Source organism: Sinohyriopsis cumingii, chromosome 14 (genome assembly GCF_028554795.1).
Source record: "Sinohyriopsis cumingii isolate HCF-2022 chromosome 14, ASM2855479v2, whole genome shotgun sequence".
Classification (NCBI taxonomy): domain Eukaryota; kingdom Metazoa; phylum Mollusca; class Bivalvia; order Unionida; family Unionidae; genus Sinohyriopsis; species Sinohyriopsis cumingii.
In genome coordinates, this window is record NC_142974.1 from 122,014,350 (window position 1) to 122,086,438 (window position 72,089).

The window sequence follows — 72,089 nt, forward strand, 5'->3', positions numbered from 1 at the left end:
TTGTCTTTTAGCAAGTGGTATTCTGTAAGGATACTTTTTAACAGGTTTTTCATCTCTTGTATCAATTTGATGTTTTATCAAGGTTGAATGACCTATATCACTTGAGGATGCAGAAAAGATACTCTGATGTTTCATCAAAAATTGTTTTAACTGTTCCGTTTGTTCTTTATCCAGATTTTTAGAAGACCTTACAAACATATCTGCTAAATGGTCTGGTAATTGTTGAACACTACCCCCTTTTTGGTTTATTGCACCAGCAGGTGTACTGTGTACAACTTGAACTGGTTGTAATTCTGCAGTAACAGTATTTTTGTACAGTTCAACTGGTTTTTCTCCAAAATTTGCTATTCTGAGAGGAATGTATCCATTTTTAGGATGTACTAAAACTTTTGCTACTAGTAGACCAGTTTTCTCCACAAATTTTGAGAATGGTTCAGTTAAGCCCATGGAATCCTTATCATACAGGTCAATTGGTCTGCCATTTACAATTACTTCAGATTCAGGCAATATCACAACATTTTCAGTTAAAGCAATTCTACAGCACACAGTTTTGTTTTCATCTGATTTCATATAGCATGGTACTTTTTCTCCTTTTACATTTAAATAACCTTTACTAATAATAGGGTCACACTGGTGTTTCTTTAAAAAGTCAATACCAAGTATGCCATCTTGCTGTATGTCTGCTAACAATACTTCATGTGTGAAAGTACGAGTCCCTAACATAATTTTTACCTCTGCTTTACCATCGAAAGGTTGGCTTTCTCCCGTTACAGTTAAAAGCATACTTTTGACTGGAGTCACCTCCAGTTGTGAGTTTTCTGACCAAGATTTTACTACTTTACTACTTAGAATCGTAACATTTGCTCCAGTGTCACACAACAAAGAGATGCAATTTCCATTTATTTTAACATTTACAAAATATCCTGTATCAGTCCCTAGATTGTTTAGTTTGATCAATTTGGACCTTTCTTCCTTTACAGTCGCGCTTCGGTCCCCAAGCTTGACCCATTTCTGTTTCCCTGACCTCTGGTCTGTCTGTCAGTATTATCCCATTCGTTTCTAAAACTATGGTTTGGCTTGTACTTTTGATTTTGATTTCTATCTCTTTGTTCAAGAATTTGTTTTCTGTTAGTACTGTGTGAAAAGTTTTGAAACCATTTTCCATTGTAATCTCTTTGGCCAACATTTCTTCTGGCATTGTCATTCCCATCTACTTGTTTTTTGTTCCAGTTTTTGTATTCTTTTTTTCTGTTTCTGACTGCAATTTTTCTACTGTTTCAGACAAATGTTCTAGCCTTTGTACAATTTTATCTAGCTTGCCCTCATTAGGTACAGTTTCTATTTCAGACAGGGAGTTCACATTTTTCTGTCTCTGTTTATCAGCTAGTTTGTGAGCTTCCATTTTAACAGCTATTGCTTCAGCCTCGTTTAGTGTTTTAGGACCACATTCTCTTAGTCTTAATCTGGTTTCAGAGTCCAGCAAGGTATCAATAAAGTAGTCCAGGGCTAAAATTTCAATGATTTCACCAGTTGCATCAGGATATGCCTGTCTGGTCAGTGTCTTGATGTTTTGCGCTAATTCAGAAATTGACTCTCCCTTTTCTCGAACTCTAGATTTAAGTTGAGTCCTGTATATTTCAGCTTTATTTAGAGTTCCAAATCTGGATTTTAATACTTTTACCAGATTGTAGTAATCTTTCCTTTGTTCTGGTTCAATTTCATTAAGTATAGAGCGAGCAGTACCAGTGAGACTGCTAGCTAAATACAATGACTTTGAATGATAATCCCAGTCATTAAGTTCTGCAATAATATTGAACTGAGTTAAGTATTCATCTATGTCAGTCTGACCGTCATATAGCTGAGGTTTAATCCTAGCTTGTTTATTGTTTCCCATTATCTCATGACTAGGTGTGTGTTCTCTACTACTTCTGATTCCACTGTTTCTTTGTAGGCTGGGGTTTTCTATTTCTCTACTTCTGGAATTTTCATTTCTAGTTTCAATCAAATGTAACTTTTGATGTAGATGGTGCAGTTTTGACTCGAAATCTTCAAATGTAGATTTCATGTGGTCTGCTAGGGTGAGTACTGTATCTTTAACTTCTGTTGCTAAACTTGTCATTTGTTTTTCTAAATTACTCTCCAGTTTACCATAGGGACTTGAATCCCTTGATCTTATTTCATCACTGTTATCATCAATCTCAGTTGTCACACTTTCAATTTCATTTCCTGCTTCAGATTTCATATACATGTCTTCCAAACGTAATAAATGTGCATTTTGCTCCATTTCCAAACCTGATCAATCACTTTTAAAAAAAATTGTTTATATAAATTTTATCTACTATTGTTGGAGTCAGATTTTTATTTCATTGTTTCTTTTCTTTTTCCAGGATGATCATCTCTAGCAGATTTTCAAGAGAGAAGATACAATTTTATTAATAAAATTTAAGAATTGTGTTAAGGTGTTATTCTCTTTTCTTTGATTAGATCATTATGATCCCACTTCTGACTACCAAATCTGTAACCTCATGGGTCTGGAAAATTACTCAGGGATTTTAGCTTTCTTTTTCAGACCTTGAAGCTACAAGGGTTCGTCTGACTTTAGCAATAGAGATAAAACAACAATAAAGAAAGATTAAAAATCCAGGACAGATTTATTCCAACATTCTCATCTGTAAAACAGAACTACACCCTTTTTACCAGTTTACAGATTCAACTTTTACTTGCAGAATTATACCAGTAGATACAAACTGTAATGGATATATTTCGATTAGCTAAAAGCCAATCTAATTTACTAAAAACTAAGCTTGAGTGTTAAACATGTGGGCAATAAGGTTTTGAATTTCGTAATCTGAATTTGGGTTTCCAAATTCGTGTGTAGAAAATTCGTCTGCTTTTGGGAACTTGTAGTTTAAAGTCTAAGTTCCAAATTGTTCTTCAAAATTACATACATTAAATTTTCCTTCTGCAAGAATTACCTCTCTCATTTTTCTTGACTTAATCTTAGTTCTAGATCTTAACCAGCCCTTTTCTTCTATCTGTCTACTACCTTATCTTTCTACCCCTATCTGTCACCGACTTGGGACAAGGACGCTGTTTATATACAAGTTTGGCATGTGTAAGCATTCTGGTAAACAAAGCATTGATTGGTGGGTATTGCAATCGATCGGCCAATCCAAATCGACCATGCTGACGGAACATGACCGCACGACAGTAATACACACAACTCGGTGTTTTAATCCTTCGAATTTAACCTAGTATTAGACAATATAATCAGTCATGACAAACCTGCCCGAATATATTATTCTCATCTTCGAATGTTGTGCAGGAATTTAATTTTAAAATCTTGTATTGTTGTACAAAATACGCGAACGGGTAACGAGCATTGTTATGTACGAGGGGACATCTCAAAATGGCTACGCTCGACTACAAGAACGTGTTGTGGGTAAAATCAGCTGATTCGAAGGTACATGAAGTAGCGGCATAGCAATATATATATATATATATATATATATATATATATATATATATATATATATATATATATATATATATATATATATATATACACACTAAACAATACCTCCATACAATACACAGCTGTTGCTAAATGTACTTTTCGAACTTCTCAAAATATTCTGATGACCTGAAAACATTGGTCAAGCTGAGAATCTCCGTTTTCTTTCCATTAAGGCGTGGGTTCTCCAGCTTGGAAAATCCGTTTGTTATTGATAGGTAATGTTCTTCCAAAAACTGAGGTTCGGTAAAGCAAATGGTCCACTAAAATCATGGATTCCGGTTTCATGTAGTGGAAACTGATTGTAAATTGGCTGCAACAATTAAGGCCCTGTGAAGAAAAAAAAAGAGAACTGTCGGTAGATGCAGGAAACAAGCAAATGGTGGTCGCCTTATCACAGATAGATCATTTTGGAATGAAAAAAGGTATGAAAAATCGTCAAACAAATCGTCAAAATATTGAAACTGACTCGTCAACTATCTGACATTTAAGGAAAACAGGACGGTCATTGAAAAGACAACCCCTGTTTCATTCATTATCTATTGAGTGCTTGCCGTAGATGATGAAAACAGCTTGAAAGTAGTTGAAACTGCCATATTAGTTTCAACAAACAAAATCTTACACTAGACCGATGATTATTTCTGATCATTTCTCGCAATATTTGTGTATGCATATTTCCGTAAACAGAATCGTACACCAGGCCTGTCATTATTTCTGATGAGTTCTAGCAATATTTGTGTAAGCAGTTTTCTATAAACAGAATCTTATACCAGTACTATCATTATGTCTGATAATTTCTCGCCATGTCTGTTTATGAAGAGGACACGGAGTACTTTTGAATTTATTTTAAACTAAACGAAGATGTTCTCATAGTTTTATGATTGATTGATTCATTCATTCATTCTATTTTTAACGGCACATCAGCACTGTAAGGCTATTTAGCGCCAAACAAAATGTTATATGTATAATCTTTTAAAAATGATGATAAGTCTCATATCGACCAGCGATACAAAAAACAAATAGTTGAAATTAAAACGGTAGGATGGTAACGGTGCAAAATAAATCTTCCCAATCAACGTGAGATGTAAATGTTGCATGTTAATGAAAAATGATGAAAAGGTATTAAAAAGGGACGGTATATATAATGCATAAAACTGCACAAGGTAATAACATAAAAGTTAGAGCTTAGAGTAAATATTCACTGCTTTCAGGAACTCTATAATACGAGTGATGTTTATAGTGTCAAAAAGTTCCTTCATATCATGCACATTGTAATGCTGATCGCGCGTAGGTTGCAGGTCAAAACACTCTATCATAAAGTGCTTAACAGTGAATGGTTCATTGCAAGAAACGCACTGCGGTGGGTCTTCACCTTTTAGAATGTGGGTATGACCAATTCGGATTCTTGCAATGACTATCTCCTCCCTACGCATGGTTCTGTAGGAAGGAGTCCATTCTCCTAGAGTTGGCTTGATTGCATGAAGTTTGTTATTCAATGCATCATTCCATGATGCCTGCCACTTCTGACGTAGGGACTTTCTGACACCAGGTTGAAAATAAGTATACGGTATTTTAAAATCAGATGGTTCTTGAGTAAGGGCCATTTTAGCAGCGCGATCTGCTTTTTCGTTACCTTTAATACCAATATGGATAGGTAACCAACAGTATATTATATTGTGGGAGACACTCAGCTCGGTATCTTTGACGAGTATGTTTTTCAATAATGGATTCTCCAGTTTTCTATTGTGTAGTGACTGGAGTACTGATAGTGAGTCGGAGAAGATGATACTGTTTAAAACACGTTTGTTTTTTACATGTTGCAGAGCAAGGTCTATTGCTCTGATTTCGGCTGTAAAAATTGATGTTCCATTTGGTAAGCGAACTTGCGTTGTGTGATTTCCACAAACAAAGGCTGCAGCAGCCTTTTCTTCATCCTTTGACCCATCGGTGTAAATTCTTGTGTAGTTTTTAAATTCGGTGAGGAGTTCATGGTAAGAGTTGTGGAAGACAGAAGGGTTTGTTTCGGATTTTTTTCCATCGTGTAGCGTAAAAAGTACTTTTGGTTCTTCAAGCAGCCAGGGTGGTGTTTCGGAGATGGACGTTTTCTGAATTTTAGAAAGATCTATTTTTGTACTGTCGAGGCTGGATGATATTCTAATGCCAAAGGAAGGTATGGCGTTTGGTTTGTTTTCGTATAAGGTTTTGTATTTGGGTTGAAAAACAGCCGAAAAAGTAGGACTCAGAGGGTTTGATTTTAATTTGAGAGTATACTGTGCGGAAAGCATTTCTCTACGGTGCGATAATGGTGGTTCGTTCGTTTCAGCTAGCAGGCTTTCATGCGGTGATATTTTAAATGCTTTCAGAGCCAGTCTTATTCCCTGAGCATGAATTGGATCAAGCATCTTAAGATATGACTTTCGGGCTGAACCATACACAACGCAACCATAGTCCAGTTTGGAGTGAATAAACGTTCTATATAAATTGAGGATGACTTTTCTATCAGCACCCCAGTCAGCGTGCGCTATTATTTTAAGTAGGTTAAGTGCTTTTAAGCATTTAGCTTTCAAGTTCTTTAGCTGTGGAATAAAAGTCAGTTTTCTGTCAAAGATAATACCTAAAAACTTTGTTTCCTCAACAACTGGAATATGTGTTCAGTCCAGAGTGAGGTTAGGTTCATCGTGATGTCTTCCTAACTGACAGAAATGCATACATAATGTTTTGGATTTAGAGAATTTGCATTGACCCGATTTTGAATCTTGTTTATATTTTGCTACAGTTGTCTTTTAATTGTATACATGTCCTTTGATCGATAACAGATTAGAAAATCATCAACGTATACCGAGCAATCTACACCAGGAGCCAAACACTTGGTGATGCTATTAATTTTGATGTTAAAGAGCGTCACAGATAAAATACTGCCCTGGGGCACACCCATCTCTTGCTCGTGCAGATCTGAGAGGATAGAGCCCACTCGTACTTTGAATTCTCTGTCTGAGAGAAAGTTTGATATGAAATAGGTCAGACGGCCTTTAAGACCTAGATCGTGCAGGTCATTTAGTATCCCGTACTTCCATGTCGTGTCATAGGCCTTTTCTAAATCATCATAGTTTTATATTATTGCAAAAAATTTATATTAACCAGATAGAAGGGGTATTTAAGCAGTTCTGAATTTGAGCGTGATGTACAACAATATTCCTTATCAGCGAACAGGACGTCAGTGCATCAGTTAAAGTACTCACCATGCACTTCTACCCGTATCCTCAATCGGATTATCCACTTATTGAATGCCATTTTATATTCCGTTGTTTGGTATGTTGTTCGTTCACTGAAAAACTGTACTTCTAACTGCATGGCGGCTTTCAAATTATCCGCCCAAAAGAGAATATTTGATAACAGAAATCAGCTAAAATCACCTGCAACTAAATCAGGTCTGTACGTAGGATGTTTCAACATCTGGTGACACGTTGGAGAAAAAAATGCGCAGTGAGTGTGGAAGAGGAGCCTGGATGATCAGGCATGCAAAAATAATGCGTCTTAAACTCTCTTGACAGTACGACCCCGTCCAGCGACTAGTGGTCCTTGTTACTTTCTCCGGTCTGACTTTACTATTTTTTTCTTGGGTCGGGTTCAAAACAGGAAACTCATGTTTGGTCACCTGTAACAATCTCATTCAAAACCTACTTGATACGAATTAATATTTTGCGAGTAGATGTTATACGATTTCTACCAAAATCTATTTTTTCTTTTGGATCGGCCATCAACAAATGCAGGTTCCATCTTTAACAAACATTTTTGAGCATCAAAATCAATATTTTGAAAAGCTGACAAATTAAAGCCCGTTATAATAGAAAGATCTTCCACTGTGCTTGGAGCGTCTTCATCAATTGCTTGCTTCACGGCAGCCATTTCCCGCTAGCCAGTAGCAAAAAACGGTCTTTCATAATTTGGATCATCTTCCATGGATTCACGCCATCTTTAAAACGGTAAAATCATCTTTAAATGGTAGTCTATGACAAAGAATGGCATCCATACAATTTATTAAGATCAGCCTTGATATTGGTCATAGAGTTCGCTAAGAGCGCCCCAATTTTACAGCATGCTTTTTTATAGTAGTGGAATTGTTGTCTGAGGATTCTGCGTTGCTAATAATTTACCTATGCGACACACATCACACGGATATTTGTTCAGATTTTGTCTATCGATTGGCATTGCATTTATTGAAAGGTTCACAGAAACAAAAAAGTGGAAAACTAAAAATGTTATAACAGAATATTCAGTATTTTTCAACTACCCGTCCTATTAAAGGGCTGTAAGAAAACCTAATGAATAATAAATGGCGATTCCTTAGGGACGGCATTGACTCTTTTGAAAAATAATACAGTTGCGTATTTCGTCAGCATGTATCAAAACAAAAAACGCTATAGAATTAAAAGTCTATACACCGTCCAGAGAGGTTGAAGGATGCAGTAGTTGGTGGGGGTGAGTGGATAAGAAAAATTTTCGCGACATCACTAATTATTTAAGACACACGTTTCTTCGTTATTAGTACAAGACCAATACATTTTTCGTATCTGTGTCATATCAAGAAAATTTGGCCAAAAAGTGCATTGTGACAAAAGATTTGGAAGCCAGTCAGAAACCAAATTGTAAATAACAATAAATAACAAAAATGTAATAACAAAGTTACAGTCCATTATTATTATTACTACAGATCTCAAACAGCCTAGTCAAAGCGTACGAACACGAAGAAGAGAGCTAAAATTCATAATTATTTTACGAACTATCGATCCAGACCATGTGTGAGGAAATATTAAGAGAAACGTATTTAAAGGAAGGAAGGGTGCTGATCGTTTGAAATGAACTGTCAGGAGAAAAGAAACTTATTATTCGTTCCGAAGTAGCCTACGTATGAGTAAATTGTACGCAGAATTATACTTGAACCATAAACAATTTGATTTTATAGCTATTGCCAAACATGTGTGTAAAACTGGAGATCTCAACCGACAGGAGTTTGATAGTGGGTACTTATAAGGGAATTATTCTTAAAAATCAGCCATGCAGCATAGAATTTTCATCGTTTCAAACGTTGACTCCTGGATAGAAAATAAATTGGATGTTAAAATTAATTTGCCGGTCTTACCATGGAAGTATGTTAGATCTGCAAACCATTGGCATTACCCTCAATAGGAACTGACTAGGTGTCCTAGAAAAAAATGTACATTCTGTGAAAAAAGGACCGGGATTAAATATACCCAATTTTCTAAATCACCCATTTTATCGGCCAACGGAATTGAATTTGTTTTCAATGTGTAAAGGTAATTTACCTCTTGTGTAAATTTGAGATATATTTATATATAGGAATACTTTTTAATTCCACTGGATTTTCAAAGCAGGTAGCAATGATTGTTTCAAGAAATGCCTTGTAATACATTTTCTCAGCAGCCCAAGTAAGCTCAATAATTCAGGTACATATTTTATGAGTAACAATTCTAGACTTTCAGACGTAGGACTAAATGATTGCAAGTATGAAAGGTAAAGGAAGAAAATGAACATTTAATTAATAAAATTTGTCTAGAAATAGTGTATTTTTCCGATAAAAGAAATTTAAAGCAGGTATAGGTACAAGGAAAACAAACTGGACCGCAAAAGTATATCTTGCTAAAAGAAATTTAAAGCAGGTATAGGTACAAGGAAAACAAACTGGACCGCAAAAGTATATCTTGCTTTTGTACCTTAGTAATTATTGTATCATAATTATTTTATGATTTATCCCTATTTTTTTATTCCATTTCCTCAGTTGTTTGCCTGATTTTATTACGGGTGGGCCTCACTCAGCCTCGCGTACAATAATACAGTTGGTCAAAGAAGCGTCTGTATTTGATAAATAAGATATAAAACATTCAAAAAATAAAAAAATTACAATGGCCATTTTATGTGTTATGGCACTCGCTGTACTCACATTGTTGGCATATAACTCATTTTTTACATTTGCCACACGCATCCCCCACAACCCCCGACCTCTTCCTCGATGAAAGAGGCGTACTATCAACTTTCCTTGAGTACATGGTAAAACACAAAATATTTTGAATATTATGTAACTAACAGAGTGCAATTCAACGATATCAGATCACAACCATTTGCTCTAGTTGTGTTGCAATGTATGTCATAATATATTTAACTTGGATGTACACCACATATCCACATAACATGTCGTATATATCAAGCAGTTTCAGATGTTGTCGGGTGGATGGGTATTGGTTATTCTTTTGTGAACATTTAATCCATGAATCATTACAGAAGGCTCACATATTAAAAAATTCCACAGTATCTTCAAAACGGTAAATGCGACACAGCCATCCTTTTCCAGGTGATTTGAAGGAACAATGCCGTTGGGCATAAATGCACATTATGAAAGTAAAATCTTTTTTTAATGACACAGACAGTTAAATATTTTCCGAACTAAGGAAGAAGATTCTGTTTGGCATAATATGAAATACCGTTTTTAAAAAAAAATGAAGCCGCTAATTGGCTGAAACTAGTTACCAGAAAAGACAAATAAACAAACAATCTCTTTGTAAGAAGTCTACATATGTCCAAATTGTACGCTACATTAGAATTCAACCTGAAATAAAATAATTTTGTTTCATCGCTGTCACTGACAGGAATCAGATATAAACAGTCATCTCACAGGGATGGATATGGATAGTAGGCGTGGGGGGGGGGGGGGGGGGCGGGGAGGAGGAATTGTTTATCCAAAAAACGAGCCGTACATCATATTTATTTTTGGCGATAGTTTCACATGTATTATTTTGGACAGATCACGAGTAGGATGTTTACTTAATTTGAGTCTCTTACGGCTAAAGTATATTAATTTTGTAAAACATTAACATTACTGTCGATGAAAATTAAAATAGTAGCCCAAGATCTATAATGAGGCATCACAAAAAGCAGTTCGGCGGTAACGAGTTTCTTACAGGAAGACATCTTTCTACAGATTTAACCTGACCAAAACTCACCGTTTATAATTGTAATAGCTTTAATCATACTCGTATCAATCTTATGTATCAGTATAATCACAAAATAACAACACTTGAATCTAAGGAAACGTAAGAATAAGCAATGGAGAAGTGATACTATCTTCTTCATCTTACCTGCACAGGTGGCACTTTGCTCCAAGAATAAAGATAGGCTGGAAGTTCACCTAATATATGTTGTTCCACTGGGTATGGATGAAACGTATCTCTTCCATAAATATCACGTGAATTTAATATGGGCACGTAGCTGTTCTGCAGACACTCTCCTGTTAGCAAGTCTTCGCTCAGTTCTGGATTTTCTTCCGTTTTAACGATGGGACACTTGTTTGCTCTTATGCCATTTTCAACAAGCTGTTTAACGCCCTGCCTGCTAATAACATATCCCCCTCCTCCACTCATGTAACCATTGGCAACGAATTTGTCAAACTTATAACCAAGATAACCAGGTTTACTGGCGTTATAGTGAGAGAGTAAGTACCTTAAATTTTCTATTATTACATAGGTATCATCGTCTGCTTTCAATATCCAGTCGAAATCGTTCGCGTATTTGTCATGAAGAAATTCAAAAGCACTTTGAACTTTGTAAATTAGGTATTGACGTTCATCCGGGTATATTGAAGTTATGATGTCCGGTTTATGAATTGTTGTGTTCATGATGAAAAAATGTTTGTTACATCGTCTGGCCCATGTGTTGTTTACAGCCCGAGTCTTCGTATATAAATCCTTTTCCATCGTTAAGATGATACATACAATTCTGACCTTTCGATACAACTCAGTTGCGACACTATCGTTGACCATGACTGAAAAGTGAAACAATCTAATCAGTTGTAATAGACTTCATGTCATATTAACTCATCGTTAAGTCAAATTACAAAAGAGACTAGTATGTTGCGAAATATTTCGAATACATTCCTTTCAGTGGATGAAATAATTTAACGACATCGGACGATTTCAACAAAATTTATAACTCAGAAAGTAGGACTGACGACGGAACGTACTTTATATGTAGTTAACCAGTGTTAAAACCATTTTTTCTTTCTTTGTTTCTTTCTTTTTAAAACTATTGTTAGTATATTTGCATTGCAAATTAAACATGGAGTCCAGAATATATCTTGACTTTCGTTTTGGGTCCTTGCTCCAGAGATTCAATTAGTTACTTCCCTGTGAAGAACAGTTGTTAGCTAGAAACATCGGGGAACTGTTTTGTACTTGCGCCGTGATCAATAATCACGAAGTCAATCGTTATAATTCATTCTAAGCAGAAATGGAACGTGTGTCATGATTATCGCATATCTCTTGCGCACCAGAGCCCAACCCACTTGGCTATTCGCTCTTTTCAAAAGAGGATACAATTATATCGAAGGTTAATATTCGAGCTGCACGAAAACCTGACTCTCTAGGCAAGCAACCTTTAAAAACACTAATTTTCTCTCTCTGTCTCTCACTCTCTCTCACACACACACACACACGCACGCACACACATACACACACACACACACACACACACTTTCTCTCTGGGAACCTAGGATCTGATTGACTTGCTATGCAAAGGATGCTAATTTAAAAAAGGAAACCAATTATCCAGACATAACAAAGATTACAAATATTTACCTGAGATATCGTCCAATGATGCAAACAGGTCCGGCCTTATGTGGTTTAACATCTTTGGAGAACTGTTAAAGGAATCTGAAAAAGACATAATAGGCATGTAGACAGGTTCTAAGTACGTACATGTGTAGGTAGGAAGGAGGGTGGCCTCTTCTCCCCCCCCCCATCTCTCTCTCTCTCTGTCTCTCTATGTCTGCTATGCTAAGATAGTGCTTTCGATTATTATTGAGTGTGTGTCATAGGCAACAATACAAAACGGAGACAAGCAAGACAAACTTTATAGACAAATAAAACGTTGAATTTACATGATTATAGATCTAATAGATATATTTTCACGATCATGCAATTGGCCAAAACCGCAAACGCAGTTCCAAGACCAGGAAAGGAAATTAATCTTATTGGATACGCCGGCCAAGAGTAATAAAACTTAACCTCTAATATCAAGAACACCCATAACGGATAAGCGCAAATAAAATAAAATAATCATTTGCATATACCTCATAATTCACAATGAAATATCTCATTAATTATTCATTCTCTTACTTATAATTAATAGGTAATATTAATATTATAATTGATTATCTGGATAAAGTCAAAAAAATTCATGTGATCTGCATTACAATTAACGTATGAAGGTACCTAGGCCTTTATCAAATTATCATACATGGGACTCTTAACAGCAAAGTGAAACTCATATATGGGCACAAAAAGAGCCTAGTCTCTCAACGCAGGGGATATTTTTAGAAAAAAGACTACCTATACATGCCATAGTGGAAGGGTTCCATTTCTGAATATGAATATCAAGCTAACACTGTACGAGAAGTTCAAAAAATCTACATAGTATTTGCAATTCAGATTGTTTCTGATCTATAAAATCGAGATATATCCTTTGAATTTTTCTATCCATTTAGGTCGTGTCGAAAAATATCTTTACGATCGGCAGTTCATGAGTTGAGTGACGTCACTTTGGATAGGGATAGCGAGTTGGCTGGTCGAGTTGGCCATGTTTTGGACAAAATATATTGCAAGACTGTGACTGAATTCGACACTATCCAGGCAGGAAAAACAAAAAATTTCAAGTAAAAGAGATATTGAAACATTTGTGAGATTAATGAAGGAGATACACCATAGTTTGTTTTCAGCATCTAAAACAGATGCAATCAAAAGTAACACAAACATTTTACACATCCCACATAAAATATTATCCAATAAATGTAACAAAAGGAAGAAAATTATTGCAAATTCATATGTTAATTTATGATGTGATGTATTTACATGCGTATGTATGTATATATGCATGTATGTATGTATGTATGTATGTATGTATGTATGTATGTATGTATGTAAGAATGTATGACACGCCCTTGTTACGGATGTATGGTCAAATATCGATGGAAATATGTATGTGTATGATACCTCATATTCATTTATAGCCATAGCATTCCGATGATGTATATAGAGAGGCACACATGATACCACAATGACCTCTTAACAGATACAGCAGATAAGGCATCTTGACCTAAATTTGATACGCATAAGCCTCATATGTGGATTGCCCTTGGCCATTCATCTTCGCCTGCCTAGGTATCGATATGATAACCCGATCTACACCTTGGCGTATTACGCAGATATTTGTGTGCTTCGGGTCTGTGAATTTCACTAAATGCGGCGGCAAGCCACCACATCCAATCAAAATTAAGTTGTTCAAATTTGAACACTGTTCCTACATGATCGAGACAACGGATGCACATAACTTGAATGGACTGATAAATAAACAATTTTCCACTGCCGGTCTGTGTTTGCACAACTACCGTTCCTTCAAATACACCTCAAATAGGCTCCGTCTCGTATTTAGTCATACTTCTGATGTAAAACTTCAAAAATATCCTTTTGAAGTCAATTGCCTCCACCATTTATTGCCCATGTAAAATTAACCGCTGTTACACGCTATTGGTTAGTTGACATTACGTGCTAAGGGACGTAACAAATAACACATAAGACATTACACAAGACACTCTTCAGTCATCCTTGTTTTTCCACTTGGATTCGTCTCTTTCAAATCGCTGGATTTAATGATCATGTAAATGGTCCTCGGTGCTTGACTATACCAGAAAATTTGTTTTAAACAAAGCACTGCAAATGATGGTCGATGGATCCACGTTTATCCACATCTTCTCGTGTTTTCTAACAAATGGAATAATGGACCAATGCAGTTATATATATATATATATATATATATATATATATATATATATATATATATATATATATATATATATATATATATCCATGGACTTCCACTACAAGACCTTGAGAGTCATGATTACTCAATAAACAATGTCGTTTGGCAGCCCCTGAATATTATTGTTGACATTCGACCGACCCAATAATTAACTTCCATATAATTTGGATGGGCCGCCTACATCCGAAAAGTCAAGTGTATGAAGCTTAATGTTCAAGATCAATCTGAGAAAGCAGCTGTCTTGAACATTGATTTATCAGAGTTAGTTGTAGAATCGAAACTACATTGGCAAGCTCTAGATCACAAACGTTTGAGACTCCCCATTAAATGCGACAGTGTTTGAAGACTTCTTGTGAATCGAATTTAATACACCTACAGAATTACCGACTTCCAAAACCTTGAACCAGATTCAAGACGTCTGTAAATCGAACAACAGGTTTGATATGACCGACATAAAAGCCACTCTTCATGTGACATATGTCCCCCAGATAAACAGAGGACGCAACCACGTTTTATCATTGGATGTATTTTACAGTTCCAGTGATGTATTTAGCCAGTGCCATCTTGATGGCTGGAACTCACACGTTTAACCAGGAAAATTGATATATTTCGAGGCTCTCGTACTCTTTCTGCGTTTACTGAATAGAGTTTGGCCCAATCTGGGAAACAGTGAGTGTAGAGAAAGTCCATTTTCACAATTTCTTAGGATGAGTAGAACAGTTTCTTTTGAAATATCATTCTGAACAAGGAATCGAATATCCAACAGTTATGTTGAATAGAATCAAAATCATTTACACATAAAAGGTAAACGTACAATTTAAGATTCCATGAATGTTTGGCTATGCCGTTGAATAGAATACCTAAACATCCTGGCATCGTGCTCACGCACTTGCCTTAAGATCGCTACACCGGTCAAGGCGGTATGCGAACAGACCAACGAGAAGCTTTTTACTATTGATGCCAAAGTCACAATTGAGGCATTTTTGTTTTAAAGAATACATGTTGAAATAATGTCGATCCGATATAAACATTTCGAATGTTGTTGTGGAAAGTTTCGAGAAATTATTTCTAGATCACGGAAGTATCGATCCCTTGAAGAAAGATTTTAATACCAAAATATACGCCCTTCTTATGCCTACCTAGCGGTCTCGTCCACATCCTCACAACCCCTTTGGATACCACCTTTCATCGAGAATCATAAATCAAGAAGAGTAGAGTACGCGTTTCCTGTGGCTTTCCCTGGCTCTTTTAATGTTGCTAATCGATACCATATGTGCAAAACCAAATGACCAAATCATCTGGATGACCTATTTTAAAATATTTTCCTGATCAGTATATATGTACATTAACAAGGAGACCAAATGGTTTAGTTGTGGTGTGAAATTTCACGAACGGAAGTATAAATATACATCTTGCCATGAGAAGTCTCCAAGCTGTCACTGCCTTCCTTTCCTCGGTCCAGAATGGGATTCAAGTAGAAACCTTAGAAGAATATGTGTATTGTGGAACTGCGAAAACGCACTTTAATATAGTTTTTACAGGCTTAGGTGAACCACAATGAAGAAATGCATCCGCTATGACATAGACGGTTTTATCAACTCGTATCTGAATTATATAAGTTGGTTGATCACTTTGAAAGTGTTCAAATGGTCATACAATGATCAGCTACCCACAACGAAGAAGAGTTTCCAGGCTGCGACTTCTAACTTCAAGGTCGGAAAGCTAAAAATAATTCCACTGAACAGAGACTTACAATTATAAGTACCACCTTACGAAGAGATCGCATCGCGATATTTCTCGCCTTGTGAGTTAGTGGTTGAATTTCTTCCACATGATTCTCCAGCTGATTCTGTTTGTCAAAAGTATGATTTTTTCTCAGAGCACATTTAGAATCTAACAATGGAACTGCGTGATAGAATTTATAAGGAATTTGTCAATTTTCAAGCAAAACGCAAGAAGCAATTCCTTCCAATTAGCAACTACTTCTTAATCATTGGTGATTGAATGTCCTAAGGAGACTGATTAATGCGAAGACATTTAAAATGTCCCATGCTGTATTATCAGAGTTTCGCGAACGTCAGTGACCGTGTTCAAGACTTAGTGGATTATCAGACTTTTAAAAGAACTCATTAAACCAGACGAAATAATTCCTAGATCTTTGGAGAAAGTGTGTGTAAGTGTGTGTGTGTGTGTGTATGTGTATGTGTGTGTGTGAGAGAGAGAGAGAGAGAGAGAGAGAGAGACAGAGAGAGAGATGGAGAGAGAATACTTTTCTTAGGTCTCGCTTGCTAGCAGATTATTTGTGGTAATTTTATAAATGGTACATGCATGGTACACTGATTTTAACGTTCTCTAAAGAAAACTTGCTCTACTGAATATGTTTATGTAAATAGTCTTCCTTTTCAAACATATTTCGCTTCAAGACGCTTCAAAGTATGTTATGTCTACAGTAAACAAACGGAATTTAAATCTTCTTTAAAACGTTATGTATGACGATGCGCATTGCAATACTAATACTTATAAATATGATATTTTCAACATTATGGTATAAATTTGAAAAAAATCATCTGCCTCTTGCCGCTTGTATATATCAAACAACGCCTTTTCTTTCCATAAATTACAATTTTGTACATGAGCACACTTAGTAGTAATCAGTGATACAAACTTTACCCAATACCTCTGAACTATACACCATCCCCCAGGCCATATGGATGCATAAGGTTGCCCGTAAAAGCGCATACCACTATCTATTATACCAATTTGTAAATAAATCAAATTGCAGCAATAATTCTACGTAGAACCCTTTTTCTGAAACGAAATTATTTGTGGACAGTTTGTTATTCCGAAGGTAAGGGAGAAAATATGTTCCAATGGTCATCTTCTATTTGGCCAAATTATTTGTGCCACTTGCCACTTGTGGTAGGAATTTCCCAATTTTGATCAGTTTTTAAAACAAATACTGTTGCAACAACTTTGTTCCACTCCAACGTAGCGTAGTTTAAAGCTGATGCACAAATTTGCCAGTTTTTCTGTTTGTCTACTTCCAGCTTGTGTCCGAGATTCATTTATTTCAAATTATTAAGCTTTGCCATGTTAGTATGTTTGTTTAAATTTAAAAAACAAACTGAAACCGATAGATATTAAACCAATGCTACTAGTTTCCATGAAGTGGTTAATTTTTTTCTAATTCCATGTTCAAATTATTTCTTACCAAAACAAACCGATTTAGCACCTGCCTAAATATTGAGATGCCCCATATGGGACTATCTTAAAAAATCAATAGGTGTATCAGCTGAAAAAAAGTATTTTCAAAACTTTAATCAATGCACAATAAACATATGTACACAAAACATTAAGTAACCGAATTTGTTTCTTTATTCGTCTATTTTGGCAATATGTCTCCTGGATGTGATTCTATTTTGTTGATGCAGTTATAGGTCGTCTAAACCAAATGATGTTTAATACTTCTGCGAATGCAAATATGTATATAATTCGCAAACCTCCCAATTCGTAATCTGTAAGAAAAACTTTTCAACTGAATTATTCCAAATCAATTTATGAAGTATATTATTAATTTCGATTATGATTATGTTGATGGTGATGGTAAGGGAAGTGGTACTTTGCTTATTTGAGATAATGCTATCAATTTACAAACGTGATTATATCAAATGATTTAAGGGTTCTTAGTAACCATTGATTTGATATGTTTCTTTGCTTTTATTTTTCAAACATTATTTGCACAATATTTTCCAAAATGAGTTGAAAATTTACATCCATTATTATAAATTCACTGTCTTCTCAGTTTAACGATAAGTCTGACAAAATCTATCCTCGCTTCCAGCTTTACTTACAAACAAGATAACATTAGTTTTATCAATATTGGTGCCTGGTCCAGACAATGTACAATAGTAAAAAAGAGAATATCAAAGGTAGACTTAAAGTCTTACATTTTCTATCCAGAGGTCAAACGTTTCATGTTATTAATTTGTATTGCTCTAATATCTGAACTGTAATTAAACTTTGGTCTACCAAATAGGACATCATCCTTATGCGAATATTGCTTGCATTATTCAAAATATAAATTAGCAAGGTTAAGCGCATCGCACCACCATTGTCAACGCATATTATGAGGTGTTGTATAACAGTCCAAGATATACATCTCAAGTACAAGTGTTTATGTCGATCCTCTCAAACTTCACATGCGTATTTACTTTTAATCTCATCTTCATGCCAACTCTCATAGCAGCGTTACGATGGTTTTAGGACGTCGATTTCTACAATGCATCATATACATATCAAATCAAAGATAAAGCTTGTTTGAAAAATATAAATTATATTTGCCACATCTGTGTGATCAAAGAATCGATACCCAAACCACAATAAACCTATTCTTTAGCCAGTGAGATGTGGTCCTTTAAAAAAGAATCCTGATGATGAAGCTAGGAAATGTAAAATAACCTCAAAGACAAAACCAAATGGAAGAGAGGTGCAGCAAGTTCACTCTCTTAGAAGAAGAAGAAAGGAAAGAAGCCCAAAATAAAAGGTCTCATTCAGCAAATAGAGGCATTGCTGTTAGTACGTGTACTTATTCGGCTACGGTCTCTCGCTGCACTTATTATTCTGCATCTACTTCATTACAGATGATTTCTGCCATATCTATTGCATTAAAAGATGATACCTTCCAAACCTATTCCATTAGAGATGAAGGCCTACCAAATCTACTCCATAAAGACAATGCCTACCAAATCTACTCCATAAAGACAATGCCTACCAAATATACTCCATAAAGACAATGCCTACCAAATCTACTCCATAAAGACGATGCCTACCAAATCTACTCCATAAAGACAATGCCTACAAATCTACTCCATAAAGACGATGTCTACCAAATCTACTCCATTAAAGACGATGTCTACCAAATCTACTCCATTAAAGACGCGGCATGGTAAATCTACTCCATTAAAGATTATGCCTACCAAACCTGATTTAAGACCTTTGTTTCCAGATTTGATGATAAAATAGTATTATATGTCTAAAGAAACTTCTACTCAGTCAATATATTTTTACAGCTCCCGTACAAACGTGTCACGTTTCAAGTATTTCTCATCGTCCTAAAATGATTCACTTCTCCTGTTCATATGAAAAACATTGAAAACAACGATCGATTCTGCAAGTATTTTTACTCCAGTATCAAATTAAATGAAAAACCGAACCTGATGTTTGTTTGCTCAACTATCGTAAAATACAACGACGCTGACAACAAACGTTCCGTTGGTCATTAATTCCTCTCAAATTGGATTTTGCAATATTTATTGATGATGAATGATATCGCGTTCATTGAAAATTTATTCATCATCATTATCTTTCTGTCCGTAAATCGTATATTGACACTGTTAATAGTAACACGAAAATAGATTTTGGACAGTTGTTGTTGTTGTTGTTGTAGGGTTTAACGCCATTTTTCAGCACACGATAGGCTATACATGGCGGCCAGTATTAATGGTGGAGGAAGAACCCGGGAAAACCCCGGAAAGAACCACCGACCCACGAGAAGCTACCGGCAAGCTTTCTCACATACCCACATTAGCCGAATCCGAGACTCGAACCCACGCAGACAGAGGTGAGATGGCAGTGATCCGTAACGGAAAGCGCTTTAGACCACTCGGCCACTCGGGGCCCCCGATTTTGGACAGAACATTCTATTTATGAAAGGAAAGTTACCGTGAGACTACATTTACGAGAACAATTATTCAGGTAATTATAACAGCTGTATCATGTCTACCAAGGAGTCGCACCACAACCATTAGATGATTTAGGAGATATGTTAAAATCTTAAAACTAATGGTTACTCGAGAATTGCATGTTCTAAAAGATGTAGTATTTACGCAGGCGGAAGCACTCACCATCCAACAAAATTCCAAACACGTTTTGATGAACGCAGGAATAAATCTGTATTGATTCGGACAAGAAGAAATCTCATAGGACCCTAAGACATCCATATCAATTATGTTATTGCCTCTCGTAGGCATTAATAACTCGTTTACTCCAAAGCAGTAAATGTCATATTGCTTTCAGAATTAAACAATCCTCTGGAAATCAACAGTGATCATAGCCTGATGACATGAGATGGAACCGTTAGCAATGGGCGATAAGACCATTTTCTATCCAGAACAACCGTCCCGGACTAAACGTGAAGAAGAAACGTACACTTGTGATGTCAATATGACCAGACCTAGAACGACACTTAGTTTCCTGTTTTTGTCGTCACATGGCTTACATAATCACAAGCCTGGCTAGATATCATGTTGATGGTGAGTCAAGACAATAAGTTGGAAATGTGACTGAAAGGAGCACAGACTTTCAGAAGAGACTAGTTTGAGAGAATGGTATGAAGACTTGAGTGACAAGTCTCCATCTCCACTGACGTCCTTGGAAACTAAACACATCGAATCTATATTGCAACATAGTACGGATCCTATCTGTTCATCGACTTACTTTACACATATTTTCAAGAAACTAGTAGTGTGAACATATCACTTATCATTACCTGTGAAAAGAATCAATATATAGTTCGTAAACAGCTTCCTGGAATAAAGTGTTTTATACAAAAGATGTTTCTCGTTACTGAAATCAAACAGACGTTCAATCATATGTCATCAGCACGGCAAACAGTCATCGGCAAGGATCCCACTCGGTAATCGTCTACCTTCCCAACGACCACCGTGTGGAATATTTTAATTAGTATGAATTATATGCTATGAAAGACGTTATCGTTGACTTTTTGATCAACTCAATTCATTAATGTGAGATTACGGGGATCAGATTCGATAGTGTAAAGACAACATTGGGCGCATTGTCTTTACCTCCCCATTACTGAAGTCGCATGAGAATATGTATTGACTTTTAAACATGATGTGTCTTGAGCCGATGACAAAATAGAAACCAGTTTTGACAACATTATGATGATGTTTCTAGAGCCGATGACAAAACAAAAACCACTTTTGAGAACATTATGACGATGTTTCTAGAGCCGATAACAAAATAGAAACCACTTTTGACAACATTATGGCTACTTTCCTTAGTACAGGGTATTATCATCAAGCAATTGATCCAACGGTTATTCGCAATAGGCCCGTTAAGTATAGGCTCAGACTGTTCTTGTAACGACCGAGAGCAGGTTCATATTAAGCTTGATTTAAGGTTTGGAAGTTTTTTGAACAATTAACTAACAGGGGAAGATATTATTGTGTGTAATGATAAAATTTACGTCAAAGTAGAGATAGTTTTGGTCATTTCATTGACAAGTTGCATCCATGTCTTGCTCAGTGTTTCCAGAGATTACTCTCTTAGCTCTATATGTACCCATGCACTTTGTATTAAGTAGGTGATTTCCTGACCGCACATGAACCGGAACATGCCTATTGCTAGCACAAATAATCATTTAAAGTTTTGTTTTCACAAGACACAACTGGCTCTTTCTTGCGACGAAATCCAATCTTGATCTGAATGTGATTTAAAAAACGTCAACATTGAAATAAAATTCTAATAGTTAGAATCACTGTGAATATGCAATATGTTACTCAGTTAAATCAAATTCCAATTTACGATTATTAATACAGTGTACGAACTCTATGACACGTGAAAGGACAACACATATGCTGTAATAAAACCGTGATATGCAGTAAAAGGTATTGTTTATATTTAAAATGTTGTAACATGCTGAAATTTATGATGGATGTGAGTGTTACTATTTCAATTTTTTGCCATATAAGATAATTATTGCGACATTTCTAAAATATTATATTAAAGTAAATGATTAATAGTTAATGTCCTGTACATCTTTAGTTTTTAATTTGATATTCATCGTTTTCTTAACAGAACTATATTCATTGATTAATTAACTATTATAACTATTTCTTTATTCTATTACGGAATTAATTGATTCGTTTCTGGCATAATTTATGTATTATATTACGTACACACTTTTAAGTAAATTTCACAAGCACTTAAGGGAATTAGTGATTGATAGAACACGTGAAATAAAATGAAGACCAACAATTATGGCATTACTAGCTGGAATGATTTATCTTGCAAATATTTTTCATAATTCTCGATTTTGAAATTAAATAAATAATGTAGAATTCAGAAATAGTATTTATATAATCAACCCAGTTATTACTGTCTCGAGATAAATATAAAACAAAACACATATATACACCCCCTCCATGAAAAACAACTATTCAAGGAGAATTGTGCGAGAATGGGATTAAATTATAATAACGATCAATCTATATAATACTTAATTTAAAAAATATTGTTTTACAGTGATACACTATTGACCTAAATATATCTGCAGATAAATGACATGTACAGTATATGCGTGCCGTTTTATAGTACTAGAGAGGAATGCTAGGTGATAAGATAACATAATATGGCCATGGCCACTAATATTGCAATGCACACATTTATTCCTAGGAACATTATTAGCCGAAACTGCAATGTTAAGGTACACGTTACTGTTAAGATAAACATTACTGAAAGAATGCTCTCTTTCGCTCGCTCTCTCTCTCTCTCATATTTTTATTATTGAATATGTGTTTTTTCTCTCTCTGACCTTTTTCATTGATCTTTGTATCCATTCTGCCTAATGTTTTAAGCTACTACTACTACCATTAATACTACTACTACTACGGCTACTCCTACTGCTACTACTTATTATTATTATTAGTAGTAATAGTAGCTGTAGTAGTAGTAGTATCAAATGAAGTTGCACATATATAGTTCACCAGGTAAAGAGAAGAAAAGATTTGTAACTTGTGTTTGAATATAAAACGGGATTGGTAATGTGTTAAAAATTTATATTGTTGGACAGGTATCACTCAAGAACATTTGGAGATCATGATTACTAATATTATTGGATACATGTCACATAGATTTCTTTTTTATTTGCTTCATTACACTTTCTACTTTCTGCTGCAGCTGTAGGTGTTGCTGCAAGAATTAATTTTATCGCATGAGTGGAATTCGCCTAACATCGATGAGGGTCCACGGGGGGGGGGGGGGGTACGGAGTGATTTAAGGTGTTCGCCTCTACAGATCACTCATACATCTCACTTCGCTCAGCTTAACCGACGAGGGTATTTAAAAGATTGCCAGTAGCTTCCCGTGGGTACGTGGTTCTCCCGGGATCTCTCCGGTTTATTCCTCCAACAAATATATTGGTTGCCGTGTAAATCATATCATGTGCTAAACAATAGCGTTCAACCCACAAAAACCAAACCAAAACTAACATCGATGCATACTGAAACTCTATTTTCCTCACATTCCTGAACAAAAAATGAGGGTCAAAGTTAATATGGGGATATTGTGGATAGCGATGTAACTTTCAAACTTTTCAAACTGGACAACACTAATGGACAAGTTCATATCCTTAAGATAAAGCGCAAAAGCTTGGGTTTTTGCATAGACTTCAGATAATGCTTAAACACATAGCGTTGAAGTAACAATGGTTGTGACGACAAAGGTAATGGCAATACAGAGCATCGGAAATATCTGCTGTCGATAGCTCGTACAAATAAAACAGGTATAAACATGAGAATAAATAAAAATCTTCTCTTATTCATAACATTATTAGAGGTAAACATAAATTAATGATATACTCCGCGACTCAGCTATAATCTCGAATTGATTTACCAATTCTAAATAATAACGAGTAGATGAACCTGAAATAATCAACGATTACAACAGTCTCTTTTTCGAGACGATCTCGGACTACAAAAGATGTGCATGTAGCTAGGTCGATCAGAGGGAAATGTCCTGTTTGCATGACACTAACTTCAGTCACTCTCCGCAGAAGAACGTACGTAAATATGTTGCAGTTATTATTACAGTGATTCTTGTGAAAGAATGTTCGGGCGATAACGGAAGTCAAGGAGGTTGTTGATTGATTGATTGATTGATTGATTGTTTATTTAACGGCGCATCAGCACTTTTAGGCTATTTAGCGCCAAACAAAGTGTTATTTGTATAATCTTTTAAAACCTATAAAAGGTCCTATATCGACCAGCGATATAAAAGAACAAATGGTTGAAATTAAAAACAGTAAGATGGCAACGGTGCAAAATAAAGCTTCCCGATCAACGGGAGATGTAAAAAAGATGAATAGGTATTAAAATGGGACGGTACATATATTGCATAAAACTGCACAAGGTGATAGCATAAAAGTCAGAGTTTAGAGTAAATATTTACAGCTTTCAAGAACTCTATAATACGAGTGATTTTTATATTATCAAAAAGTTCTTTCATGTCAGGCACAATGTAATAACGATCGCGCGTAGGTTGTAGGTCAAAGCACTCTATCATAAAGTGCTTGACAGTGAATGGTTCATTGCAAGAAACGCACTCTGGTGGGTCTTCACCTTTTAGTATGTGGGTGTGGGTGATATAAGTATGACCAATTCGGATTCTTGCAATGACTACCTCCTCCCTACGAATGGTTCTGTAGGAAGGAGTCCATTCTCCTAGAGTTGGTTTGATTGCGTGAAGTTTGTTATTTACAGCATCATTCCATGATGCCTGCCACTTCTGACGTAAGAACTTTCTGATACAAGTTTTAAAATCAGTATATGGTATTTTAAAATCAGATGGTTCTTGAGAAAGGGCCATTTTAGCAGCGCGATCTGCTTTTTCGTTACCTTTAATACCAATGTGGCTAGGTAACCAACAGTATATTATATTGTGGGAGACACTCAACTCGGTATTTTTTACAAGTATGTTTTTCAATAATGGGTTCTCCAGTTTTCTATTGTGTAGTGACTGGAGTACTGATAGCGAGTCGGAGAAGATGATACAGTTTGAAATACGGTTCTTTTCTATATGTTGCAGAGCAAGGTCTATTGCTCTGATTTCGGCTGTAAAAATTGATGCTCCATTTGGTAAGCGAACTTGCGTTGTGTGATTTCCACAAACAAAGGCTGCAGCAGCCTTTTCCTCATCCTTTGATCCATCAGTGTAAATTCTGGTGTAGTTTTTAAATTCGGTGAGGAGTTCATGGTAAGAGTTGTGGAAGATAGAAGGGTTTGTTTCGGATTTTTTTCCATCGTGTAGCGTAAAACGTACTTTTGGTTGTTTAATTAGCCAGGGTGGTGTTTCGGAGATGGATGTTTTCTGAATTTTAGAAAGATCTATTTTTGTACTGTCAAGGCTGGATGATATTCTAATGCCAAAGGAAGGTATGGCGTTTGGTTTATTTTCGTATAAAGTTTTGTATTTGGGTTGAAAAACAGCCGAAAAAGCAGGATTAAGTGGGCTTGATTTTAATTTGAGAGCATACTGTGTGGAAAGCATTTCTCTACGATGCGATAACGGTGGTTCGTTCGCTTCAGCTAGTAGGCTTTCACAAGGGGATGTTTTAAATGCTCCCAGAGCCAGTCTTATTTCCTGATGATGAATTGAATCAAGCATTTTCAAATATGATTTTCTGGCTGAACCATACACAACGCATCCATAGTCCAGTTTGGACCGTATAAACATTCTATATAAATTGACTATGACTTTTCTATCAGCACCCCAGTCAGTGTGCGCTACTACTTTAAGTAGGTCAAGTGCTTTTAAGCATTTGGCTTTCAAGTTTTTTAGGTGTGGAATAAAAGTCAGTTTTCTGTCAAAGATAATACCCAAAATTTTGTTTCCTCAACAACTGGAATAGGTGTTCCGTCCAGCGTGAGTTTAGGTTCATCATGGTGTCGTCGTAATCGACAGAAATGCATACATACCGTTTTTGATTTCGAGAATTTGAAACCGTTCGTACTAGCCCAATTTTGAATCTTGTTGATATTTTACTGTAGTTGTCTTTCAATTGTATGCATGTGCTTTGACCGATAACATATGAGAAAATCATCAACATATAGTGAGCAATCCACACCAGGAGTCAAACACTTGGTGATGTTATTAATTTTGATATTGAAAAGTGTCACAGATAAAATACTGCCCTGGGGCACACCCATCTCTTGCTCGTGCAAATCTGAGAGAGTACAGCCCACTCGTACCTTGAATTCTCTGTCGGAGAGGAAGTTGGATATGAAAGAGGGCAGACGGCCTTTAAGACCTAGATCGTGCAGGTCTTTTAGTATCCCGTACTTCCATGTTGTGTCATAGGCCTTTTCTAAATCAAAGAAAACCGCTACTAAATGTTCTTTCTTGATAAATGCATCGCGAATGAATGTTTCTAGTCTAACCAGATGATCGTTGGTGCTCCGTCCATAACGAAAGCCACTTTGGAAAGGAGATATTAAATTGTTAGTTTCCAGGTACCATACAAGCCGAGAATTGATCATTCGTTCAATTGTTTTGCACATGCAGCTTGTGAGTGCAATAGGTCGATAGTTGGTAGGATCTTCACTATCTTTACCGGGTTTGGGAACTGGTATTACTGTTGCTTCTTTCCATATTTTAGGTAGGTTACCAGTAATCCATAAATCATTGAAGAGTTTTAAAAGAGATGTTAAAGATGATTCTGGAAGATGTTTTAAAAACTGGTAATGTATTTTGTCAGGCCCAGCGGAAGTATCATGGGCCTTGTCTAAAGCCTCCATAAGTTCTGATAGTGAAAACAGCTGGTTGTAGCTTTCCGAGTTGTTGGATGTGAATTTTAAACGTGACTTTTCTTTTTGAGTTTTCAATTTTTGGAAGGCTTCGGAATAATTAGATGATGACGAATTTTTAGAGAATGTATCAGCAAGAACATTTGCTATGTCACGTTTTGAGCTAAGATTGTTATTGTTCACTTTTAGATGTCGGAAAAAATTGTGTTTTCCCTTTCCATTTATTTTTCGGATCGTGTCCCAAACTTTCTTAATTGAGGAACGAGAGTTTAAAGAGGAAACATATTTCATCCATGATGCTCGTTTACTTTCTTTGATTGTGCGGCGAGATTTGGCCCGGAGAATACGATATTTACTTAAATTCTCGGGCGTCGGATGATTGTTAAATTTTTTCAAGGCTTCTCGGCGTTGCCGTATGGCTTCCTTACATTCCTTAGTGAGCCAAGGTTTTAGGGTTCTTTTACAGTTTGCTGAGGACTTGGGGATAGATTCTTCTGCAATGTCGGCTAAAATAGATGTAAAATGCTGAATGGGGTCGTTAACATTGAAAACTGTATCCTCATTCAGCCTGGTTTTACAGAGTGTTTCGAATTTGGCCCAGTCGGCCTTCTTTAAATTCCATTGTGGAATTACTTCATCAGTTGTAGAGTTATGATTTACAAGGGAGATTGGGAAATGATCGCTGCTGTGAAGGTCATCAGCGACCTTCCATTCATAGTCCAAAAGCAGCGAAGGAGAACAAATTGTCAAATCGATGCATGTGTATGTACCCGTGCCTGGGTGTAAATATGTAGGTGTTTTGGTATTATATAGACACAGATCGTGTCTAGAAATAAAGTCTTCAACTTTGTGACCTCTGTCACTTACATGATTCGATCCCCATAAAATGTTATGGGCATTAAAATCCCCGAGTAAAACAAAGGGTGCGGGAAGCTGTTGAACAAGATTATCGAGTTCGTTTGGTACTAGGTTAGTGTTTGGTGGTAAATAAATAGAGCAAAATGTAATCACTCGATGTAGAGTGACGCTTACAGCAATGGCTTGTAAACTGGTGTTTAAAGGAATGAAACTATGAGGAGTTCTGTTGTTCACAATAACAGAAACTCCTCCTGATGCCCTATCAACATTTGGAGAGCAGGTGTTAAACAGGGAGTAGTTTTTAAATGTGATGTTGTCCGTATCTTTCAAGAAGGTTTCTTGAAGGCATAGTACCGCAGGATCATGTTCGTTTAAAAGCAGGAGAAGATCATTGTAATTTGCTTTAAGTCCTCGACAATTCCATTGTATGATAGTGTTTTTCATTATAAATTTAAATTAAAGATTGTGGAGCTAGGTTAGACCTTTCGCAGAGGAAATTTGTTTGATTATTTCTCTGGAGGAAGTACGGGGGTGAATTTTTTGTTTGTAGGTCTGGAGTTCCCTTGAGCGCATGGAGCAGATTCTTCTGCATCCATGCTCTCGATGTCTCCAAACCTGTTATATAGTTTGATGGGGTCATCTGACCCCTTTTGTTGCCTGTTTCCATGAGATTTATTTTTGTTTTTTGGTGATTTAGGTTGTTGGGTATTATTAAATGTAGTCTGAGTAGATGCCGTGTTTTTCTGTGCTTGGTAATGGGGGGTGTTTGAATTTGGTGTTGAATCGGGTGCTTCTGTTTGTGTTTGAGCGTCCTTCGTTGTTTTAGGATTGCTCTTCACTACAGTGGAGAAGGATGGGCCAGGATGGGCTGTTTTTGCCTGTACAATTTTTCTGGCTTCTGGATAGGGAATATTATTTGTGTATTTTACCCTCTGAATTTCCTTCTCCTGTTTCCAGGTATCGCAATCCTTGGAATTTGCGTGGTGCTCTTTTCCGCAGTTGACACAATGCGGAGTTGCTCTACAATCAGATTCCTGATGAGCATTGTCTCCGCATCGGCCACATATTTGGCTCTTGGAGCAGCGGTCTTCGTGATGGCCGTATTTTTGACACTTATAACACCGAAGTGGGTTGGGAATGTAAATCTCTACCTTTACTTGCAAAAAGCCAACTTTTACCACTTTGGGTACAGTTGGCCTGTTGAAGGTGAGTACAATGGTGTTGGTGTCCTGCAGATTGTTATTACGTTTAATACGTATTCGTCGGACTGCAGTGACACCTTCATCTTTCATTCCTTCGATGATGTCAGCGTCGGTGACTCCAGCCAAGTCACGGCAGCGAATCACGCCTTTGGACGTATTCAGTGTGGTGTGAGCGAATGAGGTTACTGGGATATCAAAGAACGTTTTCATTTTCCTGATATTGTCTGATTGACCTCGTCGCTCACAGTCAATAAGAAGACAACCCGATTTCAACTTTTTAACACTTTTGGGTGTGCCAATCGATCCTGTGATAGTCTTTTCGATGACAAATGGAGATAGTGCGGCAAGCGGTTTCGTGGCATCTTTTGACTGTATGACCATGAAGCGTGGAAATGACTCCACACTACATGGTTCATCGTCAGACTCTGATAAGTCAAGGAGGTTGTACTACATTGTCTGTGATATGGTCGAAGTAGAAGGTCAACATGGTGTCTAATTAGGATCAAAGACAGTTGTAATATGGGATACGGATTTTCCGCATCGGCGTACCTCCCATACCGGAAGGGAGTGTGAATCTCTGGCTGTAAAACAACAATAGGGGAGTGGTCTTAATTAGGGATTGCATGACAATAGAACAAATAAGAAAACAATTGGTTCTTTCGATTAATGAGCGCTATAGTGGGGGTTGGTCTTAGTACCGAGATTGCCCCGCGGATGGGTTTCACAGTATATGGTATCAATATAAATGCAATTTGGGTGTTTCTATATTATTTGCTTTTAGGGTGTATACCTGTTATTTTTTATTGTAAACTTGAGAAATCGAATTTTATAAACGTTATGGGGCATGAGAACCACTAAAGAAAAAAAATGTTATTTTTAAAGTATTTATTGATAAAGATATAATGCTAGAGGTCTTGTGAAAAATTTCTATCTGTCTAGGTTTCAAAAGTTTCACATGCAACCATCACCCTATGAATTTGCACATTTTTGCTTGCTTTTAACTACACTAGAATATGATTAGTAGCCTCAGTTTGATAATAATTGTTTCATTACCATCAGATATTTAACAAAGTCGCAATTATTCGATGAATCCGGCACACAAAAACTCTTATTAAATTAATATACATGCACGTAAATACTCTAAAATTGAAACATTCGACTGTTGTTCCTTTTCTTAACTGTAGATTTTGTTTTCTTGAAATCAGGTATAATGTATTTTAGCAGCTAACAAGATTCGTTTAATTGTACATTTGCTGGTAGAAGGCAGACATAACTAGACTTTAATGGTAAACAAACACAAGCACATGTTTGGCCTACTTTTACAAAATTCGAATAATTTCCAGTGTTAGATTCCAACATCCTGGTTTCAAAAATGTATCCATGAAAAAGAACTTAAATATTTCTCATCATTAAAAAATTACTCGAATCGATTGGCATTACTAGAAATAAAGCCTGATACAGTTTTGACACAATGACAATTCATTCATACGTATCATGCGGATATACATTGCATGTTTAACAATTAATAGAAACGTAACATTATATACGTTTGCATAATATATTACGATAATCAGTAAATCCCTTTTCTCCTTGTTAGTTGTTACAAAATCGCACAACAGTTCAATGTTAGATTTAAACAGTTTTCCAAGAATCTGGTTTGCAAACTATATCCGTGGAGAAAACATTAAATGCCTCTGATATCTTAAACACCTCAATTGGAATTACTGGAATGATAATCGATACCGCAAACTTTCGTCAAAATGGTGAATCAGTATCACGTATTATGCAGAGACATACTAATAAATAAAGCAATGATATAGACCTGATTTTGAATAACAATGTTCCCAGACATATATGATGAAAACATGTAGCTAAATTTTATCAGTAAATCATGTTTTTCTTTCTATTTTGAAAATTAGGTAAAATTGCAATATTGGATGGAAAACTTGAGCCCATTAACTGTGTTAGAAAAGATTATATATGACAATAATTATATCAAAATCTGCTGGACGCGGTTAGAACATCATAGGATGCGGGAGGTCGCCGGTTCGAACCCCGACAGAGACACATCAAGGACTTATAAAAATGGAATTAGCAGATGCCTCGCTTGGCGCTCATCATAAAGAAGTTAGTATAATGACTGTTCGGCCTGGTGTCAGGATAATGTGTGACTGGGCAGGACGTGATGAAACATGTCTGCGGCATGATGCCCCAGAGCTAGACATCACTATAATGTGCCACACTGTAGACATGGTAGAGATATTATGAAAATTGTTAAAGTTTCATTATAAATGTAAAACTAAAAAATCACAAATTTCACTGGCTCATCAGCGTTCTTATAAATAACTTCCGATAAATATTAAATTCAAAGCTCTGTCGGTAAATCTATGAAATTTTACGATGCTTGATACTTTCTTAAAAATAAAACAACGAAATAAAAAAATAAATATTATCGCTCACAATACATTCGCTTAATGATTCACCTTTGAAACTAAGTGTTTGTTTGTAAATTAATGGAATCAACACAATGAAGTAAAAAATCCAGAAATTAAACGATAAATGTCACTTTAATGGCACAAATATTTTTATTGGTGTTTCAAAGCATACTTAAGTAGAAGCAAAGGTCATTTTATGTCATCATATAGTTTTTGAGTAATTGTGCTGACAGGGTATTTATCACAAAATGATCGTAGTTTTCAAGGTAGCAAAAACTACAACCATTATCTCTGTGTAAAATTATGGTTTGTGAAGGACAACATACTGCTGCGCACTAAGATTTCATTGACAGATGACGACTATGATGTAGTCATTAAAATATTTAAATATTCAAATCCGAATCTCCGTAGTGAAAGAATAAAAGAACATGACGTAACACGGACCGAAAGGAAACTGACCATTTCGATAAATATCTAAAGATATTTAAAAGCATCAGAAATCAAATCGTTTTTAGAACAACTGTGTGACAATTAAACTTGGTGATGTGAGAACCCAAACCGAATCCAAGTTATCATGCAATCCTTAAATCACAAGAAACCGATCACCGGAAACTGATCAACGTTAGAACTCATTCTCAGCCTTGTTTGTTTTTAAGAAAAGATGTAACATATCATTTGAAGAGACTATTAAAGAAGATATAAACGAATATAGGTTACAGCCGAATGATTGGACACAACTGAAGAGAAGATGTTATTACAAAAAATGAAAGTGCTTCAAACGTCAGAGGTATGTGACACTACCGGATGTCCACTATTTAAAGTGATGCTTGAAAGTATTAAAAAGTGTCATGAGGCCGCATAAAATGTTTGAACAAGTCCACAAGGAAGGACTGTTTAGGATATTTTCTTAGCGGAGTATTGTTTCTGCACCTCGCACTCTAAATCTAATGGCAAAATTACTAGGAGTTTGTCGCTCATCTTAGCTAAAAGAGATTATCGCTTTGCGTCATTCCACATCCTCTCTGTTTATATGTTGCAAGCCAAAATAGTATAGTACTGTCCTGGCTGAATGTAGGCTGATAAATCAGCCAGTAACCCGTGATGATATTGATTTTCGGATTAGAGGCTGATATCAGCTATTCATTCAAAGCTGCAAAAATCTCCAAACAGTTTGGCTGCAAAAATCAGTGTACATTTAATACATTCCCCGGTATTTCTCGCGGCTGTAATGCTATAATTGACTGAAGGTATTTCTAGGCGACATGTAGTCCGGAGCAAATCATATGTTTGGTGACTTGCAAGTCCACATGGAATCGTGCATCCACCTGTCGTGTGGCCATTTTGAAGTGGGCTCTAGATATTGCTTTTGCCAATTATAGGCATGTGTTTAATTTGTACGCAGGTTTGTTCCGGAAAGATCTGAATGTAACAAAATTGTACATTGTAATGAACAGGGGACATCGCACCCACGCATCGTCCATCAGTATCTATTCAGATTTGGGGGACTGATTTATCGGACTAGGTTGGACGCAACACAGCAAAAAAAAAAAAAGCCAGATCCAGTCATACCAGTCGTAAAATTTACATTAGAGTATAGTTTGTAATAAATAAGCATCATCGGAAGACAGCAACACATGTCTTGTGCAAATTTCACCAATCTGAATAAGTAATACACGTTTATCTTTCAAATCAAGTTAGTCATCATGTTGAAGACCTAACAGGCAAGTAAGATGCTATATGATTAGCCAATTCTTTATGTTTGATATAGACGATACCTTTCATTTGCAAAGGAGCAATGGTTCAAAACAGTTTTGGATAGCTTCTTCTGCCACGGACCGATGTTAAACGAATTTGATCGATGATCCGTAGCTAGCAACTACTCCACGAAGCCAAGTGCTAAAGTGTCCACAATTTTAAGCCCAATGAAAATACAAGATTTTTATTGCAAGAAATTAAATCTTATGTACCTCATTTTATTTTAATAAATGAAATGTGATTTAACTCATACGGTTCATACCGTAGACATTACCACTTATTTATTTTATGCTAAGCAGTGGATTACTTGATTTTCTGATTAAAATAATATTGACATTTCACTGCAGTGAAAAATAACAATATTGTGTCACTACAGGAACTACCTTTTTGGGTCAAAACATACTTACCTCCCTTTGATTTTTTTTTTTGCCAGTTAAACTACTTTTAACTTATGTACATGTAATTGTCATTATTAATAATCCCTGTCTGTTATCCTTACAACTTGTAGTTTGTTATTCTGGAAATATCAGTTAATTTGTATCACTCTGATGTGGAACTGATACTGTGCGCAGGTACACATAGCACAGTAGAACATGTACAGAAAACAACTGACATTGCCGTAAGAAATCTGCTAATTTAATATGTCACAATCTTTAGGAACTTATGTGAGCATAAAATCAAAAGAATATTTGCTTGAAACGAGTGAATAACGGATACATTTCATCTCGTGGGTAAAAAAAAGCTCTAGTATTTGCATTCGTGGCTTCGCCACTCGTGAAAATACTGAGTTTTTCTTCCACTCGATGAAATATATCCGTTTTTCACTCGTTTCAAGCAAATATCTTCTATATATTTACTCTCCATGTACATGACACTACCCTTATGCAGACAAGAAAACACACTTACTCAGTTGCAAAACAATCATCGGAAGGTTTTAGAAAATATTATTTTGCTTAGAATCCGTTACGTTCATGATACTTTATTTGTCAGGATTATTAATTATTTCCTAAGGAGGCTTCAAATGCATTTTGAAAACCTCCGTTCCGCCAGTCATCTACCCTCCGTTTTGCCACTGCACCTGCCATGTCTTCTTCTCCAACATGTTCATGTACAATCACAACAAAACATGACAATATATTTTCCCACATTTTGATATAGTACTGATCACATATACGCCAAATATTGTTCTAAACCCCGAACCATCCTCCCTCCTTCCGTCCCAGTTTATAGTCCCCCCATTCATCGGTCATTCATGTCAACCTAACAGCACAGTTATAGCAGAACGTCAATGGCGAATCTAAATGAAGACTTTTTAAAAATTACTTTTGGGAAAGGTTGAGTCGCACATAACTAATTGAAATTCAAAATTTTATGTTAACCAAAGAGTACTTATCCTTGGAACTAATATGAAAAAGCTTGTTGATATGAAGTGAAGCTACATACAGTCTTCATTACCGACATGACTCAGGTAAGAGAGTTATAATTTGTTGCACACCAGGCATATAGCTAAGAATCCAATCCCTGAGGAATTGTGATCATAAAATTATCGTTGTTAATTTCATTGATCAGTGTTTCAGCATCCATCGGTTATTTTATAGTTTACATAACATTTCAGACATAAACACCAGCTGGAATATCCTCATACTCCGCAAATTTATTATGACACAATATAGAACATAACAAAACTAGTTAATGCTGAGATCGTCAATGATATTAATTGACGATCCACGTTTGTTGCTGATGGTGACTTTGTGTCAGTGAAGATATTCAACAAAAAAATCTGGTTGCGATACAAAGACAAGAAAATCTAACACTAAACAAAACGATTTATGTTCGCGCTGCTGTACTGAATTGCCGAAGCATCTGATGTACGATTTTCATTACTATTATATCTATAAGCGGTACAATCAGGCTGCATTTCTCTTTACCGACACCGATTCTTTCTGCTATCTCTCTCTCCCATTTAAATACTGTGATGTTTATCTTTAGTATGATTCATTTGAATATAGAGTAAATAGTAAGAGCTGTCATATTACAGTTCACTAAAGAATATGTAATACGTTGCGGTTTATGCACGCATAGAAAGACTTCGGATTAAAACAGGTTATGAGGTAGAAATCCACATTCAGATATGTTTTTCAATTAGGATATAATCAACGAAGACAATACATTAAAAAAGCAGTAACTGTTACTACATACATTTAATTTTAATAGGTTTCACAATCAGAAATCTTATTCAATATTTATGTAATATCAAACTCATTATCAACGTGCAAAAAAAAAAAAATGAAAATCATACCTTTTGGCCTACCGGGATTATAGATAAACCATATCACAAACTATGCTCTCTCTCTCTCACACACACGCACTGTTGTGTTTTACCTTAAGATTCATTAATTTGAGACGGGTATAAATATAATATTATATAACATGCCTTTTGGAGAATCGCCCTTCTTAATATGCTTCGTTTGAAACACTTTAGAATGAAAGAAGAAAACTGGATTACAGAAAATCCCTGGCTGTCAATTTGAGATCATAAGTACGCAATAGACGGTTAAATAAATGAATAAAATCTTAAACTCTTTTAAATCTGGACTTTGTCATCGTTCTCAATAATAATATTCATGATTGTACCCTATTCATTGTTTTGTTTATGTCGGGATAAAATTACACACCACGCATTATCGCCTGAAGTACGATAAGTCTGAATATATTATCATAATTAGTCCCACTAAAAAATGCTTATATTAAACCGTTCCACGAACACATGCGGTAATCTCTCTCTTTCTCAATATGTGGGAATCCAGAATCAAACATGCTGTTACGACATACATGGCAACGAATCTTTTCTTCAGTCCGCAGTTACAAATAGTTACGGTCAACAAATCACAACACACCGATACAGCATCGCACGAGATGATTAATTCACGGACTGACATATATCAACAACAAAAGAAGAAGAAAAAGAAAACAAACAAATAAAACAACAACAAAATAATAATAATAATAATAATAATAATAATAATAATAATAATAACAATAGCAGTGTTCTGAAAATGCTGTTATCATATTGATACAAACTGGGTTTATTTTCTTGAGTATTAATCGTCATGATCCAAAGATAAAAATGCTTTCATATATTAGCTCTAACTGTTAGCCAAATATCAGAGCTTTAAACTATTTTTTTAAAAATTAAACAATTGCTGAGATTTATTTGAAATGTGTAATATTCTATTCTTTAACATGAATGAATAGGTGTTGAACCTGTCGCATAGTTTAATACTTAAAATATGTTTATTTGTTCTAATCAATATGGCTGGATGAAAGAACAAAATTCTGCTAATCATACTCTACCGTCATATTTGTATGTTAACCTTAACCTTGAAGCAACAAACAACGACGCTAATGTTAATGTTAACGTTTTTAATTAATACCTAGGTTCTGGGGAAACGACAAAATGTAAATACTGATAATCCCTAGGTTCTGGATCAACTACAAATATAAGTACCTGATAATCCCTAGGTTCTGGATCAACTACAAACATAAGTACCTGATAATCCCCAGGTTCTGTGGCAAGGACAAATGTAATTACATGATAATTGCTAGGTTATGGCTCAACGACAAATGTAAGTACCTGACTAAGATTCTAGCTCTATTCTTCTCGTGTATTTTCATGAAAACTGATAGAATTGTACCTAAATAGTCACGTGGTTTTAAGGAAATAAATAGTTATTATTACAAGTAATATGAATTTTTTTATTGTGTGGGTACAGATTAAAATAGGCAATACAGTATATATATATATATATATATATATATATATATATATATATATATATATATATATATATATATATATATATATGCCAAATGCTAATTTAGCTGGATCGCATTGTAAAATGTATTCAATTATTAGTGTCTGGTATGACCACAATGCGTGTGTGTTTGTGTGGGTGTGCGTGTGTGATGTGGATTTGCAGCGTAATTTTAAACATTTGTGCAGTAATATCACTACGATATCTGCAATGTGACAGTTTATAGTGATGTCTAGCACGTCAGCATCATGCCGCAGACATGTAGCATGATGAAGGAAGTGTTTTGCTTTTTCTTCTAAGTGACAAGGTTACAAAATTAATCTAACCAGTAATAACTGCGTTCTACACGGTGTGCCCCTACAATGCTTGAAAATTAGATAAAAATATATGTGTATGCTTAATTTGGTCAGATCTTTCCGGTGGCCTAGAAGTTAGAGCGTCCGCCTGGAATGGGGATGTCGCGGGTTGGTACCCCGGCCGAGTCATACTAAAGACTTATTAAAGTGATACTCGCTAGGCGCTCAGCATTAATATGTTAGTGTTAGGACGAGGTGGCATGGTGTCAGATAAAAGTGTCTGGGTGAACTGTTATGCTATAAGTGTTGGATTAGAAATAATATTTAAATTAAAAACATTGATGATAAATCTGACAAAGAACATTTAATACGTTTCAGCTCATTGTTGGATTTGATATGTATCATCCATTGAAATCTGCGCTACATCGCGGTGTTTGGGTCATTAGTCATTCTTCCGTTAATTGAAGCACCTCGTAACGTTCCCCATATTTGGATTTGTTTCGGGAAAGGATATGTTATCTCGAGGACAGTTTTTTTTCTTTCTTTCTTCATTAAAACCTGCAGCTACGGATCCTGATGCAAGGGCAAGCCTATCATTATTTATTTTCTTTTATAAACATGCCAATCTGGCTATGGGGTATGTGTTGCTCTTATTAAGATACCTACGGTACTAATGACATGGAGGAATGGTAACCAGTCTCATCACATGCAACTTGAATACATTTTGTCTAACTCAAAATAACGTTCATTGAAATGCTAAACATGATTTCGAAAATGACAACTGTTGCCATGAAAGGTGGTGGGTTGCACTGTGCATTGTTTGTAAAGTTGACTATGATAAGGTGATGGGTTTCCAGCATCGGTTTATATCTAAGCAATCAAATATATAAAGTTTAAACAATTTACTTTTTACTGAGCAAATATTGTCACCATTTTAATATTTCCGTTCTGTTTTGTTAAATATTACACTTCAAATATGATTACCTAGGTCTCCACCACCATACGTAATGATGATGTCCCACATGACTTTTTACCCCATCAATGTCATTCAGTGAATGATTTGAAACTTCGTATATTGTACTTTAACTGGCTTGTGACAAACTTACTTCACTTGAAACGTATATTCATTGTGGATGAATTGTAAGCAATTTATGTCATTTAAATCTCCTTTTCTGGAGTAAAACATGTACATATTGATAGCTACCTTGAAGTGCATTATATGTCAAGTCTGATTATATATTTCAATCATAAACTGAAGAGAGATAAATGGTGCATAGCCTAGTTTTTGCTGAAAAACAGACATACACTGTTTCATCGATGGAATTTCATTCCTTTTATAGACTTCAGTTTGGAAAACCCTTTACCTTTACTGAAATTAGAACCTGACACGTTGGTAAAAACAACTAGTTTTAAAAACATGCTTTAAACTCCTGTAGATCCAAAATACGCAGTGCTTATTGGTTTTCTCTGCACAGAAGTTATCATCACGGATATGCCTATACTGATAAATACAGTTTGATTATGAGCATTCAGAAATGTTCAGATGTTCAGCAGCACAGTGCCTCGACGACCACACTAGGTCATGAAACTGATGATGATGATGATGATGATGATGGTGATTCAGAAATACAAAGTTCTTGAATTTTCAATATCGTGACGTATGCATATATTTACAATGAGAACTGAATTGGTACCTAGAGTCCTTAAACCTCTCGAAGTTTGGACAACTCTATCTCACTGACTTCATTATGCAGGATTGTGTTATTTCGCGTCATTACTACGAAAGGGTAAGTATTTAACAAGAATAATAAAAAAAGAATTTTAGAATTTACCATAGTCCAATAAACATAAAAAGATCAGCAGAGATACACATAGGATATACTATGTCATACGGATCCATTCCAATTAACTTGGATTAAAAGCAAGTTTCAATCTTATTGATATGGATATTATTGCTCATAAAGCAACTAATACATCAAGCTAATAGAATAGGTTGGGAATATCGGCTTCTTTTGAATGTCACTAAAATACCTTCTCTGGGACATAAATGATGGCCGGTTCAAGCTTGTAAATCCATCAATATATTTACAAGTCTACACAGGAATTTATTTTGAGAACTTCAGTTTGATTACACGAAAGCAGAATAAAAAAATGTTTGCCCTGATTGCACACAATACTCATTGTATTTCACACTAATGAAAAGTGTCACATAAGCAATGAAAATGACACATAGGTAATGAAATGTGACACATAAGTAACGAAAAGTGTCACATAAGTAATGCTTCTGCATCCATGCTCTCAATGTCTCCAAACCTGTTACAAAGTTTGATGGGGTCATCTGACCCCTTTTGTTGCCTGTTTCCATGAGATTTGTTTTTGTTTTTTGGTGATTTCGGTTGTTGGGTATTGCTGAAAGTAGTTTGTGTAGATGCCGTGTTTCTCTGCGATTGGTAATGAGGGGTATTTGAGCTTGGTGTTGAATCGGGTACTTCTGTGTGTGTTTGAGCGTCCTTCGTTGTTTTAGGATTGCTCTTCACTACAGTGGAGAAGGATGGGCCAGGATGGACTGTTTTGGCCTGTACAAGTTTTCTGGCTTCTGGATAGGGAATATTATTTGTGTATTTTACCCTTTGAATTTCCTTCTCCTGTTTCCAGGTATCGCAATCCTTGGAATTTGCGTGGTGCTCTTTTCCACAGTTGACACAATGCGGAGTTGCTCTACAGTCAGCTTCCTGATGAGAATTGGCTCCGCATCGGCCACATATTTGGGTTTGGGTTTTAGAGCAGCGGTCTTCGTGATGGCCGTATTTTTGACACTTATAACAACGAAGGGGGTTGGGAATGTAGATCTCAACCTTCACTTGCAAGAAGCCAACTTTGACCACTTTGGGTACTGTTGGCTTGTTGAAGGTGAGAACAATGGTGTTGGTGTCCTGCAGATTATTATTACGTTTGATGCGTATTGGACTGACAGCAGTGACACCTTCACTTTTCATTCCTTCAATGATATCTGCGTCGGTGACTCCAGCCAAGTCACGACAGCGAATCACGCCTTTGGATGTATTGAGTGTGGTGTGAGCGAAATGACGTCACTGGAATATCAAAGAAAGTTTTCATGTTCTTGATTTTGTCTGTCTTACCTCGTCGCTCACACTCCACAAGAAGGCAATCCGATTTCATCTTTTTTACGCTCTTTGGCGTACCAATCAATCCGGTAATAGTTTTCTCAATTAGAAACGGAGAGAGTGAAGCAAGCGATTTTGTGGCATCTTTAGACTGTATGACCATGAAGCGTGTAAATGACTCCACACTACATGGTTCGTCATCAGAGTCAGATAACGGTTTCGTACGCTTGTTTTGATTTTTTTTGGAATTTTCCATTTTGGCTAGATTAAAATTCAGCACCCGTGCTCCCCGCCCACCTAGGAGCCCAACAAGGGAACACTTTTCAAGTGCCAGGGATACACAGATGCCATACTCAGTTGATAAAATTACCTTTGATTGACCCTGAAGTCGCCGATTTCTAAGGTCGGTAAAATTACCCCCCGATTGACCCGTTAAGCCACCGCCTTCTAGTTAGTCTTCTAAGACTTGGAAAAGGGAAAGATAAAGGAATAGAATATAGGGGCAACGGTGGTATCAAGAGAGATACAAGGAGACAGATAAAGAAGGTGAGATAGTAAATAAAGACTTCCTAGGGCTCGGCGTGACCAGCCGATTTGTTGGAACCGGGCCCATCCCGACCACCCGTCTAAGAGAAGTAGAGGCCAAAGTAGTGTATTGCATGGAAAGCCTCTGATCAACTACCAGGATCCTTTCCTCCCCCGACGCAACCCACGGCAAACAGGTTGCCTCTACTTAGTCGCCTTTTACGACACGTAGCGAGGCACGTCGGGCCAATTCTGCAACCTCGAACCCGCAGGGGGAGTCAATTTAGTAACACTAACACTTTACTTTTTATTTTAAACTGATGTTCTTTTAGTTATGCAAAAAGCACTTGATATGGACCTGTTAAACCTAGTACACATGTTATGTATTTCTAAAGGTACAGGTTATAATAACGCCCTTTGAAGCGTATATTTGTGTTAAAACATACCGTACTAAGATGACCGAGCGTTGAGGGTCTACACGGTTCGCTCAGTTATTGCTATAATGTTTAATTCTAACATTGGACATCTTTGACAATAGAGGGACATCGGTGTTTCACAATCACAAAGTAGTTTTCTTCTTTATTGTTTTCAGTTACTTTTGAACGTTTTCAGGAGGTTGTAGGAATGTTGTATCAAGACGTTAACAACATTGTAACAATACTCAAACAATTTAGACTATTACAGGATATAAAATGCCTAACATAGGTTGAAAATGAACAGCCGACTTAGCTTACATATGTAGTACTAGTGAACTTTATTCATGCAAAAGCACTGATTCATTTAGCTGCCCTGTCACAAGAAAATATTCAAAATAGCTCTTTGCTGTCAAAAATGAATGTAAAAAGAGGGGTTAGTGGCACTGTTGGTTCAGTAAAACGTCACCGGTTGTAAATGACTTAACCTGACTGTCTTAGTCAAAATCTCACATGCATGCTTTCTACAAAAACCATTACTTTCTATATATTTGTATCTTCAGTGTAAAATTGTTCTCATTTTTCTGCATAGATTATTGTCGGAGGAAAATTCACCAGTCCAGTGTGACCTCAAACGCAAACGGCCAAAAGGATGTACCAAGACAAACCAAAGGGACATAATTCTCTACTGATGCAATTTAAAGCAATTTTATCGTTGACAAAAAGTGACCGGGGCTTCATTTGGATATCAGCAAGGAGCCCGACATACGCATAGATAGGATTATGATGCAAAACTTAATCCTCACTTTCGGGTATGATTTTTGTAGATAATCAAGTGAGTACTTACATAATTCACTGAAAAATCCAAGGAACAGGACAATACATCCGACCATTAATAATAACGATCTAACCAGGAACTTCACACGAGACGCCATTTTCCTTCAAAGTTATCATCAGAGTTCAACACATGTATTTGAAAACACGTAACCAAACTATTACGGACAATATTCACTTGATGCAACAACTAATTCAGATGTCGCGTCTCTAAGCTGAACTGTGGTGGATGCATTATTTTATTTTTGTATTGACTCGCTTTCACAACGTAATGCTTGAGCGAAACGCGCAACCGATACCCCTTTCATTGCTACTGTAATAAATACAATACTGGCCTATGGAAACAAACCTCATTTGTACGCAGAACATGTATCAGTGTATCTTCGGCTTGTTAGCATGAATGATCCTTTTATCTTGATTCAAAAATTTTTGGACTTTAAGTCTTTACATATATTGTATGCATAGCAGCAAAAGGTATAAAAGAAGCAAATATTAAAGTGATAATATAAATAATGAGTGCATGATGTTTAGTGATGAAAATGAGTGGGTGAGTTCGGGACTAAGCTTGCGGAAATATGATATTCATTACGAAGAAAATAAGTGAATTAAATGGCAGTGAAACCCTCCAAACAAAACACTGAGACCCACACAAAATTCGACAATGAGAGGTCTTGGTTTCCTTATGTATTAAAAGATTTGAAGAAATAAACTTATTAAAAGGAAGAGAGAGAGAGAGAGAGAGAAAGAGCTAAAGAGAAACAGAGAGAGAAAGAGAATGGATTATTTTTAGTCCTAGCTTGGCTACTCCATTTCCATACGGTTTGTCAGATTTAAAGATTTTGTTGAAATGACGTATGCTTTCGAAACAATTTACGCGTGAACATTTTGGATTTTTGAAACATTACAATTTCAGATAAGACAACATTAGTATAACGAAAGAGATTCCTGGCTCACCATATGCGTTTTCGCTTGAAATCAGATATCGTTGACAATGCTCTCATCCCTAAAGAGAAAATAACTTCTCCATTCTGGCTCACTTTTAGTAGATTGGAAATGTTATCCGCATCATTTTAATACACAAGACCAACAACAGCATCCTAGAACGTTGATCTTTATTTTGTGTAAATGAATATCATTGACAAGAAAAGTCTTTAATTTGATACAGAAGCTAATTAATCTTGTCAACTTAGCCAAGAGGTCAGTTTTATTTTAAAACTTTATATAACGACCACCATTATCAGTCTTGTAAGACCCATACAGGTAAACAAAAATGTAAGCAGTTCTAAACGGTTCAAGGATAGCGCTGAGCTCACCGTACATTTTCGCTAATGGTCTCTTTCCTTTGCTTTCCAAGATAACCAAATTTAGCAGACAAAATTCCATTACTTCTGAAGTCTACCAGAACCGCCACGTCATTCTTTTAAGGAAGACGGCATTGTGTGAGATCATGTCATTAAAAATGGAAAAGTATAGGTACACTACTGACAAATATCTTAATACATCTAAAGAAAATTAGCTGTTCAATCTCCCGCACCATGGATCTAACTGAATATCGCGAGAGAACAGATAACCAAGCCCACTCACTAGCAAAGTACATAATGTAAAATAAGAGCATTTTATGTTACAGCTAGCCCGTATATGTCGGTGATAATTTTAAAGCATATACTGTAAATGTCATTACAGATGCATATAACATGCTGATATCCTGACGATTGTAATGTATATTTGATATATGATTGCAATGTACTAAATAAATACCTGACAAGCTTCCAGTGCACCTGTTAATTACATGACGCCTTACTTCATTGGTATCAGTAGTATTAGTTTTTCAGACTATATCTAAATATTGCTAATATACAGCGAAGAGAGAGAGAGAGAGGAGAAAGAGCGAAATAGAGAAAACAAATGAAACAGAGAAAGAATAAAGACCAGCTGTGATTGTATCTGAAAAATATCTTCGCCATTTCTTAAATTGCAAGTAATATTGTTACCAACAAACGAACATAGAAGTTCCAGTAAAACATGCGGGCTAACTTAGATCTGTGTTACCATGGCTAGATCTCGGAATAATTACAATGTTGAATTCTGGTAGTTTTACAGCTATCTAGACTCAAAGTCAAACACATTAAGTTAAACGAAATACTCATATACTGAGTATTATTGTTAAGTGATGTTAGCATAATTTAGACAACGTTTGTATATACTAATTTGAGTATATATATATGGCAGTTCATACATTCAGACAACATGACTTCAGTAAGTCAATCATATTATTAGCTTGTTCTTAGTAATTTAACAGTAAATTCTACAGTAACAGTTCTACTACATTACGGAGAAATTATACGCACCGAATCCGAAACAACACAAAATAAAATAATGTCATCTTTTTCCCTCCCCAAAATATATATATGCCTCAGAAAATGTTAATATTAAATCTGTTAGCAGGTGCAGTGCATATGAACTTCTCAGAACATGGTGTTTGTTGGCTGTCAACGATAGTAAAATAAGCATCGAAGGATCAGAACCTTTTGAACTTGAATCAAATTATCTAGTGTCTTTCATCAGATATATGATTACAAATTAACCAGCATGTCCCACGTTCAGAAGAAACATATATATAAATTAGCACGTAATACTAGAATGTAAAGTGACTGCTTCAGAAAGATTGATTGATTAATTTATTTTTAACGGCGCATCGGCACTGTTAGGCTATTTAGCGCCAAACAAAGTGTTATTTCTATAATCTTTTAAAACGTATAAAAGGTCCTATATCGACCAGCGATATAAAAGAACAAATGGTAGAAATTAAAAAACGGTAAGATGATAACGGTGCAAAATAAAGCTTCCCGATCAACGGGAGATGTAAAAATGATGAATAGTTATTAAAATGGGACGGTATATGTATATTGCATAAAACTGCACAAGGTGATAGCATAAATGTCAGAGTTTAGGGTAAATATTTACGGCTTTCAGGAACTCTATAATACGAGTGATGTTTATAGTATCAAAAAGTTCTTTCATGTCATGCACAATGTAATAACGATCGCGCGTAGGTTGTAGGTCAAAGCACTCTATCATAAAGTGCTTGACAGTGAATGGTTCATTGCAAGAAACGCACTCTGGAGGGTCTTCACCTTTTAGTATGTGGGTGTGGGTGATATAAGTATGACCAATTCGGATTCTTGCAATGACTATCTCCTCCCTACGAATGGTTCTGTAGGAAGGAGTCCATTCTCCTAGAGTTGGCTTGATGGCATGAAGTTTGTTATTTACAGCATCATTCCATGATGCCTGCCACTTCTGACGAAAGACCTTTCTGATACAAGGTTTAAAATCAGTATATGGTATTTTAAAATCAGATGGTTCTTGAGTAAGGGCCATTTTAGCAGCGCGATCTGCTTTTTCGTTACCTTTAATGCCAATGTGGCTAGGTAACCAACAGTATATTATATTGTGGGAGATACTCAGCTCGGTATTTTTTACGAGTATGTTTTTTAATAATGGGTTCTCCAGTTTTCTATTGTGTAGTGACTGGAGTACTGATAGCGAGTCGGAGAAGACGATACTGTTTAAAATGTGTTTCTTTTCTATATGTTGCAGAGCAAGGTCTATTGCTCTGATTTCGGCTGTAAAAATTGATGCTCCGTTTGGTAAACGAACTTGCGTTGTGTGATTTCCACAAACAAAGGCTGCAGCAGCCTTTTCCTCATCCTTTGATCCATCCGTATAAATTCTGGTGTAGTTTTTAAATTCGGTGAGGAGTTCATGGTAAGAGTTGTGGAAGACAGAAGAGTTTGTTTCGGATTTTTTGCCATCGTGTAGCGTGAAAAGAACTTTTGTTTGTTTAATTAGCCAGGGTGGTGTTTCGGAGATGGACGTTTTCTGAATTTTAGAAAGATCTATATTTGTAGTGTCAAGGCTGGATGATATTCTAATGCCAAAGGAAGGTATGACATTTGGTTTATTTTCGTATAAAGTTTTGTATTTGGGTTGAAAAACAGCCCAAAAAGCAGGATTCAGAGGGTTTGATTTTAATTTCAGAGCATACTGTGCGGAAAGCTTTTGTCTGCGATGCGATAACGGTGGTTCATTCGCCTCAGCTAGAAGGCTTTCACACGGGGATGTTTTAAATGCTCCCAGAGCCAGTCTTATTCCCTGATGATGAATTGGATCAAGCATTTTAAGATATGACTTTCGGGCTGAACCATACACAACGCAACCATAGTCTAGTTTGGAGCGAATAAACGTTCTATATAAATTCAGGATGACTTTTCTATCAGCACCCCAGTCAGTGTGCGCTACTACTTTAAGTAGGTCAAGTGCTTTTAAGCATTTGGCTTTCAAGTGTTTTAGGTGTGGAATAAAAGTCAGTCTTCTGTCAAAGATAATACCCAAAAATTTTGTTTCCTCAACAACTGGAATAGGTGTTCCATCCAGCGTGAGGTTCGGTTCATCGTGATGTTTTCGTAACTGACAGAAATGCATGCATACCGTTTTTGATTTCGAGAATTTGAAACCGTTTGCATTGGCCCAATTTTGAATTTTGTTTATATTTTGCTGCAGTTGTCTTTCAATTGTATGCATGTGCTTTGACCGATAACATATTAGAAAATCATCAACGTATAACGAGCAATCCACACCAGGAGTCAAACACTTGGTGATGCTATTAATTTTGATGTTAAAGAGCGTCACAGATAAAATACTGCCCTGGGGCACACCCATCTCTTGTTCGTGCAGATCTGAGAGGGTAGAGCCCACTCGTACTTTGAATTCTCTGTCGGAGAGAAAGCTGGATATGAAAGAGGGCAGACGGCCTTTTAGACCTAGATCGTGCAGGTCATTTAGTATCCCGTACTTCCATGTCGTGTCATAGGCCTTTTCTAAATCAAAGAAAACCGCTACTAAGTGTTCTTTCTTGATAAATGCATCTCGAATAAATGTTTCTAGTCTAACCAGATGATCGTTGGTGCTCCGGCCATATCAAAAGCCACTTTGGAAAGGAGATATTAAATTATTGGTTTCCAAGTACCAGACAAGCCGAGAATTGATCATTCGTTCCATTGTTTTGCACACACAGCTTGTGAGTGCAATTGGTCGATAGCTGTTAGGATCTGCGCTATCTTTACCGGGTTTGGGAACTGGTATTACTGTTGCCTCTTTCCAGATTTTAGGTACATTACCAGTAATCCATAAATTGTTGAAAATTTCTAGAAGGGCTGTTAATGAAGGTTCTGGGAGGTGTTTCAAAAACTGGTAATGTATTTCGTCAGGCCCAGTGGATGTATCGTGGGCCTTATTCAGAGATTCCTTCAGCTCATACATTGTAAACGGTTGATTATAACTTTCTGAGTTATTCGATGTGAATTTCAACCATGTCTTTTCTTTGTGAGTTTTTAATCTTCTGAATGCTTCTGAGTAATTAGAGGATGAGGAATTTTTTGAGAAGCTATCAGCAAGTATGTTAACAATGTCATGTTTGGAATTGATATTCTTGTTGTTTACTTTGAGATGTCGAAAGGAATTGTATTTCCTATTTCCATTGATTTTGCGGATCGTGTCCCAAACTTTCTTTATAGAGGAACGAGAGTTTAGAGTTGAAACATATTTTTTCCATGATGTTCTTTTACTTTGTTTAATCGTGCGGCGAGCATTGGCCCGAACAATACGGTACTTAGTTAAATTTTCGGGTGTTGGACGATTATTAAAATTTTTCAGTGCTTCTCGGCGTTGTCTAATGGCCTCTTTACATTCTTTTGTGAACCATGGTTTTGAGAGTTTTTTACCGTTTGGTGAGGACTTGGGAATGGATTCTTCTGCATTGTCGATTAAAACAGAAGTAAAATATTGAAAATGGTTATTGTCGTTTAAGACAGTATCCCTATTAAGTCTAGTTGTACAAAGTGTTTCAAATTTGGCCCAGTCTGCCTTCTTTAAATTCCAATGTGGAACTGCTTCGTCAATTGTAACGTTGGTATTGTTAAGAGAGATTGGAAAGTGATCACTGCTGTGAAGGTCATCAGCGACCTTCCATTCATAGTCCAAAAGCAGCGATGGGGTACAAATTGTCAAATCAATACACGTGTATGTACCAGTTCCTGGGTGTAAATATGTCGGTGATTTGGTATTATATAGACACAAATCGTGTCTGGAAATGAAGTCTTCTATTTTGTGACCTCTGTCACTTATGTGATTTGAACCCCATAAAATGTTATGGGCATTAAAATCACCGAGTAGAATAAAGGGTGCGGGGAGTTGTTGAACTTCAGAAAGAAATAACATATATAACAAACTGCATATAATATACGAGAACATCCAGGACAAACATATGCTATATACAAAAACGTTAAAAACAGCCTAATAAATGATGGACTAATCGATTATTTCATATGTGATAATAAGAAGGTGCGGAAATAATGCGTAAGGGGAATGTATACCCACATATATTTTAAAATAAAACATAAACGTGTTGTCAAAAGAAGAATATTATAAAATAATGACACTAACAGAGTGATCATGTCTTCCTCAAAAGAAAGATGGTGTCAGGGCGCACAGGGTTGGGAACAATCTTGTCCTTCCCTGCCATGCATCAACAACTCCCATATACAGAGACAAACATGATCACTAAGAAATAAAAACTAACCCACAGATGAACTAGCATAAACTAATATAAGTTAACAAAAAAGGCACATACAAAGAATAATATATACACAGAAGGGTTTTGTCCCTCAAATAAGTATTAAGGACGGTGTAATGCCTATCATTCACACAAGTGGTAATGTAGGGTCGGATGACGCCCATCTATCTTTCTCACAAGCTATAATGATGCAATATGATCTCACTTTATTTTCTCCCTAACTAAACGCTTTATTTACTAAACGCTTTATTTCCATATTTTGTTTCGCTTTCTTTACAGACCTTATCTTTAAAGCACTGAATGTGTTTAGCCTTTTCTAGGCCATTCTAAACAAGTACACATCTTATATAGCATCGATTCAATATTATTGCATAAATACTTCCAGTATAGGCTACAGGAAGCATATTTCTGCCAATGATCACTATAAATTCAATATCGCAATGAAAACTTGCCCCAAGGTGAAATGCCAAAAGGAGGGTAGCACAAGCATTTATAATTAGGCAAGAAGAAAGAACAAATGAGGACCTGGGAAATATAAACTAAACATATTCGCCTCTCTACAAAATGAATGTTAAAATAATAATATTCAAAATTATTTTTACAAACATTTGCTTTAACATTCTTTTCACATTCAAGTCTTTTCCATAGTGTATATAACCACAACATCAGACTATGGTAGAGAACAAAAAGATATAAAATCCCTTGTAACATTTGGAACCAAACGGGTTCACCCAAAAGTTCATTATCCTAGCATAGCTGGACATTGGAGAGATGTCCACAGGTAAACATTACGGACATGCATGAATCTAAATGTATAGGACTACGTTGTTTTTTTTTGGACTGGATTTCATCTTCCTGCCTATGCCTTGTTGGGAATTCATCTTATGATAATTCAAATACATGGGACCAAATCGCCATGCAAGTATAATAAGCATCAAATAATAGTGTTCATTTGTTAAACGAACTTTTTGAGTAGCAAATAATCCAGTACCTCTCTACTTTATCTCTGAAATAAAAATGTTTCATAATAAGGTTGTTCGGAACAACATTGTGGAGTTCCTTATTTATGCTCTATAGTAAATATTATGTTTAAGATTTTACCACCGACACCAAACAAAATTGAACTCAGAAACTTTCAGCATATATAAAACATTCAGAAGCATGTTATACGAGATATCCCAAAATATTTTACCATTTTGAAATAAAATCGTAAACTTCAAAACAGGCCCCTTAAATAGTAAATACCCAATAAAGTTAGACCTGGTACTTTCCACCACAAACAACTGGTAATAACCATGCAAACAAAAAGATTTTTACAAATATAAATAATAAAAGCATAATTTGCAAATATTGTCTGAATATATTCCGAAACTAAAATAATTTATTATTTCTCAGTTTTGCACTCCGATTTTATTTCGCAATACAATAAGACGTGTAATGTATCAGGAAGGACTGGCTGTTCCTATTTTGGTCTTTTTTAAAATATTACTGGTCATATTCCTGAGTTATCAAGTGTTATTATATCAAACAATAATTTTGTTGAAAAATAAACTATTTCTACTTGTTCACACAAACAGCAGTGTAGAAACACGATTTACAGAATCATGGGGACTAGGATATGGAAGTATGTTACATGAAATGAAACCGGACTCTCAGTTGACGTTTAGTAGATGATAAAATATAGATGTGTTTTACATAAAATGAAACCATAGATTGGTCTCATATTATGCAGAATCCGTAGAGTAGAATATGTTATTATTTTATATAAAATGAAACGAGAACGTGGCTTTATTGACGTGTTGCATATGCTGATTCAGTGATATAATATCACTCCAATAATATCAATCGATCTGCCTCTAGTTGATATAAGCAAGAGAGGACATATACAAATGCATGGATCACATCTATTTGTTTACTGGACAAGTGATGTATGTGAAAAGTCTACATTTACAATTAGTGAAATAGTCAGATATCTTCCCAAATCTACCCACGAAGTATTTAAAATCAGGCAGATAATTTTAAGTAATACGGTAGATGACTAACTGTGGAATTAAAGAGAGATGATTCTAAAGGCGTACACATACAAAGTTGAAAAGATTGTGAAGATCAAACGAATGCATGATAAAGGTACGATTTCGATTTTGTGAAATGGAAACGATATGATGAATTGTGCAAGAGTTCAGAACAAGATGAAACCGATATGACATGAAATAAATGACGTGTCAAAGACGCTGCTCTATGTCAGAGGCGACTGAAGGAGAGTGCATAAAAAGCAGAACAACAGATTAGATAAACTAAAGATTGTATAAGATTTTAGCTTAAAGAAAGTGACACGTGAGATCACTAGAACTCGTTATGTTCAGCCAACGATAATTAAGATCCGCCCCAAAAATGCAAAAAAAAAAAAACACCTGGTTAAACTTCACTTTGGTGATATAGAATTTGCCGTGTATCTTACCAAGGCTATACTAAAATCATTTCAAACACTTAACCCAGGTATCGTTGCTAATGTGTTCGCTTATGATAAAGGCTTTTTTATCTGCTGAATTACCTTCTAAAGGAGAGCACGTACAAAAACAGATCGATTTGCTGCTGTTGAGTACAACGAAAGAATCAGAATGGATATCACAATACGTATGAATAAGGACTCTTGCTCGACTACTTAACCGGCACAATTAGGACAATGATGAAATATATATATGCAAACAGTGCATGTGTATATGTAAGACTCAACAACTGCTCACCAGTAATGAATTTTACTGTGGTAGTGTTAGTGAAAAACGGTAGCGCAAAATAATACCGCAGCGCAAAATAATGCCAGAGCCTGGTCAAATATCAATGTCATATTTACTGCAGCACTACGAAATATGAAAGTCCCTTAAATTATCTACACGGATATTGAATAGCTTAATGCTCCAGTAGAAACCTAAGCTATCGGATACACAACTGCGTCTGACATCGATCGAATTGTGCAAATTCGCTGGATAAATCGCATGCGGCTTTTGTTATGTGGTAGTTCGATGTTTATCGAGCCTAGAACATCAGTGCTCCAAACATAGTTTAGGTGCTTCTCGGGTCGCTCAAAGTTACGGCATATTGGATTTGACAGCAGATCTACTCACTAGCAGTCATCATTATGATGGATGATATCACTGGTGAGTTTGCCGTAGCCACTCATTGCTGGATTTGTGAGGAACAAAAATATATTAAGGGCAGAATCATTCCACCGATAGACGCAAAGCCAGTACTTAAACTCAGTTGCCACCGATCGTAGCATTTTTTCATCGTTGTCACATAAAGTTATATTTGAAGATTACCGACATGCAAATAATGTTTGGTCTACATACTAGTGTAAACACTTTGGTGTCTATCACGATCTGTATTTAGTCATGATGTGTTGTTGCTCGCTATTGTGTTAACAGTTTCGTTACATTGACATGCACGTGTACAAGTTCCATCCCGTACATTACGTATTGTCACCTGGTATGGGTTGGGATGCACTGTTGTCCAAAACCTAAATCGAGCTGGAATTGCTCACTGACCTTGATCAGCAGCTGTTTAATGAGCGGTCACTTCGTGGCGGTATATCAATGTTGTTACAAATACATTCGTGTCAACAACCCGAACTTGGACGGCAATCGCCCTGCTGACCCAAAAGCTGCATCATGCATTTTCGATGCAAACAGCATTATTGGTGAACAATAATGCAACCAGTTCTGTTTGGTGATTTCAGGGGATCGATCCTGGAAACATTGATCGACAAAATTACCTGCACCATCACGTCAACAGTGACCACAAATACTTTTTTTAAAGTTGAGCAGGAGTATCCAGCGCATTTACCACCACTTAGTCGCCTTATACGACACGTAGCGAGGCAAGTCGGGCCAATTCTACAAAACGGATCCGCAGGGGGAGGGGCCACCTTAAAGAACCACTGAAGAAATATTAAGGTACTGAAAAACTTGTCAAATATTGTAGTTAATTTCAAAGGTTTTGATATATTATATATGGAATTTACTTCCAAAATGACAATCACAGAGTTAAATTACTATACCCCTCTGAAGTGGTTTGAATAAAGCTTCAAGGCATCAATGCTGCATTCTAATGTCACTGGAAAATGCTATAACTCTGACATGAAATAAAGATTTTCAAGATTAAATACGAATTAAGTATTTCTTTTTCTTTTTCAAACCAAACACTGAATAATGTATACTGATCATTTGCCAAGTGACATACTATACTTTGGTCATGTTTACATTTAAATCAAGAGAGAAAACTGGGGAAAATTCCATAAAATTTGAGGCAATAGTGCAAAAATGGTCAATCATTGGATTTATAAATGTAAGTCCTTGATAGTATAACTTCATAACAGTACGGAAAAAAATATATTTTTGTAAAAAAAAGTACGTTTTCTTTGGTACTAGTAACCTAATTTGAATCTGTACTAATGCTTGAATGCCAAAGAATTCAAATGCAAAGTCAGGGGTAATTAACTCCTCGACAGATTGGTCATTACATACACGATTACAATAAAAATTAAATACGTTGACTGCATTATATGGTCAAATAAATACATACCTACAAACATGCAGACTTTTATACATGGCGGGTGTTTACTTCCTAACAATTCCAAGCCCAAGCCTGACTATGATGTCACATACTAAGATCATTGACAACCAGGAACAAATGGTTTGATTGATTGTTTGATTGTTTGTTTTTTAACGGCGCATCAGCACTTTTAGGCTATTTAGCGCCAAACAAAGTGTTACTTGTATAATCTTTTAAAACTTATAAAAGGTTCTATATCGACCAGCGATATAAAAGAACAAATGGTTGAATTTAAAAACGGTAAGATGGTAACGGTGCAAAATAAAGCTTCCCGATCAACGGGAGATGTAAAAAAGATGAATAGGTATTAAAATGGGACGGTATATATATTGCATAAAACTGCACAAGGTGATAGCATAAAAGTCAGAGTTTAGAGTAAATATTTACGGCTTTCAAGAACTCTATAATACGAGTGATGTTTATATTATCAAAAAGTTCTTTCATGTCATGCACAATGTAATAACGATCGCGCGTTGGTTGTAGGTCAAAGCACTCTATCATAAAGTGCTTGACAGTGAATGGTTTATTGCAAGAAACGCACTCTGGTGGGTCGTCACCTTTTAGTATGTGGGTGTGGGTGATAAAAGTATGACCAATTCGGATTCTTGCAATGACTACCTCCTCCCTACGAATGGTTCTGTAGGAAGGAGTCCATTCTCCTAGAGTCGGTTTGATTGCGTGAAGTTTGTTATTTACAGCATCATTCCATGATGCCTGCCACTTCTGACGTAAGAACTTTCTGATACAAGGTTTAAAATCAGCATATGGTATTTTAAAATCAGTTGGTTCTTTAGAAAGGGCCATTTTAGCAGCGCGATCTGCTTTTTCGTTACCTTTAATACCAATGTGGCTAGGTAACCAACAGTATATTATATTGTGGGAGACACTCAGCTCGGTATTTTTTACGAGTATGTTTTTCAATAATGGGTTCCCCAGTTTTCTATTGTGTAGTGACTGGAGTACTGATAGCGAGTCGGAGAAGATGATACAGTTTAAAATACGGTTCTTTTCTATATGTTGCAGAGCAAGGTCTATTGCTCTGATTTCGGCTGTAAAAATTGATGCTCCATTTGGTAAGCGAACTTGCGTTGTGTGATTTCCACAAACAAAGGCTGCAGCAGCCTTTTCCTCATCCTTTGATCCATCAGTGTAAATTCTGGTGTAGTTTTTAAATTCGGTGAGGAGTTCATGGTAAGAGTTGTGGAAGATAGAAGGGTTTGTTTCGGATTTTTTTCCATCGTGTAGCGTAAAACGTACTTTTGGTTGTTTAATTAGCCAGGGTGGTGTTTCAGAGATCGATGTTTTCTGAATTTTAGAAAGATCTATATTTGTAGTGTCAAGGCTGGATGATATTCTAATGCCAAAGGAAGGTATGGCGTTTGGTTTATTTTCGTATAAAGTTTTGTATTTGGGTTGAAAAACAGCCGAAAAAGCAGGATTCAGAGGGTTTGATTTTAATTTCAGAGCATACTGTGCGGAAAGCATTTCTCTACGATGCGATAACGGTGGTTCATTCGCCTCAGCTAGAAGGCTTTCACACGGGGATGTTTTAAATGCTCCCAGAGCCAGTCTTATTCCCTGATGATGAATTGGATCAAGCATTTTAAGATACGATTTTCTGGCTGAACCATACACAACGCAACCATAGTCCACTTTGGAGCGAATAAACGTTCTGTATAAATTTAGGATGACTTTTCTATCAGCACCCCAGTCAGTGTGCGCTACTACTTTAAGTAGGTTAAGTGCTTTTAAGCATTTAGCTTTTAAGTTCTTTAGGTGTGGAATAAAGGTCAGTTTTCTGTCAAAGATTATACCTAAAAATTTGGTTTCCTCAACAACTGGAATAGGTGTTCCATCCAGCGTGAGGTTCGGTTCATCGTGATGTTTTCGTAGTTGACAGAAATGCATGCATACCGTTTTTGATTTCGAGAATTTGAAACCGTTTGCACTGGCCCAATTTTGAATTTTGTTTATATTTTGCTGCAGTTGTCTTTCAATTGTATGCATGTGCTTTGACCGATAACATATTATAAAATCATCAACGTATAACGAGCAATCCACACCAGGAGTCAAACACTTGGTGATGCTATTAATTTTGATGTTAAAGAGCGTCACAGATAAAATACTGCCCTGGGGCACACCCATCTCTTGTTCGTGCAGATCTGAGAGGGTAGAGCCCACTCGTACTTTGAATTCTCTGTCGGAGAGAAAGCTGGATATGAAAGAGGGCAGACGGCCTTTTAGACCTAGATCGTTCAGGTCATTTAGTATCCCGTACTTCCATGTCGTGTCATAGGCCTTTTCTAAATCAAAGAAAACCGCTACTAAATGTTCTTTCTTAATAAATGCATCGCGAATGAATGTTTCTAGTCTAACCAGATGATCATTGGTGCTCCGGCCATATCGAAAGCCACTTTGGAAAGGAGATATTAAATTGTTAGTTTCCAAATACCAGACAAGCCGAGAATTGATCATTCGTTCCATTGTTTTGCACACACAGCTTGTGAGTGCAATTGGTCGATAGCTGTTGGGGTCTTCGCTATCTTTACCGGGTTTGGGGACTGGTATTACAGTTGCTTCTTTCCAGATTTTTGGTACATTACCAGTAATCCATAAATCATTGAAGAGTTTCAAAAGAGATGTTAATGATGATTCTGGAAGGTGTTTCAGAAACTGGTAATGTATCTCGTCAGGCCCAGCGGATGTATCATGGGCCTTATCTAAAGCCTCCCTAAGCTCCGATAGTGAGAACAATTGATTATAACTTTCCGAGTTGTTGGATGTGAATTTTAAACGTGACTTTTCTTTTTGAGTTTTAAGTTTTCGGAAGGCTTCTGAATAATTAGATGATGAGGAATTTTCCGAGAAACTGTCAGCAAGAATATTTGCAATGTCACGTTTTGAACTAAAGTTGTTATTGTTCAGTGTCAGATGTCGGAGAGGGTTTTGCTTTCTCTTTCCGTTTATTTTGCGTATAGTGTCCCAAACTTTTTTAACAGAGGAACGAGAGTTTAAAGAAGAAACATACTTCTTCCATGATGCTCTTTTACTTTCTTTGATTATGCGGCGAGCTTTGGCCCGGGCAATACGATATATATTTAAGTTTTCGGGCGTCGGTTGATTATTAAATTTCCTTAATGCTTCTCGGCGTAGTTTAATGGCTTCCTTACATTCCTTAGTGACCCAAGGTTTTTGGGTTCTTTTACAATATGGCGAGGACTTGGGAATGGATTCTTCTGCAATCTCTATTAAAATAGATGTAAAATGCTGAATGGTGTCGTCAACATTGAAAACTGTATCCTCATTCAGCCTAGTTTTACAGAGTGTTTCAAACTTGGCCCAGTCGGCCTTCTTTAAATTCCATTGTGGAATTATTTCATCGACTGTAGAGTTAAGATTTACAAGAAAGATTGGGAAGTGATCGCTGCTATGAAGGTCATCAGCGACCTTCCATTCATAGTCCAAAAGCAGAGAAGGAGAACAAATTGTCAAATCGATGCTTGTGTATGTACCCGTGCCTGGGTGTAAATATGTAGGTGTTTTGGTATTATATAGACACAGATCGTGTCTAGAAATAAAGTCTTCAACTTTGTGACCTCTGTCACTTATATGATTCGATCCCCATAAAATGTTATGGGCATTAAAATCCCCGAGTAAAACAAAGGGTGCGGGAAGCTGTTGAACAAGATTGTCGAGTTCGTTTCGTACTAGGTTAGTGTTTGGTGGTAAATAAATAGAGCAAAATGTAATCACTCTATGTAGAGTGACGCTTACAGCAATGGCTTGTAAATTGGTGTTTAAATGAATGAAGCTATGAGGAGCTCTGTTGTTCACAATAACAGAAACTCCTCCTGATGCCCTATCAACATTATGAGAGTAGTTGTTAAACAGGGAGTAGTTTTTAAGTGTGATGTTATCTGTATCTTTCAAAAATGTTTCCTGAAGACATAGTACTGCAGGATCACGTTCGTTTAAGAGCAAAAGAATATCATTGTAGTTGGCTTTAAGTCCTCTACAGTTCCATTGTATGATGGTGTTCTTCATTACAAGTTAATATTGAAGATTCTGGAGCTAGATTAGTCCTTTCGCGGAGGCAATGTCTTTGGTTATTTATCTGGAGGAAGTACGGGGGTGAATTTTTTGTTGTTAGGTCTGGAGCCACCTTGAGGACATGGAGCAGATTCTTCTGCATCCATATCCTCAAAGTCTCCAAACCTATTGTGCAGTTTTATTGGGTCATCAGACCCTTTTTGCTGCCTATTTCCTGTCGACTTTTTCTTACTCTTTGGTGATTTTGATGGTGGAGGATTGTTGAACGTTGTTTGCGTCGATGTTGAGTTTTTTGGGGGTTTGTAATGCGATATGTTCGAGACGGAAGGGGATTCAGGTGGGTCTGTTTGGGTTTGGGCGTCTTTCGTTGCTTTTTGATTGCTTTTTACTATGGTTGAGAAGGATGGGCCGGGGAGTGATGTTCTATTTTGTACAAGCTTCCTGGCCTCTGGATACGGGATGTTGGATGTGTATTTGATCCTTTGGATTTCCTTCTCCTGTTTCCATATATCGCAATCTTTTGAATTTGCATGGTGTTCCTTGCCGCAGTTGACGCAATGCGGAGTGGCTTTGCACTCGGATTCCCGATGAGAAGGGTCTCCACATCGTCCACATACTTGGTTTCTGGAACAGCGGTCTTCATGATGACCGTATTTTTGACATTTGTAGCATCGGAGGGGATTTGGTATGTATACCTCAACCCTAACTTGTAAGAACCCAACTTTGACAACTTTAGGTACCGTTGATCTGTTGAAGGTGAGTATAATGGTGTTGGTGTCTTGCAGATCGTTGTTTCGTTTGATACGAATCCTACGAACTGCAGTGACACCTTCACTTTTCATCCCCTCTACGATGTCTTTGTCGCTGACTCCAGCCAAGTCACGGCAACGAATGACGCCTTTTGATGTATTTAGAGATGTGTGTGCAAAACAAGTCACTGGGATGTCATGAAATACTTGAATTTTTTGAATGTTCTCAGTGTGTGCTTTACGTTCGCACTCCACAAGCAGACCACCTGATTTAATCTTTTTAACGCTTTTTGGTTTGCCGACTAATCCAAGTATAGTCTTTTCGATTATAAATGGCGATAGTGCGGCTAGGGGTTTGGTTTCATCTTTTGATTTGATGACCATGAAGCGAGGAAACGATTCCACACTAAATGGTTCATCATCTGAGTCAGTTCCCGTTTTGGTACGCTTATTTTGATTTTTTTGATTTTCCATTTTGGCTTGAATAAAAATTCAGCACCCGTGCTCCCCACCCACCAAGGAGCCCAACAAGGGGACACTTTTCAAGTGTCAGGGATACACAGATGCCATACTCAGTTGATAAAATTACCTTTGAATGACCCTGAAGTCGCCAATTTCTAAGGTCGGTAAAATTACCCCCCGATTGACCCGTTAAGCCACCGCCTTCTAGGAAGTCTTCTAAGACTTGGAAAAGGGAAAGATAAAGGAAGAGAATTTAGGGGCAACGGTGGTATCAAGAGAGATACAAGGAGACAGATAAAGAAGGTGAGAGAGTAAATAAAGACCTCCTAGGGCTCGGCGTGACCAGCCGATTTGTCGGAACCGGGCCCATCCCGACCACCCGTCTAAGAGAAGTAGAGGCCAAAGTAGTGTGTTGCAGGGAAAGCCTCTGCTCAACTACCAGGATCCTTTCCTCCTCCGACACGGGACGCAACCCACGGCAAACAGGTTGCCTCTACTTAGTCGCCTTTTACGACACGTAGCGAGGCACGTCGGGCCAATTCTACAACCCCGGACCCGCAGGGGGATATGATATTGGAAACATTCTGCATAATGCATGACAGAGTTGGAATTTGCAAGCGATACAGTATACAGATGTACAGAAGCAAAATTCAAGGATGGTGTGCCTTTTTAACAGTTAAATGTACAAACTGTAAACGATAGGAAGCAGAACAGGATGCCTTTCCAGAAAAGTGCCAAAGACAAAAAGACAGACCCAGCCACAGGAAATTTAAATGAGATGTTGGCACTTTTTTGCTACAAGACCAAAGCTGGAGTGACTGACCTACGATTTCTTATATCATGTCTCAACATTCAACCTCCTTCTTTTGGCTATTTATACAAGAAACTTAATGAACTCTAGTTTTATAGTATCTGTCAATGAATCTGCTTTAGTGGAAAATCAAAACTTTGTGCATGAGGTTGATCAGCTAACATACAAAGGCAGACAGACACTGCGTACAACCAAAGATCGTTGCGTTTGGGGAGTTTGCCATGCAGTCTGTGGCTATAGTCATGGAACGTGCCACAAGCAGAAAACTTCCACTCTGTCCATTGGAAACAAATTATGTGGAAAGAAAACATGCATACACTTACACTGCAATAGGTCATCACACATTAGACTAGATGTCGTCCACAGAAAGTAAATTAGCAAATATAAACTTACATAAGCTTGAAATGTTAAACATACTAAAGATTGATTCTTTAACTTGCGACACAAGCGCTCAGCTTGAAAAAAAAAACAGTATGGGAACATTCGACCAAGGTTCATGGACCTATGCGATAATATACATGCTACAAGCAAGCTATGCGTACACTTCAGAAAACATGTTAAAATGTAAATTTAATTGATCACTTAACTGCTAAGGACAATCATCTCTTTCAGCAAAACTTGGCAACTGCTATCAGGAGAGAAGTACATTTTGAACTTGTACGCATACAACGACAATTCAGTTCTGAAGAAGCATATTTGACAAAGGTAAAGGCAGCAGTTCAAAATATTATTCAATGTTTCAGTAACTAGCATGAAATTGTCGAAAAAAAAATTCCTTATTCTGCCTTGCCCATTTAGTGTCCTATTCATCGAAATTTATGCCGGATGGTAAACATTTAAAACTTTCTTCTAATGATATTGTAAATATTGAATCGGTACTAAGAAATTTTGTCTCAGATGTCAAGCTAAGTAAAATCTCACGCATTCTAAACCCAAATAAGTGTTAAAGCTGGCACAATAGCAGTTTTTCATATGCACCTAAGACATCAGTATGGAGAAGAAATTCTGATGCGTAATGTCATTTAGCCCTTCGTAGCTATGTTTGCTATATAACTGACCAATTTTCGTGGAATTTGTTATAATCAATCTAATAAAGTATATCAGCACATGGTAGAACGAGCTCAAAGAACAGGAAAAGATAGGGAGAGGAAATCGGGTATTCAATACAAGTATAGACGCTACAGCAAACGCAAACATGCAACCGAACACTTATTCATAATTCAATGTTTGCCAATTCAATAAAATTTTTTGTAACCAATGAACGTCCATACATTTTAAATCCTTTAAATTAACACCATGTAACAATGATTAAATGTAACTGAATATCACAGTAAACACCTACCATAGCCCCTATGGCCTTGGCATTCACCACTCGCCTTACGTGATTTTCCAGCCATGTTTACTCTCTTTAGTTCAAGTTATAAATGAATAGGATTTGTGAATGTTTTTGTATGGCATCTATGTGATACCTCACACTGAGATGATAGTGAGTTTGCCATACTTTCTACATAAAACGTAAGTCGATGAGCCAAAGCGATCTTTCTTTTCCCAAGAAAGATTACGTAAATTATTCCATAACCATGTCGGTCATGTGTCCCTGTCCAAATGTGACACTTGCTGGTGACTTGTGTATGTAAAGCTAACGCTCTTTTATGTCGTTCATTCTTGGGCTGTTAATTTAGTTTGAAATATTTCTGACATAGCTTAATAAATCAAGACCATATGACACTATATAAATTTTTATCTGAAAATAAAACAATATTAAACAACATAACAATGAATTTCTTCAGTTTTTTGTCGTTTTTGTCAATATAATTTTGTCAAAAAGAAGAAAAAATATCCAAAGTATTACCAGTTCAAAAAAGAATTCAGAGCATCTTCCTGGACAACGGTGAAATTAATGCAACATTTTGAAATCAACTACACACGTTTTAATCGCCACTTGTCAATGGCGTGTTGCATACAACGACAAGGGACATAACTCTTCTCAAGCCTACCTGCAGTCTCTTAATTAAAACAGACTTTGGAATGAAAAGACACATTACAGTTATAAAATTTAGTCAATATAAACTAAATGAGCCATTATAAATACAAACAACATTAAATACAATTCCGTGGTTATACATCCAAATGCTGTTATTGGGGACGCCCATCAGTTATTATTTACTTTTTAGAGAGTGACCTATGCAAGGTGAAGTTGTTTGCATTTGCAAACATGTACATTTGTAATGTTGGCATATCTCTCTGATACTTGGATGTAATGTGGCTGACATTGCTTGGGATGCTATACTTGCGGAAATTGTACATGATATTCTAAGCACACGGAATAACAACATGGATGCTCATGTAATCTACAACTTAACCTGAATAAGTCAAAAGCGCACTAGCTTTAGCAGTTATTAAAATATGGAACATCAATTTTGCTGAAGTAGGCAATAACAGCTTCTGAAAGTGCAATAAACGAATTACAAAATGTCTCAAAAGAAAGAAAAAATATTCTTGGCTATTTTATTCACAATTTACCTCTGAAGCCCATGAAGATAAAATGACCATGCGGAGCTAGCAGTTGTTTTATACGAGCACAGCTTTAGTGATTGATTGATTCAATTTTTAACGGCGCATCAGCACTGTACGGCTATTTAGCGCCAAACAAAATGTTATATGTATAATCTTTTAAAAATTATAAAAGGTCTCATATCGACCTGCGATATAAAAACAAATTGTTGAAATTAAGACGGTTGTATGGTAACGATGCAACATAAAGCTTCCCGATCAAGGGGTATGTAAATGTTGTATATTAATGAAAAAATCATGGAAAGGTATTAAAAAGGGACAGTATATATATTGCATAGAACTGCACAAGGTGATAGCATAAAACTTAGAGTAAATATTTACTGCTTTCAGGAACTCTATAATAGGAGTCATGTTTATAGTATCAAAAAGTTCCTTCATGTCAAGCACAGTGTACTACTGATCGCGCGTAGGTTGCAGGTCAAAACACTCTATCATAAAGTGATTGACTGTGAATGGTTCACTGCAAGAAACGCACTCTGGTGGGTCTTCAAATGTTTGAAATTAAAACGGTAAGATGGTAACGGTGCAAAATAAAGCTTCCCGATCAACGGGGGATGTAAATGTTCTATGTTAATGAAAAATGATGAAAAGGTATTAAAAAGGGATGGTATATATATTGCATAAAACTGCACAAGGTGATAGCATAAAAGTTAGAGTTTAGAGTAAATATTTACTGCTTTCAGGAACTCTATAATACGAGTGATGTTTATAGTATCAAAAAGTTCTTTCATGTCATGCACAATGTAATAACGATCGCGCGTAGGTTGCAGGTCAAAACACTCCATCATAAAGTGATTAACAGTGAATGGTTCATTGCAAGAAATGCACTCTGGTGGGTCTTCACCATTTAGTATGTGGGAGTGGGTGATATAAGTATGACCAAAACGGATTCTTGCAATGACTACCTCCTCCCTACGCATGGTTCTGTAGGAAGGAGTCCATTCTCCTAAAGTTGGCTTGATTGCATGAAGTTTGTTATTCACGGCATCATTCCATGATACCTGCCACTTCTGACGAAAGGACTTTCTGATACAAGGTTCAAAATCAGTATACGGTATTTTAAAATCAGATGGTTCTTGAGTAAGGGCCATTTTAGCAGTGCAATCCGCTTTTTCGTTACCTTTAATACCAATATGGCCAAGTAACCAACAATATATTATATTGTGGGAGACGCTCAGTTCGGTATTCTTGACGAATATGTTTTTCAATAATGGATTCTCCAGTTTTCGATTGTGTAGTGACTGAAGTACTGATAGTGAGTCGGAAAAGATGATGCTGTTTAAAATACGTTTGATTTCTATATGCTGTAGAGCAAGGTCTATTGCTCTGATTTCGGCTGAAAAAATTGATGTTCCATTTGTTAAGCGAACTTGCGTTGTGTGATTCCCACATATGAAGGCTGCAGCAGCCTTTTCCTCATCCTTTGATCCATCCGTGTAAATTCTTGTTTAGTTTTTAAATTCGGTGAGGAGTTCATGGTAAGAGTTGTGGAAGACAGAAGGATATGTCTCGGATTTCTTTCCATCGTGTAGCGTAAAAAGTACTTTTGGTTGTTTAATTAGCCAGGGTGGTGTTTCGGAGATGGATGTTTTCTGAATTTTAGAAAGATCTATTTTTGTACTGTCAAGGCTGGATGATATTCTAATGCCAAAGGAAGGTATGGCGTTTGGTTTATTTTCGTACAAGGTTTTGTATTTGGGTTGAAAAACAGCCGAAAAAGCAGGATTAAGTGGGCTTGATTTTAATTTGAGAGCATACTGTGTGGAAAGCATTTCTCTACGATGCGATAACGGTGGTTCGTTCGCTTCAGCTAGTAGGCTTTCACAAGGGGATGTTTTAAATGCTCCCAGAGCCAGTCTTATTTCCTGATGATGAATTGAATCAAGCATTTTCAAATATGATTTTCTGGCTGAACCATACACAACGCATCCATAGTCCAGTTTGGACCGTATAAACATTCTATATAAATTGACTATGACTTTTCTATCAGCACCCCAGTCAGTGTGCGCTACTACTTTAAGTAGGTCAAGTGCTTTTAAGCATTTAGCTTTCAAGTTCTTTTGATGTGGAATAAAAGTCAGTTTTCTGTCAAAGATAATACCTAAAAATTTTGTTTCCTAAACAACTGGAATAGGTGTTCCGTCCAGCGTGAGCTGAGGTTCATCGTGATGTCTTCGTAACTGACAGAAATGCATGCATACTGTTTTGGACTTCGAGAATTTGAAACCGTTTGCACTGGTCCAATTTCGAATCTTGTTTATATTTTGCTGAAGTTGTCTTTCAATTGTATGCATGTGCTTCGATCGATAACATATGAGAAAATCATCAACATATAGCGAGCAATCCACACCAGGAGTCAAACACTTGGTGATGCTATTAATTTTGATATTGAAAAGTGTCACAGATAAAATACTGCCCTGGGGCACACCCATCTCTTCCTCGTGGAGATCTGAGTGTAGAGCCCACTCGTACCTTGAATTCTCCGTCTGAAAGTTGCATATGAAAGAGGGCAGACGGCCTTTTAGACCTAGAACGTGCAGGTCATTTAGTATCCCGTACTTCCATGTCGTGTCATAGGCCTTTTCTAAATCAAAGAAAACCGCTACTAAGTGTTCTTTCTTGATAAATGCGTCGCGAATGAATGTTTCTAGTCTAACCAGATGATCGCTGGTGCTCTGGCCATATCGAAAGCCACTTTGGAAAGGAGATATTAAATTGTTAGTTTCCAAGTACCAGACAAGCCGAGAATTGATCATTCGTTCCATAGTTTTGCACACACAGCTTGTGAGTGCAACTGGTCGATAGCTGTTAGGATCAGCGCTACCTTTACCGGGTTTGGGAACTGGTATTACTGTTGCCTCTTTCCAAATTTTTGGTACGTTACCAATAATCCATAAATTATTTAAAATTTCCAGAAGAACTGTTGATGAAGGTTCTGGGAGGTGTTTCAAAAACTGGCAATGTATTTCGTCAGGCCCTGTGGATGTATCGTGGGCCTTATTCAGAGATTTTATCAGCTCAAACTGTGTGAACGGTTGATTATAACTTTCTGAGTTATTCGATGTGAATTTCAACCGTGTCTTTTCTTTGTGAGTTTTTAATCTTCTGAAGGCTTCTGAATAATCAGAGGATGATGAATTTTTGGAGAAGCTATCAGCAAGTATATTAACTATGTCATGTTTGGAATTGATATTCTTGTCATTTAGTTAGAGATGTCGAAATGAATTGTATTTTCCCTTTCCATTTATTTTGCGGATCTTGTCCCAAACTTTCTTTATATAGTAACGAGAGTTTAAGAGCGGAAACATATTTTTTGCATGATGCTCTTTTACTTTCTTTAATCGTGCGGCGAACTTTGGCACCAGCTTAAGTGAACCCAAGCTGTATAATCTACAATCTGAATTACAACCATAAATCATACATCAAAAAAGGGAAATAAAAATTATTTTGTCTTCACCTAAGATATAGAAAGTCGTTATTATATAGCCAGTAGAACCAGTAAAGAAATCTTGGAAAATTCTTTTACTTTAAAATTCTAACCATACATAAAATACGGAACTTTAAAGCGGCACCTTAAAGAAACAATGAAGTGCTGTTATGGTATTGAAAAACTTGTCAAATGATGCAGCTAATATCAAAGGTTTTCATATATTATACATGGAGTTTACTTCCAAAATGACAATCACAGAGTTAAATTACCATACCCCTCTGAAATAGCTTGAATAAAACTTTATGGCGTCAATGCTGTATTCAAATCTCGCTGGGAAATGCTACAAGATTTTCAAGATTAAATATGAATGAAGTAATAGTTTTTCTTTTCCAAACCAAACACTGAATAATGTATTCTGATCATTTCCCAAGTTACATACCATACTTTGGTCATGTTTACAATTAAATCAAGAGAGAAAACTGGGTTAAATTCCATAAAATTTGAGGCAATAGTGCAAAAATGGTCAATCATTGGATTTATAAATGTAAGACCTTGATACTATAACTCCATAACAGTAGACAAAAAATATATTTTTGTAAAAAATTACTTTTTTTTGGTACTAGTAACCTAATTTGAATCTGTACCAATGCTTGTATGCCAAAGAATTAAAATGAAAAGTCAAGGGGAATGAACTCCTGGTGAAATTGGCGAATACATACACAATTAAAATGAAAATGAAACAAACTGATTGCATTATATGGTCAAATAAATACATACCTACAAACACGCAGACTTTTATCCATGGCGGGTGTTTACTTCCTAACAATTCCAAGCCCCAACCTGAATATGATGTCACATACTAAGATCCATCACAAGCAGGAACAAATAGTAACCATGACGTCATAAACACTACATCAACCTACATTAGCCACTTCCCAAGAAAACATGGCTACAGGAAGACCTATGAAATACAAAGCGTCCACAAGAGTGCACACAACACTGTCAACATTGGAACTATGGTGTACGGATATCCATAGTGACCAACCAGGATCTAGGTTGCATTCTGCCTCTGCATCTCTACTAATAAAGCGCCCAAGAGTTGATGTATATGAATAATCAATATCGTTATGTGGTCAAAATCAAGCGACATCCAAGCTTTGCCCTAAAAAGGAGAGAGAAAAAGAAATGAAGAAAACTTCATTGTTGGGTCACATGAGGCAACCGGTGCTGACATCAATGGAAATGTAATAATCATCATACCAAAACTAAATATGATATTGGAAACATTCTGCATAATGCATGACAGAGTTGGAATTTGCAAGCGATACAGTATACAGATGTACAGAAGCAAAATTCAAGGATTGTGTGCCTTTTTAACAGTTAAATGTACAAACTGTAAACGATAGGAAGCAGAACAGGATGCCTTTCCAGAAAAGTGCCAAAGACAAAAAGACAGACCCAGCCACAGGAAATTTAAATGAGATGTTGGCACTTTTTTGCTACAAGACCAAAGCTGGAGTGACTGACCTACGATTTCTTATATCATGTCTCAACATTCAACCTCCTTCTTTTGGCTATTTATACAAGAAACTTAATGAACTCTAGTTTTATAGTATCTGTCAATGAATCTGCTTTAGTGGAAAATCAAAACTTTGTGCATGAGGTTAATCAGCTAACATACAAAGGCAGACAGACACTGCGTACAACCAAAGATCGTTGCGTTTGGGGAGTTTGCCATGCAGTCTGTGGCTTTAGTCATGGAACGTTCCACAAGCAGAAAACTTCCACTCTGTCCATTGGAAACAAATTATGTGGAAAGAAAACATGCATACACTTACACTGCAATAGGTCATCACACATTAGACTACATGTCGTCCACAGAAAGTAAATTAGCAAATATAAACTTACATAAGCTTGAAATGTTAAACATACTAAAGATTGATTCTTTAACTTGCGACACAAGCGCTCAGCTTGAAAAAAAAAACAGTATGGGAACATTCGACCAAGGTTCATGGACCTATGCGATAATATACATGCTACAAGCAAGCTATGCGTACACTTCAGAAAACATGTTAAAATGTAAATTTAATTGATCACTTAACTGCTAAGGACAATCATCTCTTTCAGCAAAACTTGGCAACTGCTATCAGGAGAGAAGTACATTTTGAACTTGTACGCATACAACGACAATTCAGTTCTGAAGAAGCATATTTGACAAAGGTAAAGGCAGCAGTTCAAAATATTATTCAATGTTTCAGTAACTAGCATGAAATTGTCGAAAAAAAAATTCCTTATTCTGCCTTGCCCATTTAGTGTCCTATTCATCGAAATTTATGCCGGATGGTAAACATTTAAAACTTTCTTCTAATGATATTGTAAATATTGAATCGGTACTAAGAAATTTTGTCTCAGATGTCAAGCTAAGTAAAATCTCACGCATTCTAAACCCAAATAAGTGTTGAAGCTGGCACAATAGCAGTTTTTCATATGCACCTAAGACATCAGTATGGAGAAGAAATTCTGATGCGTAATGTCATTTAGCCCTTCGTAGCTATGTTTGCTATATAACTGACCAATTTTCGTGGAATTTGTTATAATCAATCTAATAAAGTATATCAGCACATGGTAGAACGAGCTCAAAGAACAGGAAAAGATAGGGAGAGGAAATCGGGTATTCAATACAAGTATAGACGCTACAGCAAACGCAAACATGCAACCGAACACTTATTCATAATTCAATGTTTGCCAATTCAATAAAAATTTTTGTAACCAATGAACGTCCATACATTTTAAATCCTTTAAATTAACACCATGTAACAATGATTAAATGTAACTGAATATCACAGTAAACACCTACCATAGCCCCTATGGCCTTGGCATTCACCACTCGCCTTACGTGATTTTCCAGCCATGTTTACTCTCTTTAGTTCAAGTTATAAATGAATAGGATTTGTGCATGTTTTTGTATGGCATCTATGTGATACCTCACACTGAGATGATAGTGAGTTTGCCATACTTTCTACATAAAACGTAAGTCGATGAGCCAAAGCGATCTTTATTTTCCCAAGAAAGATTACGTAAATTATTCCATAACCATGTCGGTCATGTGTCCCTGTCCAAATGTGACACTTGCTGGTGACTTGTGTATGTAAAGCTAACGCTCTTTTATGTCGTTCATTCTTGGGCTGTTAATTTAGTTTGAAATATTTCTGACATAGCTTAATAAATCAAGACCATATGACACTATATAAATTTTTATCTGAAAATAAAACAATATTAAACAACATAACAATGAATTTCTTCAGTTTTTTGTCGTTTTTGTCAATATAATTTTGTCAAAAAGAAGAAAAAATATCCAAAGTATTACCAGTTCAAAAAAGAATTCAGAGCATCTTCCTGGACAACGGTGAAATTAATGCAACATTTTGAAATCAACTACACACGTTTTAATCGCCACTTGTCAATGGCGTGTTGCATACAACGACAAGGGACATAACTCTTCTCAAGCCTACCTGCAGTCTCTTAATTAAAACAGACTTTGGAATGAAAAGACACATTACAGTTATAAAATTTAGTCAATATAAACTAAATGAGCCATTATAAATACAAACAACATTAAATACAATTCCGTGGTTATACATCCAAATGCTGTTATTGGGGACGCCCATCAGTTATTATTTACTTTTTAGAGAGTGACCTATGCAAGGTGAAGTTGTTTGCATTTGCAAACATGTACATTTGTAATGTTGGCATATCTCTCTGATACTTGGATGTAATGTGGCTGACATTGCTTGGGATGCTATACTTGCGGAAATTGTACATGATATTCTAAGCACACGGAATAACAACATGGATGCTCATGTAATCTACAACTTAACCTGAATAAGTCAAAAGCGCACTAGCTTTAGCAGTTATTAAAATATGGAACATCAATTTTGCTGAAGTAGGCAATAACAGCTTCTGAAAGTGCAATAAACGAATTACAAAATGTCTCAAAAGAAAGAAAAAATATTCTTGGCTATTTTATTCACAATTTACCTCTGAAGCCCATGAAGATAAAATGACCATGCGGAGCTAGCAGTTGTTTTATACGAGCACAGCTTTAGTGATTGATTGATTCAATTTTTAACGGCGCATCAGCACTGTACGGCTATTTAGCGCCAAACAAAATGTTATATGTATAATCTTTTAAAAATTATAAAAGGTCTCATATCGACCTGCGATATAAAAACAAATTGTTGAAATTAAGACGGTTGTATGGTAACGATGCAACATAAAGCTTCCCGATCAAGGGGTATGTAAATGTTGTATATTAATGAAAAAATCATGGAAAGGTATTAAAAAGGGACAGTATATATATTGCATAGAACTGCACAAGGTGATAGCATAAAACTTAGAGTAAATATTTACTGCTTTCAGGAACTCTATAATAGGAGTCATGTTTATAGTATCAAAAAGTTCCTTCATGTCAAGCACAGTGTACTACTGATCGCGCGTAGGTTGCAGGTCAAAACACTCTATCATAAAGTGATTGACTGTGAATGGTTCACTGCAAGAAACGCACTCTGGTGGGTCTTCAAATGTTTGAAATTAAAACGGTAAGATGGTAACGGTGCAAAATAAAGCTTCCCGATCAACGGGGGATGTAAATGTTCTATGTTAATGAAAAATGATGAAAAGGTATTAAAAAGGGATGGTATATATATTGCATAAAACTGCACAAGGTGATAGCATAAAAGTTAGAGTTTAGAGTAAATATTTACTGCTTTCAGGAACTCTATAATACGAGTGATGTTTATAGTATCAAAAAGTTCTTTCATGTCATGCACAATGTAATAACGATCGCGCGTAGGTTGCAGGTCAAAACACTCCATCATAAAGTGATTAACAGTGAATGGTTCATTGCAAGAAATGCACTCTGGTGGGTCTTCACCATTTAGTATGTGGGAGTGGGTGATATAAGTATGACCAAAACGGATTCTTGCAATGACTACCTCCTCCCTACGCATGGTTCTGTAGGAAGGAGTCCATTCTCCTAAAGTTGGCTTGATTGCATGAAGTTTGTTATTCACGGCATCATTCCATGATACCTGCCACTTCTGACGAAAGGACTTTCTGATACAAGGTTCAAAATCAGTATACGGTATTTTAAAATCAGATGGTTCTTGAGTAAGGGCCACTTTAGCAGTGCAATCCGCTTTTTCGTTACCTTTAATACCAATATGGCCAAGTAACCAACAATATATTATATTGTGGGAGACGCTCAGTTCGGTATTCTTGACGAATATGTTTTTCAATAATGGATTCTCCAGTTTTCGATTGTGTAGTGACTGAAGTACTGATAGTGAGTCGGAAAAGATGATGCTGTTTAAAATACGTTTGATTTCTATATGCTGTAGAGCAAGGTCTATTGCTCTGATTTCGGCTGAAAAAATTGATGTTCCATTTGTTAAGCGAACTTGCGTTGTGTGATTCCCACATATGAAGGCTGCAGCAGCCTTTTCCTCATCCTTTGATCCATCCGTGTAAATTCTTGTTTAGTTTTTAAATTCGGTGAGGAGTTCATGGTAAGAGTTGTGGAAGACAGAAGGATATGTCTCGGATTTCTTTCCATCGTGTAGCGTAAAAAGTACTTTTGGTTGTTTAATTAGCCAGGGTGGTGTTTCGGAGATGGATGTTTTCTGAATTTTAGAAAGATCTATTTTTGTACTGTCAAGGCTGGATGATATTCTAATGCCAAAGGAAGGTATGGCGTTTGGTTTATTTTCGTACAAGGTTTTGTATTTGGATTGAAAAACAGCCGAAAAGCAGGATTAAGTGGGCTTGATTTTAATTTGAGAGCATACTGTGTGGAAAGCATTTCTCTACGATGCGATAACGGTGGTTCGTTCGCTTCAGCTAGAAGGCTTTCACACGGGGATGTTTTAAATGCTCCCAGAGCCAGTCTTATTCCCTGATGATGAATTGGATCAAGCATTTTAAGATACGATTTTCTGGCAGAACCATACACAACGCAACCATAGTCTAGTTTGGAGCGAATAAACGTTCTATATAAATTCAGGATGACTTTTCTATCAGCACCCCAGTCAGTGTGTGCTACTACTTTAAGTAGGTCAAGTGCTTTTAAGCATTTAGCTTTCAAGTTTTTTAGGTGTGGAATAAAAGTCAGTTTTCTGTCAAAGATAATACCCAAAAATTTTGTTTCCTCAACAACTGGAATAGGTGTTCCGTCCAGCGTGAGCTGAGGTTCATCGTGATGTCTTCGTAACTGACAGAAATGCATGCATACTGTTTTGGACTTCGAGAATTTGAAACCGTTTGCACTGGTCCAATTTCGAATCTTGTTTATATTTTGCTGAAGTTGTCTTTCAATTGTATGCATGTGCTTCGATCGATAACATATGAGAAAATCATCAACATATAGCGAGCAATCCACACCAGGAGTCAAACACTTGGTGATGCTATTAATTTTGATATTGAAAAGTGTCACAGATAAAATACTGCCCTGGGGCA

General features: G+C 36.4%; 1 protein-coding gene across 1 annotated transcript; it reads right to left on the reverse strand.

Moving 5' to 3' along the window:
- Positions 1–2,473: 2,473 nt before the first annotated feature.
- LOC149784734 (glycoprotein-N-acetylgalactosamine 3-beta-galactosyltransferase 1-like) lies at positions 2,474–42,406 on the reverse strand. The gene is made up of 4 exons (XM_089933308.1): positions 42,272–42,406; positions 12,160–12,234; positions 10,666–11,348; positions 2,474–3,844 (listed from the first exon to the last, which is right to left on the reverse strand). Exons 1-4 carry the CDS (start codon positions 42,357–42,359, stop codon positions 3,686–3,688), a joined length of 1,005 nt encoding a protein of 334 aa, XP_089789434.1. The 5' UTR covers positions 42,360–42,406; the 3' UTR covers positions 2,474–3,685.
- Positions 42,407–72,089: the final 29,683 nt, after the last annotated feature.

Excerpts from the sequence above, each read along its gene's own strand:
- LOC149784734 (XM_089933308.1), bottom strand. The coding sequence starts at position 42,359 with ATGGCGTCTCGTGTGAAGTTCCTGGTTAGATCGTTATTATTAATGGTC. Across the intron at positions 12,235-42,271 it reads TGGATTTTTCAGTGAATTAT|ATTCCTTTAACAGTTCTCCA; the intron begins GTAAGTACTCAC and ends TGTCTTTTTCAG. Across the intron at positions 3,845-10,665 it reads GCAAAGTGCCACCTGTGCAG|GGCCTTAATTGTTGCAGCCA; the intron begins GTAAGATGAAGA and ends TTTTCTTCACAG.